The sequence below is a fragment of the Momordica charantia genome (genome assembly GCF_013281855.1).
Source record: "Momordica charantia cultivar OHB3-1 chromosome 11 unlocalized genomic scaffold, Mcharantia_2.0 BLBB01000011.1, whole genome shotgun sequence".
In the NCBI taxonomy this organism is placed as follows: Eukaryota; Viridiplantae; Streptophyta; class Magnoliopsida; order Cucurbitales; family Cucurbitaceae; genus Momordica; species Momordica charantia.
Genome location: NW_028275159.1, coordinates 22,439,184 through 22,499,596, shown reverse-complemented (window position 1 = coordinate 22,499,596; position 60,413 = coordinate 22,439,184). Strand labels below are relative to the sequence as shown.

At 35.8% G+C, this 60,413-nt stretch overlaps 4 protein-coding genes across 6 annotated transcripts; 3 read left to right on the top strand and 1 right to left on the bottom strand.

Annotated features, from left to right (window-relative positions):
* The first annotated feature begins 1,220 nt into the window (after positions 1-1,220).
* LOC111023673 (putative UPF0481 protein At3g02645) lies at positions 1,221-6,499 on the top strand. Of its 3 annotated transcripts, none has more exons than XM_022301147.2 (3): positions 1,221-2,374; positions 3,051-3,471; positions 6,039-6,499. In XM_022301147.2, the coding sequence occupies exons 1-3, from the start codon at positions 1,236-1,238 to the stop codon at positions 6,165-6,167; spliced, it is 1,689 nt and encodes a 562-aa protein (XP_022156839.2). In that variant the 5' UTR covers positions 1,221-1,235; the 3' UTR covers positions 6,168-6,499. The 3 variants fall into 3 exon arrangements, with proteins under 3 accessions (XP_022156839.2, XP_022156838.1, XP_022156840.1); XM_022301146.2 differs by lacking the exon at positions 6,039-6,499 and adding an exon at positions 4,678-5,085 and having other exon boundaries at positions 3,051-3,449; XM_022301148.2 differs by lacking the exon at positions 6,039-6,499 and adding an exon at positions 4,678-5,085.
* A 17,119-nt stretch (positions 6,500-23,618) lies between these two features.
* LOC111023679 (putative UPF0481 protein At3g02645) lies at positions 23,619-25,270 on the top strand. The gene has a single exon (XM_022301153.2). It carries the CDS (start codon positions 23,640-23,642, stop codon positions 25,212-25,214), a length of 1,575 nt encoding a protein of 524 aa, XP_022156845.2. The 5' UTR covers positions 23,619-23,639; the 3' UTR covers positions 25,215-25,270.
* Positions 25,271-37,934: 12,664 nt separating this feature from the next.
* Positions 37,935-38,837, bottom strand: LOC148208333 (protein FAR1-RELATED SEQUENCE 4-like). The gene has a single exon (XM_088120187.1). The coding sequence runs from the start codon at positions 38,835-38,837 to the stop codon at positions 37,935-37,937; it is 903 nt and encodes a 300-aa protein (XP_087976313.1).
* A 4,072-nt stretch (positions 38,838-42,909) lies between these two features.
* Positions 42,910-46,949, top strand: LOC111023685 (putative UPF0481 protein At3g02645). Its single transcript, XM_088119650.1, has 4 exons — positions 42,910-42,937; positions 43,525-43,560; positions 45,542-46,020; positions 46,305-46,949. The coding sequence occupies exons 1-4, from the start codon at positions 42,910-42,912 to the stop codon at positions 46,947-46,949; spliced, it is 1,188 nt and encodes a 395-aa protein (XP_087975776.1).
* Positions 46,950-60,413: the final 13,464 nt, after the last annotated feature.

Genomic DNA, 60,413 nt, shown 5'->3' with positions numbered 1-60,413 from the left:
CTTTCTAGATGCTAAAACAATAGCCGCCTAACTTTTAAGCACTATAATAATAGCTACTTAGGGATACAGAATGAAAAACGTCACAAGAATCGTGAGAACGGACTCTCGACGACGCTCCACAGTACACTCTCACTTTTTCTCTCTTTTCTCTGCTGGGAAGACCATAAACAAAAAAAACATATATAATGGTGGCAGATGCTTAATGAAGAAGAAAAATTGGTTTGGGCCAAATGGTTTCTTGGCCCAATAACCAACCTATTGATATTTTGTTTCCAGTTCCCCAACACAATTAACTCTAAAATGTACTCAAGAACAATTTCTCAAATGTGAGGTCTGAAGTATATCGCTTTTTTAAAAGGACTAAATTGACACCTAGTTTTAGCTCAAACTTCATGCACTAAAAATGTATTTTACCATTTATATATTATATTATAGTAAATTACATTTTTTTATCTCCAAGTTTGAAAATAAATTTTTTATTTGGCCTATAGATTTCAAAAACCGACGGTATAATCTCCTGCCCTTTAAAAATTGATTCTAAAATATCCCTAGATACAAATTCTTAGTAGTGTCACTCATGAAATTGACATTTGCTATTGCCCAACATCAGGTTGTACTAATTTTTTCCTAGTTTTGATGGTCATCGACGAGTCAACAACAATCTTCGTTTGGAGTTCTCAGCCTTTTAACTTTTTTTTTTTTTTTTTGGTTAAAACTCAAATGTCACACCATTCAAAAGTAACACACATCTATCCTACATGGTCCCTCGAATTCCCACCACGTCAACCTTCATATACCTTCATATATGAGTGACATTAATCACATCTTTGTTAATGATCCCACATTAAAAGAAAATGGACCTTACAATGGTTTATTATAGCTATGAGTTACTCATCTCATTGTCAATTGGTTTTGAGATGGAATCCCATATATATATTAATATGGTGCCAGAGCCCAAAATCCTTAGACGAAAGGGCTACTCCTTACATAATTAATAATCTTGAACTTCTTAGAACTATTTCTTAAAAGGTTGAAGCCCTAAATGTATAATACCTGACCAGCAGTAAGTTGCATAAAAGCAAGAAACAAAAATTAAGAACTCCAAAGTGGGCCTAATGCCATTGCTAAGTGGTTTCTTGTTCAACTGTGAAGTAATTAATGCATGAGTTATGGATGAAAGTGATGGTAGAAAGCTTCATGTCCTCTCTTATCTCTGCTACATTATCCCAATCTAAATGCATTTCTTCTCCAAAGCACAAACCATTCCCAAAAAGCATCTCCATTCACAATGGACTCCCCACTCCAAACCTACCAAAACCCTCCATGAAACCCTTTGGCTTGTTCAAATCAGCCAACTTCTCGAACCAAATAACCTTCAAACAGCCTTACAAACTCCCACTTCCATCTTTAAGATTGCTGATTCCATCACCAAAAACAACCCAGAAGCTTACTTCCCCCGCCGTGTAGCTCTTGGGCCGTACCACCACTTCAAAAATGACCTCCACAAGATGCAATTATTCAAGCTCCACAACACAATCAAGGCAAGAGAAACATTCCATCTCCAAGAACTCAGCCACATTATGGATGAACTCAAGCACTTGGAGATCAAAATCCGATCTTGTTTCGACCATTTTCTCGATATTGGGTCCGAGGCCTTGGCAAGAATCATGCTCATAGATGGGTTGTTCTTGATTCAGCTGCTGGTCATTTCCACCGATGAAAAAGATGAGCTTAGAAGTGCTAGGCCTGATCTTTGTCTCCCTTCTCCATTTCCTTTGTTTGTTGAACAACAGTTGTATAGTCATCTAATTGAGGGAAATTTGATGACCCAAGATGAGTTTGTGAAGGACATCCTTAAGCTCGAGAATCAGATTCCTCTTTTTGTTCTTAAAACAATTTTACCTGAAAATTTTGGCAACAATTTGCATCTGTTGTTCTTCAAATTTTGTAACTTTGTCTCCCCCAAGCAACTTCCTCCCCATGACATGCCTGATCTCATGAGTTTAAGTGGCTATACTAATTTATCCCAAATTATTGACCAATCCCACCATTTGCTTCACTTTTTGTATCTTTTGATCTTGGATAGAAGATTGAGTGTTGATCAAGCAGTTGCAATGGCACTGTTTCGTACTTCTTTCCTTGTGGAGTTGTTAAATGTTTTGAGCTCAGTTCTTCAAATTGGCTTCTTACAGCAGCTGAGTGAAGCTGCTGGGTTACTCCAAAGCTTGTTTGGTTTGCTTGGGAGAGTCGGGTCGTCGTCTTCTTCCTCGGGCGAGGACATGGACAGCCCGCCGTTGATCCCATCAGCTTCGGAACTTAAAAGGGTCAGAGTGAAGTTCGATGGTCGCTACAACGACTTTCATGAAAGCATGAGGTTTGTTAAATGGCTGCTGAATCCAAAAACTAAAACTGATATATAGGTAATTACCATATATTTAATAATCGCAAAATATACATGTTTTAGTCCACAATACTTAGGAGTTTTTTAAATTTTGATCTATTGTATTTTAACATTTTTTAATTATACTTTATCTTAAACTTTGTTAGTTGACCAAAATTTAGAGAATGACTTGGTCACACAAGATAGAAAAGTTTATAATCATCCAAATTTTGGTATAATCATCCAAACTTTTACCAAGTTGACAAAAATTTTGATTTATTTTCTTATAGTTTAATTTGTCATCTAAACTTCCTTTTTTTATTACTTTTTAAACGAAAAGGATAATTGGGACAAGTAAATTGAAGAAACACCCAAAACAATACATGTGTTTTTTTTTTTACAATATGGGGTGGAAATTCGAATTCACGATCTTTTGAAGATAAATATCTTAACTAGTTAAATTATATTCATGTTGGTCCAAAACAATACAAATTAAAATATATTGTTATTCCTATACTTGACATCACTTGTGTGACTTGAAAATTAACATAAAGTCCAACCAGTTACAATCAAATATGAATTAGAGATAAAATGACCCTACAAATATTTGAACACAAAACTCCATACTATAATAATGGTCTAAGCATAATTTATTCGTATTCTTAACAAGGTTCGAGCAGGAATCGAAAAAAGTGTGTCTCGAGATGCCGAGCATGGCCATTAATGTCTTCTCGGAAGTAGTTTTCAGAAATCTGGTGGCATTTGAAGCAGCAACCAAAAAAAACGCTACTTGGTTTGCCTTCTATGTGGCATTGATGAGTGGGTTGATAACCACAGCCAAAGATGTGAAAATATTGAAGCAAGCAGAGATCATTGAAAGCCATTGGGGAAGTGAAGAAGAGGTGGTGAAACTGTTTGATGGGCTGAGAAATCTCTTGGAACTTCACAACCAGCAGATGAGTTATAGCTCTGGTAGAATCATGGAGATGGCTGAGATTCAAATCGTTAAAGACATCAATTTCTATTACGAAAGCTGCTGGAAGGTGAAAGCCAAGAGATTCATTAAGAGGTTTGTGAATCCAATATTGAAGGTGATTTTTCTTATTCTTGTGATTTTGCTCATTGTTGTGGTTGTTCTACGTACATCTTGTGGTTGGTTTAGTTGCTCTAGAGTTTTGCATGTGCTTTCTGTATAGCGTCACAAACAACAATACTAATTAGGTGTTTGCGTTTAAGAATGGTAACAATTTAGTCTCGTGAAAATCTCATCAAAATTAAGTGTCGGTTAGTATTACGTAGTAACTTGATGCTTTGTTGATCTTTGACTTAATATCTTATACTCGAGCTAGAGAGGTGATTTAGAATCAGATTTGGGATGCATAATTGAGTAAGTTTTGAAATGGTGAGATTTAAAAATTCTTTACTGGTCTTTAAAAGACTTTTTTTTTTTATATACAAGGTCATTACATTAAAGTTTTTGTTTATTATTCAAACTAGAGTATGAATATTGGTTTCTTAATTAGCAAAGAGAATTAATTTGTGTTCGAAAGAGGTAGTTCAGAGTTGAAAGTTCTTGACCTATAGAATTAACAGTTAATTTATCTAGTAATTAATTAATTGGTTCATAAATTGAAATTCTCAAAGAATTTCTTCCTATGGGTTTTCTCTTTATCATTTATTTGCATTGATTTATTTATTTTTATTCTAATTCCATATTTTTCTAAATTCAATTGAGCGACTATATCTATGGTACTTAAGTGTGCTAGAACTTAATATAGAGGACAACGTTTGTATTCATCACTTACCACTATATTAAATCTTGACCTATACATTTCCAGTTAGCAATTTCTAATGTACACCGAAGCAAATCCTAATTTGTTATTCATATATTCCAAAGTAATGTATTTGTGATATATTGAGTTTAATTTCACTAATAACATTATTGGATATAACTAGCTAGAGTTCGAACAAGAATCAAAAAAATGTAATACGTCCTTGAGTAAGTCTACTCGTTGAAAAGATGGATACCCAAACGATTATGCCAAGTCTCAAGATAAAACATACATGATGTAGTGGTGTTACCAAAGGTAGTAGAAATGGAATTGTCTGTGGCAGGACCTCACAATTAGCCTTGCCCCACATTAGTATGAGAGCCAGATTTTTTCATAAAATTTGGACTTTTCTGTAACACATGCTTAGTTTCATATTGATCTTTGTCAAAACATGACTTGAATTAGTTTGAATCATGTGTTGGTGTTATTTTTAAAGACGATCGTGATGCATGTATTTTTCTACAGTTACGCGTTCGTATCAGCACCTAGGCGCTCTGCATGTGTGATTTTCAGTTGGTCCGGTTCGTCTGGGGCGGGTTTGGGTTGGTCAAACCCGATTGGTTCAGTCAATCCGGTTCACCATTTGGTCTGGTCTAACTTATCTGGTTCGCTGTAGTTCAATGGTCCGATCTGATTCAATTAGATATGTTCTGGTTTATGGTTGTCTTATGAATTTGTTCTAAATAGATAAAATTATAAAAGGATTTGCTTTATAGGGGAAGACACGTGTATATACTTAGAGTTTCAGTATTTTGTTATAACTACAGTTTGTTAGTTTGTTAATATTTTCAGTTTATGTCTTTATACTTCACAGGGAGTATTTTGTAGTGGGTGTGAGTGAAGTAATAAAGAAGTATTTCTCCTTCTCTCCCACCACGTGTTAAACATTAATCTCATAAATAAAAATATTAAATATTTAAATATTAGTTTTGAGAATAAAAAGGGATTTAAATATTGTTTGGATCTTAGGCATAAAATTATTAGCAGTTAACTGATCCACGTGGTCTTGTCTTCTAATGCTCTGCTGTAAAATTATTATTAAAAAAAGACCTCATCGTCTTTTTTCTTCCCTCCCAAAGAAAAACAATTAATAAATTAATAAATAGTTAAAATTTTAAAATTTAAATTTAGTTCTCCATTTAAAAAAAAACTTGATTATTAAAATTTTAAACGCTTTAATTATGTCACTTAATTTCAAACTATTATAAATCTATGTACGTTTTCACACCATCTTTTGTTGGAAAAAATATATGTCTAACTTGACACAATACAATATAACGTAGTATAGATGAACAAAATGAAATGACACGTCACCTCTGATAGAAGTATCATTCTAATTTATCAATCTAATTGTTTTTGTCATTTTTCTTTGCTATGCAGGGTGCCAAATAAAAGAAAAAAAATATAATTTATCTGATATGCGATTTTAAATTGTTTAAATATTTCAGACAACTAACATAGGTTAATTAAGAAGTTTCTTCCCAAAAAACATAGGTTAAGAAGTAAAATTTGTAATTTAATTACCTAATAAAAAAAGGTGCAACAATAAATAAAAGACTTCAATAAATAAATGCATTGGATTTAATAAATAAAGACTTTGATAAGTCAATGCATTGGATTTAATAAATAAAGACTTTGATAAAACTGAGGCATGCATATAATGGCTTAAACATCACCAATTGAAGATCAGGATAGCATTGGCAATGGCATCAGATTCAATTCTAAGCACAAATCTTGAAGAAACAGAGTGGGTTGTGCAAATCAAAGAGCTTCTACAACGAGATGACTTTCATACAACTTCTGAATGTCCAACCTCCATCTTTCAGGTGCCGGATTCTATCCGAAACGAAACTCCAGAAGCTTTCACTCCTCGTCGTATTACTTTGGGACCATATCACCATTTTCGTTCGGAGCTGCTCAAGTTGGAGCCCTACAAGCTCGATGCAGTAAAGTAGGTGAAAGATCAGATCCAACTTTCTGAATTCACCAACTTGTCAGTGATAAACTGAAGCCATTGGAGCTCAAAATCCGAGCATGTTTCGACAAATATTTGGAAGTGGAATGCGAGACGTTGAGCTGGATAATGCTCATCGATGGCTTGTTCTTGATTCGCTTGCTTCATATCTTTGCTGAAGTGGAAGTAAAGTTTTATCTTAAACGCCACGACCTTCCATTGCCTGAGCTTGATGCTGAGCACCAAAAGTTGTACCTCAATCACGAAGCAAGTCTAGTGGGTCCAGATGAGATTGTGTGCGACGCTTTGATGGTGGAGAATCGAATCCCATTGTGTTCTCAAAGAAATTTCCGCAGGAAACCAGATTACCAATGATTTGCCTATCCAACTTTACAAATTTTGCGTCTTGGTTTCGCCATTTGGCTTATTTTTCCATCCCGATCTCATCGCTAATAACACCGTTTTTCCTAAAATTCCTCAAACTTTCGAGCACTCTCACCATTTACTACATTTTTTATACATCTTAATTTTGAACCAGGAAAAAGTGATAAGGAAACGGTTATTACGTAAAGATGCAATGATGAATCTCCCATGGATTTGCTACAAGATATTGGGGTCACTTTTGCAGATAAGCCCAGAATAATTACTGAAAGATTCCAATGACTTGATCCAATCTTTATTAGAATTACTTAAAATATTGGTTCAACCATCGTCGCTCGAGGATGGCTTTCCTACGGTCCCTTCGGCCTCGAAATTGAAGAAATTTGGAGTGAATTTTAAGCCAACAAATTGTCTCCAAGGCATTACATTTAGCAAGAAAAAGGGTTCTATTAAGCTGCCTGCCATCACATTAGATTCCACCACCCAAGTAATATTAAGAAATCTAGTAGCATTTGAAGTCATTGCCAAGTTTAATCCACCATTTCTTTCCCAATATGCAGCCATGATGAATGGATTAATTTCAACTTCCAACGATGTCAAGATTCTCGAGAAAGCTAACATCATCATCAATAATTTAGAGAGTGATGAAGAAGTTATGGAGCTCTTTAATGGATTTACCAAATTAGCTCCAAAGAGTGAATCATCAAAGACGGGGTCTAGTTCTAAATCTTCCAGCATGGGTAGATATGGATGAAATTATTGAAGAACTAAACAAATATTACAACAGCAAATGGAGGATTAAGGTGGCAAAGTTTGTAAAGAAGTACAGATCTCCGATCGCTAAAAGCCTTTCTATTCTTGTTCTCATATTGCTTATAATTTTTGTGATTGTACACACGTTTTGTGGATTATTGTCTGGTCATTGGTCCTTGGATTTTGAAACCGTAAAAGATGTGTGTTTTCGATGAGAAGTGCTTTTGTTAAAATTATTTGTAATGGATATAGGGTGCTTTTCATAATAAAACAGTCAGTTATTTAGTTATACTCTTTCAAAAAGTATTTATCATCTAATTAAAAGTGGTTTTCTAGATTAGTGTAATATATTTAGTTAGACAAATATTTCTAAAATTTAATAATCAACCAAATAAAAATAATTATAATTATAAAATTACTAAAATAAAAATAATTATAATTACAAACACCCACTTCATCCTAGATTACCCTTTCAAACTGACATGATAATGGTGAAAAATTTACTCCATAGTTTAATGAGTTAAACTTAAGAATGGTGTACTCAAGTAAGTAAGTAAATAAATAAAAATATATATATATATAGATAGAGAATGTTCCAAAACAATACAACACACGACGGAAGAGTGCATATAGTACACAATTACAACAAAACAAAATAAATAGGTTACAATACTATTTTGGTCCCTGTATTTTAGGTATCAAACTATACGTGGTCATTATGGGGTTTGAATCTATTCCCTCTCAATTTATTTTTTTTTTGTTAAAAGATATCAGAACCATTCATTCAAGTATGTGAGAAACATACATACAGAAAGAGATGAGGGGCTAAATAAAAGTACTCCAGTTAAGTGAGATTGATGAGATATCATAGTTACAAAAGAAAGTAAACTTAGAAGACCAAGACGAAACTATTGCACCAAGGAATATTACAACTATTGCATAGAGGGGAAGATACCATTTCTGTGATGAACTCTTCGATGTGGCCTTGAATAGGAGAAGATAAGGCTGAAATTACAAAACAGCTGATGTCAAAGTGAACGTGTGTAAGGACAGTAAAGAAATATATGGTCGAGAGTTTCAAAGCTCCACAAGCTGCCGCGCGTTGGAGCACGTGTCAATTTCACAATCTCTAAAATTGTGGCTTCATTGAAATTTAATGAAATTTGGAATTTGGTGGAATTTCCTAAAATTCCTCATATCGATCAGCAAATTCTCACCCATAACGGTAGCAATTGCGCAGATTTGTTGGTCAGTGTCTTTCTGTTTTTAATTTAATTAGTATATATTTTGTAATTAATTTAATTAGTATATATTTTGTAATTAAAATCATTGACACATTCTTAATTTGTCCTCTTACCTTTTTTATTTTGGACAATTAAGGATTTTGTCTATTGTTTTATTATCTTTCCTTTTCTGGTTATCTTCATCCTTGTGGAGTTAAATAGAGGATGAATCCTCCTTGTATTCAATGAGAATAGTTATTCTTTTGTTAATAAATCAAGGATTCATCATTTTTTCTTATGGTATCAGAGCTTACACGAGGGTGAGGGCTCCTGGTTAGATATAATCCTTTCAATCCTAGCTTTAATCCTTTCAATAATCATAGCTTACAAAAGAATCAGTTTACAAAGAAATCATGGCCAACGAAACAACACTTACAATTCAAGCCTTGTTGGAAAATTTAAACAAATACTAATTCATGATTATTCTAAAATAACAGCCATAAAATTACAGAACAATCAAGACCAAGGATTTAAGCATGGAAGAAAACCAAAATCTATAAAGAGATTAAAATTACCTAAAACCATTAGATAGATTGACCATGATTTGCAAGAAGTTGTGGTTTGTGGTCTTCTTCAACTATGCAACCCAGACTAAATATGGGCAATACTCCCTATTTGATAGAGAACGGGAGGCTCAAGAAGCATAGTGTATTATGGACCATAACCATATATTTATAGGTTAATCCTAGGGTTTCCCATAATCCCTAGGATTAATGAACTGGTTTCTACCCAACAAGTCATACCACTAAATGGGAAGTCATGAGCCCCATAATCAAGATTACTCATAGGCCCATTAAATAGCCCAAATATAATTGTTGTTTAATTTGTTACCCACATATGAATTAATTATTAAATTAATTCCAACAATCTCCCACTTCGGTAACAATTTTCTTTACTAACAATTATATTAATTTATTATTTAGTTCACAACTCAATGCTATTAAAATAAACTTCCCTTTAATAACAATTTGATCCATCTCGCATATCGATGAGGAACCAAAGCGGCTTTTGTCACATGCATAGTCGCGACTCAACCTTCAATGATCACCACACCAAATATACTCAATGACATGGATCAAGCGTGGAAGAGCAGCATGAGAATTACATATAATGTGATCTAAACATGTCTATTCTCAACTGGTCCAACTTTATTCTTTAAAGAGATCCAAATTTATGCTTTCTAGCTTTATGTTAAACTACATTTAGAGAGAAAATCATTCAGAGTAACAAAATAAATCATCTTCTTTATTCTGCAGAAAATTCACATCTATATGGGCATTATGCTCGTAAAACTTTTGTGAAAGTCCTTAATGAGCGGATCCGCAATGATGGAGTTGCATTTCTTTAAACAAAAATACTCTGAATTTTCTTTATCAACTAAAGCTTAAATATTCATACAAAAGCTTTTGTTTGTTGCTGTAATATGGAAAAATACAAATCTTTGTCAAAATAACCTAATGACAAAATTTGATAACCATATTCTTAAGTTTGTTGACACATACAAAATGATATGAACACAAACTTTAGTGGTGAAAGGGACTAAATGACTCTTTACCACGAGATAGTAGTATCTTTTAACCTATTAGTGAATATAGCATCAAAGGTGGATCTAGATGACACCTCAACTTATCAAAATTATGAGCATGTAACCTTTTTGTTAAACACCTAATAACTCTTTAGATCCAATTAAAAGTTATCAAAAATTGCCTTTCATTCTTGATAGGAATACTGCAAGGGAAGCATATAGACTTTAAGCATGATTTTTTTTTAACTTTATTATTTAAAGGACCTCTATGGAAATTGAGCTTATCTCCCCGAGTGATGTCAATATTCCTTACTGCATAAATCTTTATGCTAGAGAACTTGCAATACATTTCAATATAACTCTTGTGAATTCTCAATATTACTTGAAATTGATCTTACAATATCATTTCACAATATCAAACAGATATGTTCATGCAAGTTTTCATCCTCTAATAAGACTTTTATTACGTCGCAGACATATTACACTAGGTAAATAAATTTACTCCCACTAAACCTGTAATTCATAATTATTAGTCATATTACCTTCCGATATTACATATGATAATATCAATATGTAATGAAAATTATGAAATTGCAGATAAAAAATCTTCATTGAGATCACAGATGAATATAAACCTTTTGAAACTTTGTGTTACTAGATCAAAAGTTTCTAAAATATACAAACTTATTGATTTCATAAATTATACAATTAAGAAACCAATCTTTATATTCATCTGACAAAACTCAAAAAAGTTATAATATTGTCATTTACTTGAAATAACTTTTCGAGAAGCCATAGAAAATATCTCTAAAAAATTAATGTCAGCCTTAAGATTTGAAACCATAACAACTAAATGAGCCTTATATTTGTTAACATTGCCTTTTAAAAATAATATAACAAAATGTAAAATATCTTCATTGTTTGTTGTTTCAACACATTCTTTATGACATTCATTTTTTCTTTTAAGAGATAAGACTTTGTTTGACTGTAGAGAATATACTCTTTTTATCAAACTTTAATCTTTATAATCATATTTCTCCTATCTCTTCTACTTACATTAATCACATTTTTAATGATGTTGAGCTTGTTTTACTAAAATGAGGAGAATCTTTATTCTTTACTAATATTGTTATAAAGAGAAAATAACTAAATTTATCTTAAATACAACATTCTTTACTTTATCTTCCCCCAAAACTCAACATCCTTAAGAAACTTTAAGATCTCATTCACATCAACTTTAAGTGGGAACTAATTTTAGAAATTATACATATTGAAAGACTAGTAAGTCTAGAGTGACAACTAAAAACCTTAAGTCCAAGTCTTGCAATAACTTGAATTGTAAGTGATTTTAGTTGTTTCTTTATTTGGTACACCACTTAAATTTTTTTATAACAATCTCGGATTAATGGGCTGGTTTCTACTCAACAAGCCACACCACTAAATGGGAAGTCATGGGCCCATAATCAAGATCACTCATATGCCCATTAAATAGCCCAAATATAATTGTTGTTTAATTTGTTACCCACATATGAATTAATTATTAAATTAATTCCAACAAGCCTTTCATCGGTGCTCAAGTTTAATGTCATTGAAGTTGAGTTCTACAAATTATCTGCTTTGGAAATCACAAGTGGTGTCACTAGTCAGAAGCCTTGGATTAGAACATCACTTGAAGAGTAGACAATCTCCTGAAGCAGAAATCACCAATAGTAATGGGAAAGCTGTCTCCAATCCGCTCTATGTCACTTGGCTCAACAATGATGTCCTTTTAACTTCATGATTATTAGGAATAATTTCAGAGGAAGTGCTTACTATGATTGAAGGAAAGGAGAATGCTCACCAAGTTTGGACTTCTTTAGAAGAAATCTTATTATCTATTACAAAGGAGAACAAGATTCATGTCAATGAATCTCTACACTGTTTGAAGAAGGGAAGTCTATCATTGGAAGAATACATAAAACGATTCAAGGCTTTAAGTGACAAGTTAGCAGCCATGAAAAGGCTCCTTGATAATATGATAAAAGTCTTCACTTCGGCTAGAGGATTGGGAAGTGACTACATGAATTTTAAAATAGCAATGTTGTCAAAGGCACGTTACCCTACATTCAATCAATTCATTCTTGCACTAAAAGCCCATGATCAAATGAACCAACTTAAAGTTGAAGGAGAAAGAGTTGGAATTCCTAATCACAATCAAGCTTTCTTCAGTCAAAGAAAAGGATATCGTGGTAGAGGAAGATAATTTACTTCACGAGGAAGGGGATTCCAACCTAGTCGAAGTCAAAATTCACAAGAAACTCATTTTGCAAATAATTTCAGCCATCGATCATCTCCTGGAAACTCCTCAGCCAAAAATCAAAGTAAGTCAAGTCCATGTCAAATTTGTGGTAGAACTAACCATACTGCGATGAAATGTTGGAACAGATTCGATCATACATATCAGCCTGATGATGTTCCCAAAGCCCTTGCTGTTGTTGCTCTACAGGAAGAAAATGATTTAAACTTATACGCTGACTCTGGAGCCACGACACATGTGATTAATGATCCAGGTGTGATTCATTCTACTAACAAATATATTGGAAATGAGAAAATGTATGTTGGAAATGGTGAAGTATTAAACCACTCACATAGGAACCGGTAAGATTTCAATAAATGGAAATCAACCTATAAAATTGGAAAAAGTACTTGTAGTTCCTAATATGAAGAAAATTTTGTTATCTATAAGCAAATTAACCTTTAACAATGATTGCTTGATAATTTTTTTGCTGATGGATTTATTATAAAGGACAAGCAGGGGAGAACCATGACCAAAGGAATTAATAGAGAGAGTCTATATGCTTTAGAAGATGCATCACAACATGTTGCTCCACATTCTGTTTTTTCTGCTATTTCTACTCAAAATAAGGTTGATTACACTGTATGGCATAGAAGAATTGGCCACATTAATGAAGCTGCTTTAAAAACTCTTTGCAATCAACACATGATCCATGTGTCAAATTGGGAAAATGAAAAGTTTATTTGCTCTAGTTGTCAAATGAGTAAAAGTTGCAAGTTACCTTTTAGCTCTAATGTTGAACTAAGTTTATGTTCTCTTAATAAAGTTCATTGTGATTTGTGAGGTCCTGCTCCTATTATTTCATGTCAAGGCTTTAAATATTATGTGAGTTTTGTGGATGACTACTCTAGGTTCACTTGGATATATCCCTTGAAGAAGAAATCTGATTTATATGCTTGCTTCTCTAAGTTTCAAAGGTTAGTTGAAAATCAATTTGAAATAAAGATAAAAGTGTTACAATCTGATGGAAGAGGTGAATTCATGTCCCTTAATCTCAAAACTCTCTTAGAACAAAGTGGAATTAGACACCAAATGTCATGTCCTCACACACCACAACAAAATGGTAGAAACTAGTTTGACCATACTTTTTCAATCTAATGTTCCCATGAAGTATTGGTAGATGCATTTCTTACTGTCACTTTCTTGATAAATAGAATGTCATCAAATGTTTTAGGAATGAGCACACCATTTGAAAAGTTATATAAAAAGAAACCTAGTTACAATAATCTAAAGATTTTTGGCTGTAGATGCTTTTCATACTTGAGAAATTACACCAAAGATAAATTTTCCAAAAGAACTTATCCTTGTGTGTTTATTGGATATAGTCCTGTACGTAAAGGATATAGATGTCTTGATCCTAGAACAAATAGAGTGTATATCTCAAGGCATGTTGTGTTTGATGAACAATTATTTCCATTTTGCCAAAGCTCTCTGTCAACTACTAACATCTCCCAAAGCCTAGATGTGACTGTGTTTGCAGATGAAGAAATGTGGAACATGCCTAGCTCCAGCACACTAAACCCGCATCATAGAGCAATGGTGGAACAATCCTCTAACACAAAATACACCTTTGAAAATCACATCAGAAATAGGTACGATGATCTGAGCAATCCAAGAACTAATATTGAAGAGCCTATTGACTACTCCTCCACTCAAACTCTCATAAATCAAGAGTCTATAAGGGTGTTGACAAGTGATAGTGAGGTATTAGTAGATAAGTCTCCAACAACTATCTTAGAAGCACAATCTAAACTGTCACTTGCTTAATAATAGTGATGACTTTCATATTGAGTTGCCACTTGCTCCCAATAATAGTGATGACTTTTATATTGAGTTGCCCATTGAATTAGGTGTCAATTCTCTAAATGAGTTATCAAGTGAAGTGCAGGGAAGTGGTGAATCTCAATGCTTAGGTGCAAACACACAAGGAGCCACAACCAACACACACTCAATGATTACTCGAAGCAAAGCAGTGAAGAATCAAGCAAGTGTCCTCTGTGATCAAAATCTAAGCGAGAGAATCGAAGGCAATGTCACTGTTAATTACATGATGGCTATAAAACAAACAATAGAGCCCAAAGGATACAAAAGTGCCCTTAAAATTCATCGTTGGAAGGAAGCTATGGATGACGAGATTAAAGCTCTTTATGAAAACCAAACATGGGAACTCACGCAAAGACCTCCAAACACAAACATTGTAAGGTGCAAATGGATTTTCAAAACCAAACTAAAGGAAGATGGATCGGTGGAACATTATAAGGCAAGATTAGTTGCTCAACCAGGTATAGACTATAATGAAACCTTCAACCCTGTCATTAAACACACTACAATCAGGTTAGTACTTGCACTTGCTGTATCTAAAAATTGGTCTTTTAGACAGCTAGATGTCAAAAATGTCTTTCTCCATGGCTGTCTAAAAGAAGAAGTTTACATGTCCCAACCTCCAGGTTATATACACCCTAAGCTTCCTAACCATGTTTGCAAATTAAAAAAGTTTTATACGGTTTGAAATAAGCTCCTCGAGCTTGGTTTGATTTCTTATCTCAATATCTCATCATTCATGGCTTTGTATGTAGTAGAAATGACCCATCTTTATTCATTTTTAAGATAGATGAGATCATTACCTTCATGCTTGTATATGTTGATGATATCATACTTACAGGAACTGATACTAATTTCTTGACTCATCTTATCAAGAGACTAAGTACAAAGTTTGCATTAAAGGATTTAAGGGATTTAAAGTTCTTTTTAGGTATTGAAGTTCAGCCAACAGCTCAAGGAATTAACGTCACTCAAACAAAATACATGAAAGAATTGTTGGAAAAGGCTGATATGCTCGAGTCCACTTCCATTGCAACACCTATGTCCACTTCAAACTTAAAAACTCCAAAAGATGATGAGTTAGTTGATCCAACCACATACAAAAATTTAGTTGGCTCTCGTCAATATCTCACCTTAACTAGACCTGACATTGTTCAAGTTGTTAATAAAGTTTTCCAACATCTTCAACAACCCCATCTTCAACACATGCGAGCAGTCAAGAGGATACTTTATTATCTCAAAGGAAAAATGACACATGGTATATCCTTCTCCAAACATAGTTCGAATAACTTATATGCATTTTGTGATGCAGATTGGGGGAGGGGGGGATGTCTAACAATAAGAAGGAGCACCACAGTCTGTGTGTTCCTTGGATCAAATTTAATATCCTGGTCATCAAAGAAACCTACAGTGTCATGATCTAGCTCTGAAGCAGAATATCGGGCAATGGCAAACACAACGGCTGAGTTAACATGGATATCCTTTTTTGCTAAGAGACATGCATATTCCTCATTTAAAACCTCCTCAACTCTTTTGTGATAACATGAGTGCATTGCATATGTCTATAAATCTAGTGTTTCATGCTAGAACTAAACATATTGAACTTGATTACCACTTTGTTCGAGAAAAAGTAGCCATGGCTCACTAATTACTAGATATGTTCCTTCTCATGATCAACTGGCTGGCATCCTCACAAAGCCACTAGCAACGGTCACCTTCAGAACACTAAGGAGCAAACTTGGCATTTGGTCCATCCTACCTCCAGTTTGAAGAAGAATGAAAAGCTCCACAAGTTGCCACATTGAAGCCACGTTGAAGCAGGTGTCAATTTCACAATCTCTAAAATTGTGGCTTCATTGAAATTTAATGAAATTTGGAATTTGGTGGAATTTCCTAAAATTCCTCATATCGATTAGCAAATTCTCACCCCATAACGGGCTAATTGCGCAGATTTGGCTCCCTTCGAATTGGTCAGTGTCTTTCTGTTTTTAATTTAATTAGTATATATTTTGTAATTAAAATCATGGACACACATTCTTAATTTGTCCTCCTACCTTTTGTATTTTGGACAATTAAGGATTTTGTCTATTGTTTTATTATCTTTCTTTTTCTGGTTACCTTCACCCTTGTGTAGTTAAATAGAGATGAATCTCACTGTATTCAATGAGAATAGTTATTCTGTTGTAAATCAATCAAGGATTCATCTTTTTTTCTTAATTTATATCTCGATGAATGGTGCACCAAAGAAAGAACTTGCACCATTTACGAAAAGGTAAAGCCCATAAATTTGCAGCTGTGGTGGAGACGTCGAATGGAATACCTATTTCTTCACTGTACTTTTACAGCTTATTTATGGGCTCGCCTCCTCTCCACTTTCCACTTGGATATTGCGCTTCTGAACCGAATAGATACTTTTATCCTCGAGAGTTTGTTCTTATCTACGAACAACCAGCATAACATCCTTTGGTGCAATGCAATCGGTAGTCTTTTATGGCACATTTGGTTGGAAAGAAACAAAATCAAACACTCATGGATTCTAACAAAAGCCTCACAAATATTTGGGAAGATATCATTGCCTCAACTTGGACATCCAAATCTTCCATCTTTTGTAATTACAATATTGTAATCATTTCTCTCCATTGGAGTGCTTTCATTGAAGCCTCTTTTTTTGTATGTATGTTCCTCACATACTACAATGAATGGTACTTCATTTTCCAAAAAAAAAAAAAAAGAAAGCTCTCGTCCAGGAGAATAAAAGAGGTTGGGAATAAGCTATTTTTAGAAAAAGTTTTCAAATCTGTCAAAGGTTTACTTGCCCATGCTCGATCTTGCCCATTCCCACCCAATAAACCCTCAACCAAAAGGTCCCTTAGATTGCAGGCAATTGTCGGGTTGATAACTAATTAATTATTTATTATTCTTAATTAATTAATTTACTATTTACCATTAATTTTTTATGACATGTTTTATAATTTTATAAATTAAAGAAACGTTATAATAGTCTAAAAATATTTTTTTCAAAATCTTACTTTTTTAATATAGATATAGATATAATTTTTTTTAAATAGACTAGAAAAATAATATTAAAAAAGACGAATTTTTCTTTGTTCTAATTATTCACACCAATTCTTTATTGATCTAAGTTGGAATTAGTAACGATTTGTTTGTTTCATTTATAGTAATTATTCACACCCTTCTAACTTTATTCCAAAACTACAACCACTAAATCTTCCCATTCTTCTCTTCTTTTTTATTAAAATTAAAAAAAAAAAGACCTAGTAGAAAAGCCAAAGTTATAAGTAAAAGCTTGAGGAAAGGGAGTATGAGCATGGAAGAATATTGGAAGAAATTCAAGGGGTTGTGCGATAAACTAGCAGCAATGAAGAAACCCCTTGATGACACAACCAAAGTCTTCTATCTTGCGAGGGGATTAGGAGGTAAGTATAAGGATTTTAGAATTGCAATGCTTTTCAAAGCCCCTTATCCCTCTTACAACCAATTTGTGTTGGCTTTTAAGAACCATGAAAAACAATTAATTGCTGAGTCAAGAGGAGGAAAAACATCATACCATTGACCATAACCAAGCCTTTCTCGGGCAAATGGCAAGGTCTAGAGGAAGAGAAACGCACTACGTAGCTAGAGAAGGAGGTGCCTACCGAAACCGAAATCACACTGCGCATCAAATGAGCCAACCTGTTACGACTCAACAAGACTATAGAAATTTTAGTCCAAGCAGTCACAAATCAAATCAAAAGGAGAAGGTTGAATGCTAGATATGCGGTAAGTTCAACCACACGGCTCTAAAATGCTGGAATAGGTTTGACCACAACTACCAAAATGAAGAGATTCCAAAAGCTCTAGTAGCCCTAGGCATGAATGAAATCATTGATCCAACACTGTTTGCAGATTCTGGAGCCACGACACACATAGTAAATGATCCTGGTACGATCTCCCTTTCAAAACCTTATAATGGAACTGAAAAATTATATGTAGGAGATGGAAATGGCTTAAACATAACTCACACTGGATCTTGTCATGTTCAAACTGATTTCTCTAAGCTAAAACTGAACGATGTCTTGGTGGTTCCTGAAATAAAGAAAAACTTGATGTCAATTAGTAAACTTACTTTAGATAATGACTGTCTAATTACATTTGATAAATTTGGTTTCGTTATTAAGAAAAAATAGGGACAAATCTTGGGCAAGGGTCATAAAAGGGAGGGCCTCTATGCATTGGTTGAGGAAAACAAGCAAGCTCTCCAAGCTTTTACTGCAACAACAAGCTCTAATAAAGCACATTTCTATATTTGGCACAAACGTATGGGTCATCTAAATGATGAGGCCCTGAAGCATTTGAATAATTCTCATCTCTTACCAGTTGTTAGTTGGAACAAAACTAGAAATTTGTGTGATTTCTGTCAAATGGGCAAGAGTTGTCAACTTCCTTTCAAGTTAAATAAACACATAAGTAGTTATCCTCTTTATAAAGTAGATTGTGATCTTTGGGGACCGTCTCCCATTAATTCTATTCTAAGGTTTTAGATACTATGTGAGCTTTGTAGATGATTTCTCAAGGTTTTGTTGGATTTACCGTTTTAAGGAAAAAATCTGATTTTCTTTGTTGTTTCATTAAATTTCAAAATCTTGTGGAAAACCAATTTGAAAGGAAGATAAAAAATTTTCAAAGTGATGGAGGGGTGAGTTTACATCTGGGTCTTAAAAGCTTATTTGAACAAAAAGGGATCATTCACCAATTCTCATGTCCTCACACCCCACAACAAAATGGACTTGTTAAGAGAAAACATAGGCACATAGTAGAGACCGGGCTAACACTTCTCTTTCAATCTAAAGTTCCCCCTATGCTTTTCTTACTGTTGTGTTCTTGATAAATAGAATGCCCTCTAAAAACCTTAATTTCTTGAAATTGTTTAATAGAGAACCTGACTATAGTGGCATCAAAGTCTTTGGATGCAAGTGTTTTCCTTACCTTAGAAACTACAACAAAAACAAACTCTCAAAGAGAACTTATCCTTGTGTGTTTCTAGGATATAGCCCCATTCTCAAAGGTTATAGGTGTTTGGACCTTTGACAAACAAAATTTATATTTCAAGGCATGCTGTTTTTTATGAAAATATTTTTCCTTTTGAACCTTAATAACAAAACTGACACACAATGCATGGATAACTCTCTTGTTACTTCTGAGTTTACAGATTTTGAAGAATGGCATGACCCATCTAGCATGGCAAATCAAACACCTCAAGATGACTATATAGATGTCAGACAACAGAAAATGGAGGAAACTACTTACACTAGAAAACATACTCATTTGGATGACAATGAAACTTCCTCAAACCTACTGATAGACAATAATATTGCAGATCAATCACAAAATCCTTTCCAAGGTAGAAATAATACTTCAAGTCTTGAGATGCAATCACCAGACAAGCAACAAATTGAGGAAAACAATGTATCTCAAATTAAAGTCTCTAATCCTCACCAAAACTCTACCCAAAGAGCTGAAATACAATGGCAATATTAAATTCAAATTGAGGACTCTATTGTCTCCAATTTCCAGCCTCTCTCAAATGGTCAACTCCCAAATAGCAGCTCAAGTCACAGTTTGCAAGGACTTCATAAACAGGAGGTAAGTACTTTACCCAATAAAAGTAATAATCTGTCAATTGACTTGAACATCTCTCCTGCAGGTACTTCCAACATTAACCAGCTCGCTGTTGTAACTATCAACAATCATCCAATGATCACAAGAAGAAAACTCACTTACAACCCGCATCTAAATCCAGTGCTGCATCAGGAAGTTCACAAAAATGGAAAAGACACGAGTCAACTTGCACTCTTTTACACCAAAAGTGAGGCTGAACCGAAACATTACAAAATAGCCTTAAAGATCCCTCATTGGAAGGCTGCAATGGAGGAAGAAATGCGAGCTCTCCAAGAAAATCATACTTGGACCTTAGTTACACCTCCACATAACACAAACATAGTAGGGTCCGAAGTGGATCTTCAAAACTAAACTGAAAGAGGATGGAACAATAGAACAGTTTAAGGCAAGACTTGTAACTCAGTGTTACTCTCAAGTAGAAGGGATAGACTACGAGGAAACATTTAGCCCCGTAGTGAAACCAACAACAATAAGACTTGTGCTTGCCTTGGCCATTACCTCAAATTGGTCCCCGAGACAATTGGATGTAAAGAATGCTTTTCTCCACGGTCTACTTAAAGAAGAAGTGTACATGTCTCAGCCATCGGGTTTCCAACATCCTGAAAAGCCACACCATGTCTGCAAACTCAATCAATCGCTCTATGGTTTGAAACAGGTACCTAGAGCTTGGTTTGAAAGATTATCTCAATTTATTCTTCATATTGGATTTAATAGCTCACACTCTGACCCATCTTTATTTATCTGTAAGGGAGAAAATGTAGTCACTCTAATGCTTGTTTATGTTGATAATATTATCTTGACAGGGTCTAGCTCACAACACATGGAAAAACTCATCACTCAACTAGGTGCAGAATTTGCACTAAAAGATCTTGGACCTCTACATTACTTGTTTGGAATAGAAGTTCATCACACCCCTACTAGAGCTATGCTCTCACAAGGAAGATATGCCAAGGACATCTTAAATAAAGCAAGAATGCTTGAAGCTTCCCAAATGAGCACACCAATGTCAACTTCCACCTCGTCCTCCACAACTGATAATGAACTGATTGATGCCACAAAATACAGAAGCATAGTAGGGTCACTTCAATATTTGACTTTCACTCGACCTAACATCACATTCGCCGTAAACAAAGCATGCCAACATTTACAAAAACCAAGACTCAAGCACTTGAAGATGGTCAAGCACATCCTGAGATACCTAAAGGGCACTCTAAGGTATAGAATATCTTTTTATAAGAATAGTTCACTAAATCTATACGCTTTTTGTGATGCAGATTGGGCCGGATGTCTAGAAACTAGAAGGAGCACTTTAGGCTGTTGTATATTCTTAGGATCTAACTGCATATATTGGAGCTCAAAAGAAACAACCCACAGTAGCTCACTCAAGCTCAGAAGCTGAGTATCGGGCAATGGTAACTTCAACTGCAGACCTAACATGGATTACATTCTTACTAAAGGATATTGGTGTTAAAACCCCTATGCCACCACAACTAATTTGTGACAACATGAGTGCCATACTCATGTCTAAAAATCCGGTGTTCCATGCACGGACAAAGCACATCGAACTTGACTACCACTTTGTTCGAGAGAAGGTTTGTCTTGGGCTACTAACCACCAAATATGTTCCTTCTAAACACAAATTAGCTGATATATTCACAAAGCCCCTTCAAAAGGTCGTATTCAAAGACTTGAGGAGCAAGCTGGGCATTCGTGAAACTACATTCAACTTGAGGAAGAATGAAAAGCAACCATTTGAATTATTAGCAGCAGACTAACAATGGATTCAATTGACAACAATAAGACTCCTACAAGAAACTTGGTACAAGCAACTATCATTTAAGGAAAATCTCTTTTGACTGTTGGCTAAAATAATGAGGATACAGCTGAAATCTTGCCAGCGGCTACAGTTTCCTTATCCTTGCAATCTCATTTGAACGGATTGATCTTTTCCATATCTTTTCCAAATCTTTTCCTTAATTTCTCTTTCTATCCTTTTTGTGCAAATGTACTATTTATTTCTTTCATATGAGTAAAACAGGGAGTGCATTCTGGCATTGGGAGAGTCCTATCACATATCATCCTGATCATAAATTCAAAATGTAACTTCATGCAAAGTCCAATTAGAAATGATGGAAACCAAATCACAATGAGTTCAAAGGTAAAATATAAACATGAGCAAAAGGGCTTGCAAATGGCCACACAGTTCTCACCAAAATTAGGTAAAGAAACTCACTGGAACAAATGAAGAATTAAGGGCTCGTTTGGTAACAATTTTCTCTTTTTTAATAAAATAATAATAGAATGGTAGGAACTTCAACACCCATAGTTACAAGAAGATTAAAACAAGATTTTTATTTATGTTGGAATAAATTGTGAACGACGACAAGAAACAAGAAAATTATTTTTGTTGTTTCTAAAATACAATTTTGAGAATATTTCTAAAAAATGAAACAAGGAAACATAATTATTTCTGAAATGTTCAGATTTCTTAATTAAAATTAGAAACAAGAAACGAGAACGTTAACCTAAAAAAAACGGTTGTTGTGCAAGCAATTGAAGAGAAAACATAAGTCACCTATGTTAATGATTTGGAAAAATCTAAATTCTAATTCAAAAAGAAATAAAAGAAAATAAAGGAATTTTATTTATTTATGAGCCTAAAATCCTAACGTAGGTTTGGAGACTAACATGGATTGATTGGAGATTGCAGAGCAATCAATTTCAGAAATGAAGTGTAGCGGCTGCCGGAAGTGTGCAAGGCCGTCGGTGAAGTGGGAAGTCTGCGGCGGCAGCATTTTTTGCAACTGAAATGAAGAAAGAAAATCACTGAAATGAAGAAGAAAAAGGATTAGGGTTGGGTATTAAAACTATTTTTCAACAGAAGAAAAACTTTAAAAGATGTCGAGAGAAGTTACTTCTCCCCACGAATGTTATTTCGTCGAGAAAAGTGTGGTATGCTGATGCAATAATTAAACGTTGAGAATTTTGTTAGTATTGGGATTACGTACCTTTCCCCACGAATTTTCTATGTTGAATTGCCTAAAATTTTGTGGTGTATAGTAGTAATAGTAAAGAAAGACTTGATTAGAAAGAATAAATATATAGTAGTAATCATAAAGGAAGATTTCAATAGAAATAACAAAGATATATAGTAGAAATAATAAAGAAATAATTGATTAGTCAATATTGGACCAATGGGAACACTAAGAGGCGCACCAAACAAAATCATCTTTCTATAAATAATAAGTTGGTGTGTTCATTCCACCATGCCTTAAATAATAAAGAAATATATAAAAGTAATAATAAAGAAAGACTTGATGAGAAATAATAAATATAAAGTAGTAATAATAATGAAAGACTTCAAAAGAAATAATAAATATCTGTAGTAGTAATAATGAAAGCAGTAAAAATGCTCATAATCTTGCTAAAGCAATGCAAGTAGCAGAAATTCTCCTGCCTTCTGCACTGTGGTTGTTGAGCTTTCAAACTTGGTTTGCGCAATTAGTGGAAGATGATCGAAAAGCAAAATCCGTAGCCTTCATGGCGTTTCAAAGTTCTTTCAATGAAGTATCTTCTCAAAAGATAAAAAAATAAAAAAAGACTTGATTTAGTCCATGCATTGGTTTTCCTTATATAAATATGTTGATTTTCATTCAACTATGGCATAAATAATAACTCATAGAGATATATATCGCAATGGAATCACCATCAGATTCAATTCTAAGCACAAATCTTGAAGAAATGCAGTGGGTTGTGCAAATCAATGAGCTTCTCCAACGAAATGATTTTCATACAGCTTTTGAAACTCCAACTTCAATCTTTCAGGTGCCAGATTGTATTCGAAACGACAGTCCAGAGGCTTTCACTCCTCGTCGCATTTCCTTGGGGCCTTATCACCATTTTCGCCCAGAGCTGCTCAAGTTGGAGCTCTACAAGCTCCTTGTAGCAAAGAAGGTGAAACACCAAATCCAACTTCCTGAGTTTCACCAACTTGTCAGTGACACACTCAAGCCATTGGAGCTCCAAATCCGAGCATGTTTCGACAAATATTTAGAAGTGGGATGCGAGAGTTTGAGTTGGATGATGCTCATCGATGCCTTGTTCTTGATTCGCTTGCTTCATATCTTTGCTGAAGTGGAAGTAAAGCGTGATTTAAACAGTAAACTCTCATGGCCTGAGCTTGATGTTGAACACCAACAATTGTACCTCAATCACGAAGCAAGTTCAATGGGTCGAGATGAGATTATCTGCGATGCTTTGATGGTGGAGAATCAAATTCCGTTTCGTGTCCTCAAAGGAATTTTAGTAGGAAACGAAATCATCAATGATTTGCCTGTCCAACTTTACAAATTTTGCGTTTTGGTTTCGCCATTTGGCTTACCGTCCCATCGTTCCTTGTTCTTTAATAGAGGCAGCCGTTTTCCTAACCTTCCTCAAACTTTCGAGCAGTCTCACCATTTGTTACAATTTTTATACCTCTTCATTTTGAATCAGAGAGAAATAGAAATGATCAGAGAGAACGCCGGTGATGCCTTTATAGGTTTCCTGTGTCTTTGCTGCGAGATATTGGGGTCACTCCTGCAGATGTGCATAGAAGGAGTATTTAAAGAATCCAATGACTTAATCCAATCCTTGTTTACAATACTTAAGACATTAGTTCAACCATCGTCACTCCAAGATGACCTTTCTATCATCCCTTCAGCCTCGAGATTGAAGAAACTTGGAGTGAAATTTGAGCCATCATATAGCCTTCGAGGGATTACATTTAGCAAGGAAAAAACTTCTCTTCGCTTGCCTACCATCACATTAGATTCCAACTCCCAAGTAATATTGAGAAATCTAGTAGCATTTGAAGTCATTGCCAAGCTGAGCCCACCATGTTTATCACAGTATGCAGCCATCATGAATGGATTAATAGAAACTACGAATGATGTCAAAATTCTCACGAAAGCTAACATTATCATTAATCATCTAGAGAGTGATGAAGAAGTTGTGAAGTTGTTTGATGGGTTTCCCAAGAGCGAATCATCACAGACCGAGTCTAGTTCTGAATCATCAAGCATGGTAGATATGGATGAAATTATTGAAAAACTAAACAAATATTACGAGAGCAAATGGAGGATTAAGGTGGCAAAGTTTGTAAAGAAATACGTATCTCCGACGGCCAAGATCCTTGCTATTCTTGTTGTCGTGTTGCTTATAATTTTTGTGATTGCACGCATATTTTGTGGATTATTGTTTAGTCATTGTCCTAGGGTTTTGAAATCGTAAAAGATGTGTGTTTTTGAGTGAGAAGTGATTTTTGTTTAAATTATTTGTATTAGATATACAGGTGCATTTCATAATAAAACTATTTGATGTGTGTTTTCGAGTTTGTTAAAATTATTTGTATTAGATATAGGGTGCTTCTCATAATAAAACAGCTTGTTATTTAGTTCTACTCTTTCAAAAGTATTTTTCATCCAATTAAAATTTGTTTTATAGATTAGTAATATATTATAAACAAATATTTATAAAATTTAATAATCAGCAAAATATATATATATATATATATATTATATAATTACAAATGACCAACCTCATCCTAGATTATCGTTTTCAAACTAACATGATAATGGTAAAAAAATTACTCCATAGCGTAAATAGTTAAACTTAAAAATGGTGCGTATGTCCACGTGTAATACTAAGAATGTTACGGTACTATTGATGACCTTCTTATATACACAAGGTTGATCAATACATTTTGGCCAAAATTATAAAATTTGACTGCGGTGTCAAATCTTGGAAGAAAAGATCTAGAAGCTTGCTTCAACCTATAAATCTTTTAAGCTTGCAAACTTTTTCTCTTGACCTTGTTTTTGTAGGAGCAAAGGGAGGAAGAATACGATATAGAAAAATATGTTGTTGTGTCGTGGAAACCACTGCCTTGAAAGCAAGTTCGGCACGACCGTGGTGCTAAATTGTTAGTTGCCGGTTGCTTCCCAAAGTTAACACAACACCCGAATTCAAGCGTGCACTCGTCGGAAAATGGGTTCGAATCAGCTGTGTTTTACAAATGAAACAAAGATGGGTATATATAGGTTGTAAACAAAAAAACGTTTTTCCTTATCATTAATGGAAAAAACAATTTTTTGTAATGAAATAAAAAACGTTTTAGCAATGAACCCATATTTATTTCAAAACAGCAAAAAACGTTCAAATAATAGTTATGGCCCTACGATATATTAATACACTTTCAAGTCAAATGTGAATGGAAAGCATTCAAATAATAGCTATGGGCCCCACAGTTTATTAACAGGTTTCAAATCAAATGTGAATGGCCCCACGGTTTCAAATGAAATGTGAATCAACCCATGACCCGAACACTAATAGCAATATTGGGCTGAACAATTTGGGTCCAAAACATAAAAATGATTTATAACAAAACTATTTATTTTTTCCATGTGAGACAACACCAAAGACTATTTTACATCAAAAGACTATTTTTATTTTGAAAAATGTTTTTCTCTTTTGACATTCATAACAGTTTTATGAACCCTTCTGGCTGCGTCGTATGGATGCTCCCATCAAGATAGTCATTCAAAAAATTTCATAATCATAAAATGTGACAATAGACAAAAGAATACTGATAGACTTCAGCATGGTAACGGGAGGAATTTTTTTTATAATCAACTCCCTCCAGTTAGGATAACCCTTTGTCACGAGTCTAACTTTAAAGATTTGTAACTTTCCATTTGCATCTCTCTTTCAGATCCATTTACAACCTACAGGTTTTACCCCATTAGGTTCATCTACAAGCCCCTAGACGAAATTGGAGTACATAGACTTCATTTCCTGATCCATAGCTTTGACCCATTCATCTTTGTCAACATCCTTCGTTGTCTGTTTATAAGAAAATGGATCCTTAATGCCATCATCGGGTATGACGACTTGGGATTCCGTTAATCCCACGTAACGGTCAGGTTAGCTCACAACCCTCCCACTACGTCGAGGCCCTCTCAAATCTTGAGAAGAATGATGTTGACCCGATATATTGGTTCCATCAACAACCCTTGTTGATGGGCCAACAGTGTCAACAACTTTTGTTGTTGTACTGATAGCTTTGTTCAATACCATTTTACTTCGTGGTTTATGATCCCTTATGTCGTATTCTTCTAAGAAAGTAGCATTTGTCGATTCAAATAACTTATTTTCTTTAGGGCGAAGAAGTAAACACCTCTTGTTTCAATGGGATAACCTACAAATAGGCATACATTTGAACGTGGTTCCAATTTCTTTGGGTTTGTCGTGAGCATAAATGCTAGACATCCCTAAACTCTAAAGTGCCTTAAACTAGGTTTACGACATCTTCAAAACTCAAAAGGTATTTCCGAAACACTATTTGACGGAATATTATTCAGGATATAGACTAGAGTCTCTACTATATAACCTCAAAATGAGTTATCTAACTGTTCATCATTGACCGAACCATGTCCCAAGATTCTATTTCTCCTTTTCGATACATCATTTTGTTGAGGTATACCAGGGGCTATGAGTTGGGAAATGGTTCTATGTTCTATCATATACTCCAGGAATCTCAAATCCATATAATCTAACCTCTATCTTGGGATTTCTCATCCAAAGTTTGGCACAGGTCAATCGGTGATGGAGGTAGTTGATTGGCTAAGGTATTTAATTAACCTATCCTGCAAGTTTACATTACGACGAGGAGTAGGCAAAGTTTCTATAATCGTTGGACACCCACTCATATTCAATCTTTCACGAGCCAATCCAATGTTTAATTTCTCACAAATCGATATAGACTTAACTCACTCGAGTGCTTGGTTATCGGCAACCAAGTTTTTACCTCATCTTGGATCTAGTACCAATGGTGGATCTTCTTACATGATTGGCAGGTCGCGTGTCACTAAAGGTCTGTCTTCCCTAACGAGCGGTAATAGTGGTATGGCAACTTGAAACTTGTGCATCATTACAGCCATTTCAGCCCACAGGTCTGCCACGACTGCCATGAATATCCTCAACTCGAAGATTTTTGTTCGAAGGCTTGCTATTTCTTTCTCCCTTTGGGTTGAACAGACAGTCTGGTCAACAAAACTTGCGTTTTTGCCTAGAATCAACCTTTAGTATTTGTAGGCATTCACGAATACAAACCATTCTTCTACCACTTTGCACATCCGGTGAATTTGACGTAAAGTCAATAGTAGCGATTAGTAGGGAGTTGATAGACAGCTACGGGGTGTTCTTCCACTTCGATTCATGAGTCCCACTTATGCCTAACTCTAAGAGCGAGTTATAGGTCAGACATCGTAGTACGAGGTATTACACCTCGGATCATATGCAATCCTTTCTTTTGACACTTGGTATGTTGTGCTATACCCCCAACAAAAATATTATTTTTCCCTCAAGCTCAAATCAATGTTAATAAAGTAATGGGTTAGGTGTGCGTGGTTAAATTTATTTTGAAAAAAAATAGCCATAAATTCAATACATAAAATAAAATATACTAGATAAATAATTAACTAGTCCCCATGTACAGTCCTATGGTTTTGGTGTAAAAATAGTATTAAAAAGAGACCTGGTTGTCTTTGTTTTTGTCTCCCAAAGAAAAGTAAATAACAAAATAATAAATACATAGTAGTGATGATAATAAAGAAAGATTTGACTAGCTAGTTGGTGCATTTGTGGTAATAGAGTTACTTTGAGAGCGAAAACGAATATAGTTCAACGGTAATTTGACATATATGTCTGATTAAGAGGTTGTGAGTTCGATCTCTCACCTCACATGATGTACTAAAAAAAATTACTTTGAGACACGCACTAAAGACAATATTATTTTTGGTGGCCATTCAACTAAACGGCTGAAACTATAGCAATTAGAGACACCCTCTATGTTGGAAAGGAGGAGGGTTTTGGCTCCATTGTTGTTGAATTCGACTCAGCTCAAATTATTCATATGATTCAGGGAAATGTAGAAGAAGATGCAGCTTTAGACCCGATCTTTGTTGAAATTCGATCCTTCAATCTTTCATTTTATGCTCTTTTGTTTGTTTGGTGTGAACGGGTAAGAAATCGAGTGGCACATGGCATGACTCTCATTGCTTTTAGAGAATAATAAGAGAGATCCTCATGGAAGAGTCCCGGCCAGATGCTCTTGAGTGAATTTACCACGAAGAGTTAGACTGGTTACAACCACTTTTGGTCATTTATTATAATTTAATTTCAAAAAGAAAAAATAAATAGCTGAAAACAACGAACTCTTTTTTTTTTTTTCATACAATAAAAAGCCAACTTGAATATAATTAAAGTATATATTTTCAACTAAAAATCGTGAGGTTAGTCTCCACATTCACATTTTTTAACTTTACAAAAAGAAAAAAAAATGAATTTCCAACCTCTTGGTTTGAAATATATGTCAATTACCGCTGAGCTCGTTTTAACCATCGCTGGTAATTTGTTAGATATTATTATTAACCTTTTCCACTATTCCTGCTCTTGTAAACCTAGAAAAACTCTTTCCCTCACCATTTCAGCCCCTTTTATTACTCCGATCTCCTCACAGTCAGACTCCCTCCACATGTTCCACTCCAACAACGATTAAAAAAATTAAACAACTAATGTACCATATTGTTATTTTATTAATCTTTCCAATTTCTAAAAGACAAAAATGGGTAGCAGAGGGAGAGATCATTTAATTTGTTGTTTGTAAAATTTCAATTTTAACATAATTAAAACGAGTTTATAACATGAAATGGTATATTTATCATAGTTTTTATATCTTTTAATGTAATTGTGCATTTTAAAGTTTCAAATTAAAAATTTGAAAACACTGTAAACATAAATACGTTTTTTTTCATAATTCCACTATTTGAATCACATAATCCATAAGGGAGTGTTTGATTCGCTGTCTAGGTTTGTCAAACCAGGTTTATTAAGTCTGCGTTTGGTTGGTGCACAAATATGTTTATTAATTCTGGGTTTGTTAAGTCTATGTTTGACTGATGTTTATGATTTTGTTAAGTGTTTTGTATTTTGTTAAACTAGCTTTATTAAACTTGTGTTTGGTTGGTTGAATTTTAATTTTCTTTAAAAAAATTATAAACTAATTATTAAATTAAAATAATTTAAATTATTTTATAAAAGTAAATTTTCTTAAAATTAGGAAATACTATTTTAAGGATATATGAAATATTTTTAATACATTTGTCCATCTAATTTTTTTTCCAATAATTAATTTTAAAATTAAATATTCAACTATCTATGAAAATACTTTTCAAATATTTATCAATGTCTAAACAAGAGATTATACAAATTTATTCGATATAAATTTTACGAATCTATTTAATTTTTCACTATATGATTTGATGTGGGACCCACTTGAATAAAGATAAATAGATAAAATAAAATAAAGTGAGGAGTTAGAATAGTAAATTGGAGGAGTTGAATAGTAAATTGGGAAAGTTGAATAGTAAATTTATTGTTAAAGTATGAAGTTTTTAAATCCTTCGCTTGAAGGAGAAATGAAATTTAAACTCAACTTCACTCCTTGCAACTCCTTTAGTTGAACGACCCTGAATGTTTTACGAGAAAAAAGAAATCAAAACGTTACCAAATGACACTAAAGTGATCGCAAGTAGTTTGATAAAAGTATTTTCCTGCTCAATTGTAGTACCTTCGAGCCTATATGTTAGCATATATATGTAGGTAATAAAACTTAATTTTCTTTAATACAACATGTGGAGATGGAGATTCTAGCTTGTTGAGCTATGATCTAATTGACAACGTGATATTTTTTTTTTTTGAAATGAGAGAAACTAGAAAATGACATTATAAAAGGAGTGATACCCACATTACCTTTATCCTAAAATAAAACATAAATAAAAACCAATAAGAAAACTTTCAAAAGCACCCTTATAACTTATAAAAAATAGAAAATGAGGAATTAATGAGCCCATTTCATAACCATTTTAGTTTTTGGTCTTTGGTTTTTCTTGTTTTTAGTTTTTGGGTTTTGGTTTTATGTTTTTAAACAAAAATCATATATGTTTGAGGCCATTTTTTGTTTTTTGTTTTTAAAAAACAAAAAATCAAAACATGTTTGGTAACCATTTTTTGTTTTTTGTTTTTCAAAAGTTAGAAAATTGAAAATAGATATTAGAGAGAGAAAATTTTATGTAGAGTAGAGATGACAATGGTGTGGGTGCGAGTGAGGATGCTCTCCCTGATTTTCGGGCTCGTGAAAATTTTTAGTCTTCCGTCTCCACCTCGTTCTTGGGTCCGAGAGATGTCCTCGAGAAAAATTATCAGTTTTATAATTGTTTTTAATTATTTTTAGAATTTAAGTATAAAAAAAGTGTAATAAATATATATTAATTATTTAAAAATGAAATCAGGGACGGGGACGGGGTCGGGACATCCATTTTCTATTTTTGGGACCCGACCCCGCGGAAATTTTTGTATTCCCCTAATGTAGACACATGAAAATAGATATGTAAATAAACTTTTGGAAGATAAATTTTAGAGAGATAAATAAAAATATTTAGAAAAAAAACAGTGAAAGAAAAGCTAAAGATAAAAAGAGAAAATTTTTGGAGAAAAAAATAAATTCGAGAGGAAATGATATGTTAAAGAAAAAAAAAAGAAATTATAAAGTAAGAGAAAAAATATAGTGAAAACAAATTTAGAGATAAAAACAAGATTTAAAATATTTTTTATAGAAAATAAATAAATATAATGATAAATAAAAGTTACAGTGAAAGAAAATTGAACGAAAAGATAACATATAATTTTTAAAGGAAAAAATAGATTACAAAGATAAGGAAAAGACAAAATATGAAATTTTAGAAAGAAAAAAGTTAGGAAAATATTAAATTTTGAGAGGGAGAAATGAAATGAAACTGGTTTGTTAGAAAAATAAAATAAAAATACAGGAAAATTTGGAGAGAGACAAATAACAATAAATATTCAAAATATAAAATTTTAGAGAAGGGAAAATAAAGTTTGTAGAGAGAAATTTAGAAATAAAAAAATTTTAGAATGAAAAATAAATTTTTAGAGATAAATATGAGAAAGAAAAAAAAAGTTGAGTATTAAAAGAAAAAAAAAAGAGATTTTGAAAAACAAAAAACAGAAAATTGAATTGGTTATCAAACAAGAGGGTTGTTTAAAAACTAAAATCCAAAAATCAAAAACAAAAAACGAAATGGTTATCACGGGTCCTAAGTAACTTAAATTATTTTTTAACAATTGCTGCAAAATAAGTTGTACAACGACATATTTTTTTAATACAATATATAGGGGTGGGGATCAAACTCACAACATCTTGATTTAATTGCCACGGAACTATGCTCGCTTTGGGTGTGTAAGAAAATGTTGATCTTTATGTAACAAACTTAATGAAATAGTTATTAAATAAGGATAATTTCGAACTTAGGTAACCTTGTGAAAAGTAATAATTAAAAATAATAATATATTTCTCCTGAATCTCATTAAAAAGAATAGCATTTTTCTCGAGATTCTCTTTTGCCACCTAATCCTCTTGATATTCTTTCTAGGTACCAATGCTCATGAATCATACTAAAACGCAATAAATTAAAGGAAACTTACGCAAAGAACTACAAAATGCTTGAAAAAATTAGCACAACAAAGATAGATTTGAAATGTATCAAACTACCGATAACTTACTTTTGGAACATTGTTATCAAATTGAAATAAAAGGAGAAGAAATTGATAGACACAAAACAAAAATTGAAAATCAACTGGTATTTTGATTGAATAATGATTTAAAATATATTTGTAGAAGATACCGAAGAAAGAAATTAATATGCTTGAACAACTATTTGTATAGGAAGCCATATTGAAGATTACCTGAGTGTAGCATAATTTTGGAATTAGGTACCTTTTTTAATTTAAAATTCTTACAAATCGAAACTATTTGGAATGAAAAATTTTTGGACTTAAAACTTGATTTCAAATCTGTTGTGATTTCAAATTATTATTATTATTTTTTTTGTTTCCAACTCAACACCGAATATAATTTCGAAATCATTTATGATTTACAAATCCTTGTTCCAAACAACGGTGAATTTTTATAGATATTTTCATATGTCTGAGTCTAATATAAAAATAATAAGTGAATCGACGTGTTTATAATATTAAAAAAATCAACAAAATTTAAAATAACATCACCGCAATATTATTAATATGATATAACATTAATATTAATAATGTTTAACTTATTTAAAAAAGTGAAATATTTATTTGTTAATTTAAATATTTATCATGATTTTTTACCTGATTTTTTAGAAATATTAATTCCATATTTCCATGAAATTAAATGAAATCCTAGTTTAATGTAGGTTTCAGTACATGTTTGTTGGATTGATATTTGTAATAATTTATGTGAACTTCTGATGCAAAGGGTTGAAAGATAAAATCAATCTCTCATTTATTAAGCTTTAAAAACAAGATATATATAAGGAGACAATAACAAACCGTAACAGACTAATAACAAATATAATAAATAAATATAACTGCTAACTAGTACAGATAACATCCGGTAAATTGAGATTTTTGACCCCACCAATAGTTCAAATTAGATAAATAAACCCCTTTTTAAAAAACCTTGTATCTAACCCCAACTTCACTTAATTTTAACCTCTCTCCAAGCGAATTTACCATAGTACCCTCATGTTTAAAAAATCAACTCCCTCCAAGTAAAAGGGGAGCGAAATTCATCTCTTTTAACCCTAATTTCCACCCTATCTCGGACCTTTCCTGGCTCCAACGAAATTTTCCACCCCATCTCGGACGTTTCCTGGGTCCTAAAACCCTAAACCCCATCCCGGATTGAACGCTATCTCGGAAGTTGGACGAGTCATCGACACCATCATACAATCGCTTCCAAGACTTTCTCTTCCATTGTTTCGCACTACGAAGTCGTCGATTGCAAGGTTAGTGGTCAGGTCAAGTATAACAAAATTTTTAATTATTTGTTGTTCTGATATCATTATCGGCGCTATCTAAAGCAGCCATGTAGATCTTGGGTCATTTTTGATGTTGTGCTTACAAGACTGAGAAATCTGGGGAAAAAATCAATCTCGAATTCAATCTCGGATTCAATCCCGGATGAATCTGGTTCGGGATAGAATCCGAGATTTAATTCGGGATCAAGATGACGTTCTTCCTTCTATCTCGGATGTTTGTTCCGGATCAATCAATCCCGGATGAGGCTGGAATGCCTTTCATCCTGTAACGACACGGACCGGGATACGGTCCGGGATGGAAGGCAGACCCTTCGAAATGAAAGGTAGAGAATAAGGCTTATAAGGCTTTATTTTCTTCCTTTCATCCCGGAGGCTATCTGGTCCGGGTTTGGTCTGGGATGAAAGGTAGAAAATAAAGCCTTATAAGCTCTTTTATTTTTTTTGTAATTTTTCTTCACTGAACGTTTTTTTTTAAGTTCCTTGCATTAGTCTTTATCTAATTTTTTTATTTTACCTTTGTATAGGACATATAATGGATTTGAGACTAATTCTAAACTGTGCTGACTGGTTTCCGACCACGTTGACCAACCTTGCCCATGTAGATAAAATCACTTCTAGGCTGAAGGCTAGGTTAACGCCAACCCAATTAGACATGTTTAGGCAAACGTGTTTCGATCCCATTTTGGACATGGAAGTAGCTTTTAACGGTCCATTAATACATCATTTATTGTTGAGAGAGGTTGAAGAGCCTAGGCAAGACATCATTAGTTTCAACCTGTTTGGGAAAAGGGGTCTCCTTTGGTAAGCGGGAGTTTGACCTAATCACCGACCTCAGTCATAGGATGATTAGGGTAGATAACGATATTCCTGGACAACGACTTAGAGCACGTTACTTCAAGGACAGTGTCAAGGTTAAGTGTAGGGAGTTAGAGAATAGTTTTATGGAGGCAGTTTTTTAGGACGACGAGGACGCTGTCAAGGTTGGCATAGTTTACTTCGTCGAGCTTGCCATGATGGGGAATGAGAGGAAGCAGTTCATAGATACGACCTTTTAGGTGTTGTGGATAGGTGGGAGTTGTTCTGCAATCACGATTGGAGTTCGCTGATTTTTGAAAGAACAATTTGGAGCCCGAAGAACACCCTGAAGGATAAACTGCTGGCGTACCAATAGAAGGCGAGAAATGACCCCACACACCAAGAGACTTATAGTCTCTACGGGTTTCCGTACGCGTTTCAGGTCATCGAGCTTTAAGTCAACTATACAATTTATATATTATTTAAATGCATTATTTATTTGACTTCACTGGATTCCAGGTATGGGCGTACGAGACGATCTCGACATTGAGTCTGCGCGTAGCCACGAGGCTGAGCGACGACGCCATTCCTCGACTTCTTAAGTGGTCGTGCACTTATTCTCACGGGTTTATTACTCTGGAGAGAGACGTGTTCAATAACACGATGGTAAGTAATTATCTTGTGGCCGTGCAATTCAAATTTATTTTTTCATTTAGGTCTAATCATAAGTTTTTTGCAGTCAAGGTTAAGGAATACTTGGTTTCGACCAATGCTAAGGCACAACACATGGTCTGTATCATGCGTCCACTGGAAGCCCGTGCTATACCTGATCCGCCTGCTGTACCTGCCCCGCCGGTTGTACCTGACCCGCCTGCAGATGTGGAAAGGTGTATTCAGGAAAGAAGGGTGAGGACAAAGGGAAGAATATCATAGAGGATCTGGTAGAAGAGGCCGAGGCATTGGACGATGATGCATTACACGATCCTGCATTAGACGATGTTGGATCCAGTGGACATGACAGTCAAGCGCTACAGAAGATGTTGAAACGGAAAAAATTCAAAAATAAGATCAATAGACGGTTGAAGAGGCTCGATGACTAAGTTGGTGCTATCGAGGCCACACTGACTAGCTTTAGGGTCGCCCTGAAAGGTATCTAGAGATACCTAAAGAAACTGTCGAAGGTACGCATTTTATATGTATATAACATTAATTATGCATAGTTATTAATTATGATTAGTTTGGTCCGAGATAACGCTTATTGGTCCGTACTTTTCGTGCAGGGTAAATTCCCTTCTCCGACCAAATATTTTGGACGTGGGGGTGGGCCCGATGATGATGATCCATTGGAACAAAGGCCTGATGAGGCCCCAAAGCCAGATGGAGGTTTGAAGAGTATGGACGAGGACTGGAGGCCTGAAGCAGCTTGACTCACGAGGATCGGACTATGGAGCATTGTCCAAAGAATATAGACGAGAATCCGAAGAGTATGGACGAGGATCCGATGATTATGGATGAAGACCAAGGTACGATAACGGAGGGGGACAATGCATCGGATGCTTACCCGAACTCACGTGTGTATTGTGTTTTAGGTTGAACCTTACTTTGACCAGGACGAATATGACCTTCAGTAGGCCCCAACTGGGCGTGGGCTACGTAAGAGACATTACTCGTGGAAGCTGAAGGATATATACACACCAACCGGTCAGTGTGGGATCATCGTGGATAGCTACGACCCAGTATGTCCCATTACGCCGCAGTTGGATGATAAGTTCCAGAGATGGATGGATGACCCGAAGACGGACAAGAGATTGTTGTCCACTGCAACTGGTTTCCAAAAGAAGGAATGGTATCGCGATCTATTGGACCCTCGTGTTGAATTGAAGGACGAAGTAAGTACATGTTACTATATTCGTAGTACTATATTCGTCAATAGTTTTATTACATCAATGTGGATTGGTTAAATGTAATAGGTACTTGATGGTCTCATCCTGTTTACGGCGAAAAAGTTGGAGAAGTGTCTCCATCTATGTCACAAGAAGTTTGCGATAGGCGACGTACTTCTTTCAGTAATTACTTTTTACTTCTTTTGGTTCGAACTAATAAATGTTGCTTTGATCAATTGTTTAACTAATGCAATACTTTTTCAACTACTATACAGACTCTGCTGAATCGAACAGACAATCCATATGCGGCCATGAAGCCGGGTGTATTGTCCACTAGGATCAACTACCCCTGGAGCGAGGAGAATACCATCTTTCGATATGTTCACGGTAGGCAGTCAGACCACAACGTGCCCTAGAGTGATGTAGACATCGTGTATACCCCCATGAACGTAGGCAGGAACCACTCGGTGATGCTCGGCATCGACCTTGTACAGGGCGACATAACCGTATGGGATTCACTCCAAACAGTCACTCCACTAGATGAACTTGAGAAGGAGTTGAAGCTCATGTGTACGATCCTACCTACGTTGCTGCATCATGGCGGGATATTTTCAGTTCGACCCGACTTGCCAGTGGTGCCGTGGAGGGTGCGTCGGGTTCGCGTACCACAGCAGAGTAGCGCGACTGATTGCGAGATTTTCTGTGTCCGATTTTTCAAATACGATGCCACTAAGTCAAATATGGATACTTTGACCTAAGACAATATTGTATATTTTAGGCGTTAGTACGCCGTACAGATGTGGGCACGTTGTCCCATTTTTTGAATAGTGTATGCCTTTTCAATACTGTTTCTATGTCATGATTCATTATTGTAGCTTAATACATGAAACACATTAAAATACAATCTCCGCATTAATAATAATAATGATAATAATAATAATATAACACATAGGGTTACCAATGCATGCATGCATGGTTGGTTGCTTGAGGTACAAGTTACCTTACAAATTTATGAAAAAACAACAAGTTACCAATACATCATACACTCACGTTGTGTTAAGGGGTTCATTACATGTTTTGCGATTGTGTCCCGACGTACCACACCGACCGCACTTACGTGTTTGGCGCACTTCGCCCGTGGAAGGAATCCTAACTGTCCGCCTCCTACCAACTCTAGGAACCATATCTAGTGCTTCCACCGGTGTGTCGACAAAATCTGGTGAACAGTTCCATGTTGAGACGTGACCGATTGGAAATATTGGTTATGCATAAGCTATTACCCAGGAGTTCGTCGTGTATGCCTCGTCACACAGAGTGTATGGATTTATGTTTCACATCATCGCCCTGGCAATAGCATGAGAGCATGAAATTTTAAAATAATCAAACTCCTGAGAACCGTAGAACCAAGTCTGTAACAGACCTTTGATATGGTCCAATAAAGCAGTTACTGGCAACCTACGCGCGTATCTAAAGAGGGTATTTACGGACTCCGCATTATTACTGGTCATCTGTGTGTACCTCAATTCTGTTTGGAAACAACGAGCCCAACGCTCCTTCCCAATGTCATCCAGATACTCCCTCACACCAGGGTACGCACCAAGTTGAGCCCAGATTGAGTTGAAATAAGACTCTCGATATGCTTTCGCAGCTTTTAGAAATAGTTTCTCGAGTGCCTTCGCATCAACTTTAAATTTTGCTAACAAGTTTGTCTTAATATGTTGTATACAAAAGCAATGAAATGCAGTGGGAAATACCTTGTCAATTGCCTTACAAATGGTTTGATGTCGATCGGAAACGAAAACCAAATTGTTCACCACGCCGAGCGCACCTTTTAATCGAGTCATAAACCATACCCATGACGCTACGGTCTCACCGTCGACAATAGCAAATGCAACCGGGTAAATCTGGTTATTTGCATCTGCACCAGAAGCTGTTAATAATACCCCTTTGAACTTCCGTTTTAGGTGGGCCCCGTCGACAACCAACACTGGTCGAATACAAGCCAGAAACCCTCTAATCGATTGACCCAAAGCCATAAAGACATATTTGAAATATTTTCCATCTTTGAGTTCCAATTCGAAAATAGTACCCGGGTTCCTGATTTTTAATGCTTCACCATAAGCTGGTAGTAGACCGTATGACGATGTTGGATCCCCTCTAATAAGTCGAAGTGCTTCTTCATTGGATCGCCAAGCTTTGTCATAACTTAAATTCACACCATCCTCCTTCCTCATGTCTTGTATTATGTCCTTTGGTCTATATATGCGGGAGACGTCTGTAAACTTTGCTTGGACAAGATGTCCTACCACCAAACTCTTGGCTTGCCTATGATCCTGTCTCAAAGCTCCACCATTGCATGTATGGATGGTATAGTATTTTTTTATCTTGAACAGATTTCAGTCCCTCAGTTTTGTAGCTCGAAGTCTCCAGGTGCAACTAGTATCAACGTAACGCAGTATATATAATTCCGGTGTCGACTTTTTTACTTTAAATTGAAAATTCAGCCGCATTGCAACTAAATGCATTCTTAAACTCAACTCCTTTTTCGTATCAAATACTTCGCCCTTCTTAACATCATTTGTTCCAGAAGACTATACTATGAGTTGCAACTTCTCATCATTAGGCTGTCCAGTGAGACCATCACACCCCATTTGTCGGACCGTTGCTTCATCCCTACGAATCTCAACTTGTACCTGTTCCACATTGGGCTCAGACTCTTCATCAAGTGCATCGTTATAGTCATCATTCACAAATTATGCTTCATAGTCTCCTTCTTCTAACTCTCCCAACGGGTCATATGATTCATCACTTTCATCTTCATTATCATTCCATAATCCTGACACATTCCAATCACATACCCTGTCATCTCTTAGGTTACATGGAACAACATCTGATTCCAATGTGTTAAACCCGCTATATCATGACCTAAATGCCCATAGTAGGGGTGTGGTTGTTGGGAAGAAGAGAGGTTCGATGATGAGAAAGGAAATGAAAGTATCAGATCTGTGGGTCTCTGGAATAGGGGAATACAAGCTGTGGGCATACAAATCGAGGACACGTTTTGGCCTACATGATATGGGAAAGAAGACATGTACGTTTCATTCCCATGTACCTGCTTTGGCGTAGTAGATATGTATATAGGCAATTCAGATACATCCTCACCAGTTAAAAAAAAAATCAGGTCATCGTCATCAGTTATCTCCATTACACAAACTTTAGTTTTAAAATGATATACGCGTCTAATTATAATATCGAACTGAAGGCGATTTATATTACTCAATCTATGCACGTGACCTAGAAATTCTCTATACGTGGTTGTACTATCCACTGTTAATCCTCTCGTGCGACCACCATTCACTATCGTTCCATTCTCCACCAAATGTTATGAAAACACGAGGCATCCTGCAAATAGATAAAATGAAGTGCAATAAGAATATCGTCCAAAACAAGTAATAAAAAAATAACAAAACACATGTCATCCCGGACCGTCTCAGACCAGTCTTGGTCCGAGACATATCCCGGATCAGTCTTGGTTCCAGACATATCCCGAATCAATCTTGGTCCGAGGCATATCCCGGACCATAGTGGTTCGGGATTGGTCCGGGATGTATCCCGGTTCATTCCCGAACCAAAATTAACCGGGATTAAACCTGGATTTGTTTGGGATTGAATGTTCAATCCCGGATCTTGAAGCTTCAATCCAGGATCAATACTTGGTCCGGGATACCGACTAAATTTTTTTTCTTTTTTCAAGAAGCCAAGTGAAAATGTATGAATGAAAAATATTTCAAATCATTTCAGAAGTTTTAATGTACAGTGTAACGTACCTCTAACTCTTCAAATGTGAAAATGTGGGACAACGATTTTGGATAGTGTTGGGACAATGATGAAACACGTGGTAATGTTTCTTTAGAGGATTTTAAAAAACGTGATCTGTGAGGAGTTTGGATGGTGTGAAGATTTTGGATTGTTTCAAATTCAAAACATAGGTAAAATATGAGTTTAAAAGTTTGGTGAAATGGTTGGGTGGAAGTTAATGGGGAAGTTAATGCATCATAAATGCTATTTATTAACTATAAGGGTAAATTCGTCTTTTCACTAAAGGTGGGTTCAAAATTAAATACAGGTGGAGTCAAAAATTAGGTTTTTTAAAAAGGGGTTCATTTATCAATTTGAACTATTGGTGGGGTGAAAAACCCCAATTTTCCATAACATCCCCCCTCAAACCAAGCCTAAGAAAGAGGCATGAGTTTGGACTTGAGAAAATTAAAACGATCACCACTGAGCAGCTTGGTGAGTAAATCAGCCAGCTGAGAAGAAGTAGGAACATATTGAAGAGAAATATCACGTTGAATAACCTTCTCCCGAACAAAATGAAAATCGATCTCCACATGTTTCGTACACCCATGGAAAACCAGATTTCGGGCCAACTGGATAGCTGACTGATTGTCGCAACAGATTAAAGGAGGCTGAGAAAGAACAAGGCAAAGATCCTTTAGAAGCTGTCGAAGCCAAAACAATTCAGCTGCTGTGGATGCAAGAGCACGATACTCGGCTTCCATTGAACTGCGGGAAATAATAGCTTACTTTTTAGCTACCCAAGAGATAGGATTAGGACCAAGAAAAACAACAAATCCTGTTGTACAACGCGGATTAGATGGATCCCCAACCTAGTCAGAATCAGAAAAGGCCATAAGATTCAAAGAAGTAGAACCATCCTTCCGAAAAGTAAACTAGAGGAGAGAGAACCAACAATATATCTCAATACACGCTTAGTTGCAGACAAATACGATAAGGAAGGAGTGTGGATAAACTAAGAGAGTCGACTAACAGAGAAAACAATATCAGGTCTTGAGAAGGCAAGATATTGAAGAGCCCCAATAATAGCTCTATAAGTATGAACATCAACAACTGAACACAGAGTAGCAGCATAAATAACAACCTTTATAGACAAAGGAGTACGACAAGGCTTTGCGGCAGCTATACCAAAACGAGAGAGAAGATCCCGAGCATACTTTGTTTGAGAGACATGAATACCATTGGTAGAGCGAGAGATTTCCAAACCAAGAAAATATGTAACACCACCAAGATCCGTCATATCAAAATGCATACGAAGTTGAGAAATAAGACCATCAATATAAGATGGATTATTCCCTGTTACAATAATATCATCAACATAGAGTAACAAGTATGTATATGAACCAGCCGATTGATGAACAAACAAGGATGAGTCTGCAGAGGAAGCCATAAAGCCCAATTTAAGGAGATATGAGGTAAAACAATCAAACCAGGCACGGGGAGCCTGTTTCAATCTATAAAGAGATTTAATCAATTTGCAGACATGATTAGGATACATGGAATTAACAAACCCTTGAGGCTACTGCGTATATACCTCTTCATTAAGTTCTCCATATAAAAATGCGTTCTTAACATCAAGTTGACGAAGACTCCAACCATATTGAGCAGCCAATGAAAGAATGATACAAACAGTAGGCTTTTTAATAACAGGACTAAAGGTTTCATCATAGTCAATACCCTCTTGTTCATGATACCCTTTTGCTACCAAACGGGCCTTATGTCTAGCCATAGAGTCATCGAGGTGTCGTTTAATGCGATACACCCATTTACAACCAATTGCAACCTTATCAATAGCTAAAGGAACAAGTTCCCAAGTTCGTTGCCTAACAAGAGCATCACATTCCTCCTTCATGGCCTGTTGCCAAATGAGAAGTTGAGAGGCCTTAGAGTAAGAGGAAGGTTCATCATTCACAGTAATGATAGATTAAGCAACAAAAACCTTCTTTTTAGATATCCCTGATTTGCCTCTAGTTTCCATTGGATGGATATTTGTGGATTGTGGAACACAACTAGGAATAGGTGTTGGTGTTGGTGTATTCATGTCAACAACAGAGGAAGAAATACCAGCAGAACCATGAGCAACAGATTGTACAGTATGTGATGCATCAACCAGAGAAACTGGTGCTGGTGGATGTGTACAAGACAACCCTAAATCAGTAGTTGGAGTATGAGTAGAGAAATCAGAATCAGAGGCAGTGGAAGAATCTAAGGGAGAGGTAGTAGAAGAAGATGATGAAACCGTGGAAGGGCTAGACAGAGATGATAAAGTAGACAAGAGAAGAGGTAAAATAGGAGAAGGAGAAGAACGGGAAAAAGAAGTAGCAGTAGAGAAAGGAAAATAAGATTCATCAAAAGGAACATGTCTAGAGGTATAGAACTTGTGAGAGCTCATGTTGTAGCACAAATAACCCTTATAATCTAAGGGATAACCGAGAAAGACACACTTCGATGTTTTGGGTAGAAGTTTATGTGAATTGTATGGCTTTAAAATAGGATAGCAGGCGCAACCGAATGTTTTAAGATGAGAATAATTAGGGAGTCGACGAAAGAGACACTCAAAAGGAGATTTATGAGCTAAGGAAGGAGATGGTAAACGATTTATAAGGAATACAGCAGCAGCGAAGGCAAATGACCAGAACTTAATAGGAATAGAAGCTTTAGTCATTAGGGAAATGGCCATTTCAACAATGTGACGGTGTTTGCATTCAGCCACACCATTTTGTTCGGGTGTGTAAGCACATTATTTTTTATGAAGAATGCCACGAGAATTGAGATAGGAACGAAAAGAGTCATTTATAAACTCACCCCCTCCATCACTACGAAAGAGTGATTTATAAAATTGACCACGGCCTTGATTTCCAATATTACGACCACGACCCTGATTTCCTTTATCGCGAGAGCTATTTGAGTTATAAACAGGAGCCGTGCGAGATGGATTCGGAACAGTAAATAGAGCAGTATTTTGAGAAAACAAATCATCTCGTTTCACCTGCTTGTCCAAAGCAACTTCCTCCGATTTCATAAGAACATGGAGTTCATCAAAAGTAACGGATTGAGACCGAGTACCCATAGATGTGCGAAAGACATTATACTCAGACGGTAAACCATTCAAAGTGTAAATCAACAGATCCTCATCATCAACAACTACAGAGACATTTGCTAATTTGTCCTTAACCTCCTTAATACGTTTTACATAATCATCAATAGACTCACCGACTTTCTTGGATATGGATTGAAGATCAGATTTGAGGTTAACAACATTGGTGCGTGAGCTTGATGAATAATGCTTCTCCAGAGTGTCCCAAATTTCCTTCGGAGAGGTACTACCGACAACGTATGCTAGGGCAGATGGAGATAAAGTAGCATTTATTAGCGTCATAAGAGCTTGATCGCGTGCAATCCAATCTTCATAGGCGGGATTAATAGATTGAGATGACGATTCAGATCCAGATTTTGTGGAAGGAAGAAATTTCTTTGGAGGTGGTTTCAATCCATCAATAAAACCAAAAAGCTTGTGAGCTTTTAGAATAGCCATGAGTTGAAATTTCCACAAAACAAAATTTGTTGAATCGAGCCCGATCGAAATCAAATTACAGATGTTTGACAGAAGAAAAATCGATGAATTCAAGTCTTTGTCAAGTTGAAGGGAAGCCATGATTTGATAATCGAGGACAAAGGAGATTGAAAACCGTTGCGTTGGTTGACAAAGGTCAATAATGGTGAATTTCAGGAAATGGTTATTGACACATGGAAAAGGAATTAGAAGACAGATGTCATATCTGCTCTGATACCATATGAACTTCTAATGCAAAGGGTTGAAAGATAAAATCAATCTCTCATTTATTAAGCTTTAAGAATAGGAAATATATACAGTGAGTGGAGACAATAACAAACTGTAACAGACTAATAACAAATATAACAAATATAACTGCTAACTAGTACAGATAACAATTTAGTCATTATTTTTAAATTTACAATTTAATCATCTATATTTTAACACTTTTCAATTTATTTTTGGTGTTTTAAAATTTATACACACATTACAATAAGTGGGAATTGGAATTTGAATTCACGACTTTTTTTAGTCGATGTTTAAATTAAATTTACATAACATGAAAAAAGTTTTGAGAAGTTGTTCTTTTTTTTTTTTTTTAAGAAAGAGGAACTACTTTCATTGAGATATGAGAAATTAGACCAATAAAAAAGAAAAAGTTGAAATTGGAAAATTAAATCTTCTCTTACTTTAGTGATCGGTCAGGCGTGGTTAGATTTCTTTCGAAAAAATAATAATAAACTCAATATGGGCTTTTGTATTGGAGGCATAAAACAAAATATACTACAAAAACAATTAACTACTCCCCACGTGCTGTCCTAGAGTTTGTTGTAAAGATATTATTAAAGAAAGACTTTTTGTATTTGTTTTTGCTTCCAAAAAAATAATAACAATAATAAATTATACTAATCGAGGATTCAAATGTGATAGTCTAAATTTTATTGAAAAAAAGTCGATAAATATTTTTAAACAGTTACAAAGACAAATATTTAAATGAGTAAATAAAAATTTTGAATAAGCAAACAAATATTAATATTAATATTATGTTAACATTTATATTTTCATATTTTATATCTGGTTAATTTTTGTTGTGATACTATTGAAATGGAGAAGGTTGAATTCGTCGTTGAGATACTTATAAATGAATTAAATTTATCCCATGAGTTTAAGCTTTTAGATTGAGTGGTGTTTATTTCACTTTATAATGGTATTAGAGCGGAATGTCTTATTTTCAAAGGCTTACGTTGTCGTTTCCTCCCTATTTATTATAATTTCCATTCGGTTGAGTGGTGATTTATTCATTGACATCAAAAACGGTTATCTTTGTATAAGAACGTTGGTGGGCATTCAACCATATGGCTGAAACAATCACTATGGCATTGCCATCAGATTCAATTCTAAGCACAAATCTTGAGTGGGTTGTGAAAATCAATGAGCTTCTCCAACGAAATGATTTTCATACAGCTTTTGAGACTCCAATTTCTATCTTTCAAGTGCCAGATTGTATCAGAAACGACAGTCCAGAAGCCTTCACTCCTCGTCGTATTTCCTTGGGGCCTTACCACCATTCTCAACCACAGCTGCTCAAGTTGGAGCTCTTAAAGCTCGACACAGCAAAGAAGGTGAAAGACCATATCAACCTTCCTGAGTTCCACCAACTTGTCAGTGACAAACTCAATCCATTGGAGCTCAAAATCCGAGCATGTTTCGGCAAATATTTTGAACTGGGATGCGAGAGTTTGAGTTGGATAATGCTCATCGATTCCTTGTTCTTGATTCGCTTGCTTCATATCTTTGCTGAAGTGGAAGTAAAGTGTTATGATAAACGCCATGAACTCCCATTGCCAGAGCTTGATGCTGAACACCAACAAATGTACCTCAATCCTAAAGCAAGTTTGGTGGCTCGAAATGAGATCGTGGGTGACACTCTAATGTTGGAGAATCAAGTCCCATTTTGTGTTCTCAAAGAAATTTTATCAGGAACTCAAATCATCAATGATTTGCCAGTCTTATTATAAAAATTCTGTGTCTTGGTTTCACCATTTGCCTTAAATTCATATTCTAGCTCCACCAGTTTTCTTGACCTGTCTCAAACTTTCCAACAATCTCATCATTTGCTGCATTTCCTATACCTCTTAATTTTGAACAAGAAGGAAATGGAAGCTAAGGACTATTTTGGTCCCGGCACGACAAGTCTTCTATGTGTTTGCTTCAATATATTAGCATCACTTCTCCATATGGACGTAGTTGAATTACTGAAGGGGAATTCATTGGGTCAGTCTAATCTTTGTTTGAAATATTTGAGGCATTGGTTCGGCCATCTTCATTTGAGGATAGCTTTCCTATGATCCCCTCAGCCTCAAAGTTGAAGAAAGTTGGAGTGGAATTTCGAGCAACGTATAACTTCCAATACATTACATTTGACAAGGAAGAGGCTTCTCTCTGGTTGCCCGCCATCACTTTGGATTCTACCTCCCATGTAATATTGAGAAATCTAGTAGCATTTGAAGTCGGTGCCAAGTTCAATCCACCAAGTTTTTCTAAATATGCAGCCATTATGAATGGACTCATAGCAACTACAAACGATGTCAACATTCTAAAAGAAGCTCGCATCATCATTAATAATCTTGAGAGTGATGAAGAAGCTGTGGAGCTCTTTAATGGGTTTATGAAGTTTGCTTCAAAGAGTGAATCATCAGATACTGAGTCTAGTTCTAAACCAGGTGACATGGTAAATATGGTTGAAATCATTGAAGAAGTAAACAAATATTACGAGAGCAAATGGAAGATTAGGGTGACAAAGTTTGTAAAGAAGTACGTGTCCCCAATGGTCAAGATCTTTTCTATTTTGGTCGTCGTGTCGCTTATAATTTTTGTGATTGTACGTACATTATGTGGATTATTATTTAGTTGTCCAAGAATTTTGAAACCGTAAAAGAGTGTGCTTTTTCTTTTGTGTTTAATGAGAAGTGTGTTGTTAACGTTGTTTATATTGGGTAAAAAGTGTTTGGCATAATAAAAACGCTAATATTTCAAACTTAATTTTTAAAAAATGAGTATAGTTACAAAAAAAATTACTATAATGGAAATAACTAAATTACAAAGGACTCAACGGCTATGGATGAGAAAATAAGGAATTCAGAAGGAAAGATATATCTTGATGACCTTATTGTTGGGTGATTCCAACTTACGCTAACAGCACAAACAATTTCAGAAAAGTATATAATAGCGACTAACTAAGTTCCAACAATAAATATAACAAATAAATGAGTAAGGGAGAAGAAATAACACACTGATTTATAGTGGTTCGATCAACGTGATCTACATCCACTATGACGATCCATCCATTCTATTCATATCGACCAAGCAACAGCAAAAATACAAGGTTGGGACAAAAATATAGAAAAATTACAACACCCAAAACAAGGCTTGAGACCCACTAAAAGGAACTCACCTTCAAGAAGAGTGATACAAAATAATGAATAAAATACCCAAGGAATTTTGCAACACCCATCACCCTCTTCCTCTCTCTCACTTTCGGCACTCACACATAAGAAAGAACCCACAAAGTTTTTCTCTCTCTCCACTGTGTTCTCTTTTGCCAGCAGCTTCACCAAGAAAAAAGAAGCCACTATTTTCCCTTTTTTTTTTCTTATATCATGATGGGTGCCCTAAAACAATGAACTATTTTTAACCTACTGTAAAAACAAATGAATTGGAGAGTTACTGCTAGTCCAAACAAACATTTTCAGCATAGAAACAAAACGGGCCCAAGGTTGACACACGGGCCAACAAATTTCCACCTTGCTGAAAAACTCCACCTTGCTAAGAACTCCACCTTGGTTCAAGAATGAATGAATGAAACGCCACTTATTTTCTGATCCCGAAGGTCACTATTTAACCTGCTTCTAATTGAAGCAGGTTCATGCATTTCTCAAATTTTTTGGATGGCAAAGTCTTCGTAAATGCATCAGCAATATTATCTTCAGTAGGAATCTTCTCAAGGACCATAGTTTTCTCAGCAAATACCTCCCTTACAAGGTGTAAATGAACATCTATATGCTTCGTTCTCTCATGATAAACATGATTCTTTGACGAATGAATAGCACTTTGGGAGTCACACCACAGGATAACAGGATCATCTACTTGAATCAATTCACCAACTAAGCCCCTAAGCCATAATGCTTCTTTAACACTATCAGTTAAAGCTACGTATTCAGACTCAGTAGATGATAATGCTACTACATGCTGTAAAGATGTTTTTCAACTAATTGTATTACCAAATAAAGTGAAAACATACCCCGACGTGCTTCGTCGTTTGTCTGGATCTGCATCAACATATCCCACCAAGGGATACACAACTCTGTAATCTCCAGTATATACTAAGCCATGACTGTGAGTTCCCTTTAGTTACCGAAGAAGCCATTTCACTACTGTCCAATGAACCTTCCCTTGATTTGACATAAATCTGCTCACAACACGCATAACATGAGCCAAATATGGTCTAGTGCAAACCATCGTGTACATCAAGCTCCCCACAGCACTATTGTATGGAATATCCTCTAATCTCTCTTTTCTTGCACAAAACTTGGACACTGTTTCATAGATAATTTGAAGTGTGGCCCCAAATGAGTTTTTACTACCTTTGAATCTGTCATATTAAACCTGCTCAATAACTTTGAAATGTATCCCCTCTGAGACAAAAACAAACGTTTGGAATTCCTATCTCTTGAAATTTCAACGCCCAATATCTTCTTTGTTGTCCCCAAGTCTTTCATTTCAAATTCTGAGCTCAACTCCACCTTCAACTTATCTATCTCTACTCTATCCTTGCAAGCTATAAGCATACTATCAACATAAAGTAGCAAATAAAGTTTGGTTGCACGTCGTACCTTTTTAAAATACACACAATGATCAAACATACTTCTTTTGAACCCCTTTGACAATACAAAACCATCAAATCTCTTGTACCATTGTCTAGGAGATTGTTTAAGTCCATGAAGGGACTTCTTCAACAAACATACTTTGTCTTCTTCACCTTTTATCTCAAAACCCTATGGTTGCTTCATATATATATTTCTTCCTCAAGTTCACCATGGAGAAACACAGTTTTGACATCCATTTGCTCAATGTAAAGATCAAAGTGGGTAGTCAAAGCTAATATCACCCTTATCGATGTATGCCTGACAACCGGTGATAATATTTCATTATAATCTTCTCCTTCTTTCTGTGTGTATCCCCTTGCAACCAGTCTGGCCTTAAACCTCATCTCATCGTCATCTACCAGTCTAGGTTTAAGTTTGTAGATCCATTTACAAGATACAAGTCTTTTACCTTTTGGCTTGCTAACAAGCTCCCAAGTCTTGTTTTTGTTCAATGAATCAATTTCTTCCTTCATAGCTTGCTCCCATTTCTCACTATCATTGCATTTTATAGCTTCAATGTAGGTGGATGGCTCAAGTTCTGCGAGTTCATCAGTAACTTCTAGTGCATAGGCAACAAGGTCTGCTTCACCATATTTTGCTGGAGGTTTGATGGTCCTTCTCACCCTATCTCTGGCGAGGTTATAATCACTCAAATCAGTCTACTCAATCCCCTGTGCTTCTGATTCTTGATCACTGCCATCATCCTCATCAATCTGCTCAGTACTAACTTCTGGTTCAGTACTTGTTGATGTGTTTGGTATGTTGTTAGAAGTGACTTGCCTTTGGATTGAAGTGGGCTCTACCTCAATCTCAAATGTATCTAAGCCTTGAGATGTTTCCTCTATTGATGTTTTCGATTTTGAGTATGACATACTCCATTCATCAAACTTAACATCTTTGTTTATTATACATTTGCTTCTATTCGGTTCCAAACACCACATTTTGTAGCCCTTTACTCCTTCTGGATAACCTATAAAGACACACTTTAAGGCTCTAGGTTCAAGCTTGGCTTGATTTATGTGAGTATATGCAGTACATCCAAAGGCTCTCAAGTGAGAAATGTCTGGTTTTACTCCACTCCACATCTCCTCAGGCATTTTGAATTCAACAGCTGATGAAGGTGTTCTATTTATCAAAGAACACGCTGTGGTTGTTGCTTCCCCCCAAAACGACTTGGGCAAGTTTGATTGAGATAATAAACACCTTACCCCTTCCAAAATGGTTCTATTGATGCGTTCAACAAGACCATTTTGTTGTGGAGTGTAACCAACTGTTAAGTGTCTTGCAATACCATGTGTCGAGCAAAGTTCATTAAACTCTCGATTCACAAACTCAAGTCCTCTATCAGTCCTGATTTTCTTCATTTTCTTCCCAGTCTGATTCTGAACCAAAGTAAGCCAATCCCTGAACTTTGACACTATCTCACCTTTATGCTTCAAGAAATAAAGCCACACTTTTCTGCTATAGTCATCCACAATGGATAGAAAGTACTTGACTCCTCCATGAGTACTCACATTTGCTGGCCCCCATAAGTCTGCATGAATATAATCAAGCTTTTCTTTTGTGCAATGTGTTCCCTTTGTGAATTTTACCCTTGTAGACTTGCCAAAAATGCAATGTTCACAAATAGGAAAATCACCCACTTACTTCAAGCTTAAAATCCCCTGATTACTCAACTCTTTCATGCCTTTCTCACTAACATACCCCAAACGTGTATGCCAGAGTTTTGTAGCTCTGACATTTCTATCCACATCATCAGAAACAAGTGAGAGATTTCCTGACACCGTCTGACTACTTAGCACATAAAGCCCATTTTTGAGCTTTCCCTTTAGCTTCAACAGTGAGCCTTTATATACTTTCATCTCACCATTCGCTATCTTGCTGGTATAACCAAGCTTATCTAAAGTTCCAAGAGAGATAAGGTTTCTTTTCAAGTTAGGGATATACCTCACATCAGTCAAAACTTTCACCAGATTATCATGAAGTCTCAGTCTCACCGTGCCAATCCCTTTGATCTCACAGATCTGATTGTTACCGAGATAAACTTTTCCAACTTGCAATGGTTTAAAGTCACTGAAGTATTCCCTTGAAGGTGTCATATGAAAAGTACAACCTGAGTCCAAAACCCAGTCGTCTGACCATTCATTCCCTGAAACCAACAAAACCTCAGCTGATTCATAACCATCCAATATATTTGCTGAACTCTCCCCCTCGGCCTTTTCTTGGTTAGACTGTTTGTTCTTTTCCAACAAAGGACAATTTCTTTTAAAATGCCCTTCCTTCTGACAATTGTAACACTTTTTACCTTTCGCTCTCGATTTTGACCGAGATTTCCCTTTCTGCTTGCTGTAATTTTTCTTCTTTGCTCTATCCCGAGTATACAGTGCTTCACTGTCCTTCTTCTCCAGCTTGATCTCAAGTTCTTTTAATTTCAAAACATTCAGAACTATCTCCATATCCAAGTTGTCTCTTCCGTACTTAATTGCTGTCTTGATTTCTCTATATGAATCGGGCAGTGAATTTAACAAAATTACCGCTTGATTTTCATCAGACATTTTCTCACCAATGTTGGCTAAATCAAGGAAAATTTTATTAAACTCATCTAAATTTGCATCTAATGGTTTTGAAGGATCCATCCTAAAACTAAAGAATTTCTCCTTGAGATATATCTCGTTCGACAAAGACTTGACAAGATATAACTTATCTAACTTTTGCCATATCTCTAAGGATGTGGTGGCATCATCAACCTGTCGTAAAACATTATCCGACAAATACAAAATCAGTGTACTAAAGGCTAAATCAAGCATTTCTTCCTTCTCTTCTTCCTTCATTTCAGTGGGGTAATTCTTCGGATCATCAAGAGCTTTAGCAACCTTTTGTTGCACTAAAAGCGCTCTCATCTTCTTTTTCCATAATCCAAATCACCCTTGCCATCAAATTTCTCTAGCTGAAACTTAGTAGCCATTTTCAAGATTCACCAATAAAAAATCTTTCCAAATTTTCTGATAAATGCTTTCTGTAAAAAAATGCTCAAACGAGGCTCTGATACCACTTGTTGGGTGATTCCAACTTACGCTAATAGCACCAACAATTTCAAAAAAATATATAATAGCCAATAAGTTCCAACAATAAATATAACAAATAATTGAGTAAGAGAGAATGAATAACACACTGATTTATAGTGGTTCGATCAACGTGATCTACATCCACTGTGACGATCCATTCATTCCATTCATATCGACCAAGCAACAGCAACAATACAAGGTTGGGACAAAAATATAGAAAAATTACAGCACCCAAAACAAGGCTTGAGACCCAGTAAAAGGAACTCACCTTCAAGAGGAGTGATACAAAATAATGAGGAAAATACCCAAGGAACTTTGCAACACTCATCACCCTCTTCCTCTCTCTCACTTTCGGTACTCACACATAAGAAAGAACCCACAAAGTTTTTCTTTCTCTCCACTGTGTTCTCTTTTGCCGGCAGCTTCACCCAGAAGAAGGAACAAAAAAAAGAAGCCACTGTTTTCCTTTTTTTTTTTCCTTATATCATGATGGGTGCCCTAAAACAATGAACCGTTCTTAACCTACTATAAAAACAAATGAATTGGAGAGTTACTGCTAGCCCAAACAAACATTTTCAGCATAGAAACAAAAGGGGCCAAAGGTTGACACACGGCCCAACACTTATGATAGGAGAAGATATCCTATATTCAAAAGAAAATATATCTTCATTGCCTCAAGATTCTCCGCAGATTCAGCTAACAAAATTTCCTAGATGTATTAGAATTCCAATTCCACCAAGGATCAGGATTCAACTCCTATATAAATAGGGAAGTAACTCAAACCCTGCTCACGAACTCTACACTTTATACTCAACTACTCCGATTCTGACTTAAGCATCAGAGCTTGTGTGGCAAGAGCCACACCGATCTTTAATGCTGTTCTATTTTGCAGGTCTCGTCAATCCTTTTTATTATAGAAGATTGGTGCGAATTTGTCGAAATTCCAGGAGGCCAAATTCCTACATCAACAGTAAAGAATCTTAGATTATCCGTATCAAACTTAAAATATGTCATGTAGACAATAGTTACCAATTAAGTTTCATGAATCTATTGTTAAATTGACATAATAATGGTTAAACAATTTACTCGATAGTTTAAATGGTTAGAATAGTACAAAACAACGTAAACGTGTTGAAAGAGTACTTGAGCACTTATTTCAACCAAATAAACAATATAAACAAGTAATAATCAAACCAACTTTCTCACTCGCTAAACAAGTAGAGAAAGCTAAAATGATCATGGCTCAGTGATAATTGACATATATCTCCAATCAAGAGGCTGCAAGTTCAATCCACCACTCTTGTTTATTATACTATAAAAGATTGTGAAAATAAAATAAAATAATTGGGTGCCTTGCGGTAAGAGAAGAAAAGTGAAAGAAAGTGTATGGAGATCAAAGAGCGAGAAAAATTATGTGTTGGATGAGACTAGTAAGAAAAGTTATGTTTGTTTAGGATAATAGATACATAATTTATATAAAATATTACAAAAATATAACAAACTCATAAAAATTAATTTTAAGGCAGACGTTATCATTATGGAGTTTCCTTCACTCTAAATCTTTTTGATCTAAATCGGACTATGAACCGATGATCGAACTCATGATAGTTATATTAGTTATTGTGATTGATCAATTGATTTCCATAATTTGGTTGTTTTTTTTAATCTAGGATGTTCTTTATCGGTCTTTTTATTATTTTTGTGCCGTTGTGAAATTCATATTTTTTCCATAAAATAAATATTAATAATAATAAAGAAAAGACTTGATTAGTCAATGCATTTCACTAATGGTCTCACTTTGAGACATACACCAAAGACAAAGACAATCATCTTTGTAAAATTGCGTTGGTAACTCGTAGTCAGTAAAATAATTAAATCATAACTCAATAATAAATTTTTACAATTGAATTCATCAATAATCAACTTTAGGATAAAATAATTTTGGGAACTCGTATATTTTGCTAAAATCATAGCTCAATAATATGTCACTTATAAAATTCACACACATGATGGAAAAATCATATAAAATACTTAAAATTCCCAAAGAAGCTAAACATATAGAATTTCAAGCAACAGTTCATAAAAATAAACTAATAACGGAATAAGTCATTGTAACAAAATTCATACATAAATATACCCTTTCAAATTTTTTTTATACTAAACCATAGAATTGAGTTAGAAATATGATACAGTTTTTAGTTATACTAGTTTAGAAAATTTTTCCTACTATTTCCACTAGGTTTTTTTTTTTGGCCATATCAGTTGTATTTAAGAATGATATAGTGTATAAAATAAAACCTGAATCCAATGCATTTTTTACGGTACCTTATTATGTTCAGAGTATGGAGACCATAGCCCTTTATCCTATTTATAGACTTTCCCTAAACCCCATTAAGCCCAATGTTAGGAAAATTACTTACCAATAACTTTTTTACTTCCACAGTTGGTGAAAAACACAATCAACCATGCACAATAATAAGAGATACAGGGAAAACGCACAATACGACACAAACAATTTATACTGGTTCACCCAACTATCGGCTACGTCGTCCAATCGTCCGCAACAACGGATTCTACTATGATTTTGGGATAAACAATGTGTAATACAATAATCTCTCAAATTTAGAGGTCTCAACAAAAGCCCCTAGCTTCTAGGAACTACAACAATAGAATCTTATAAATACAGGAATGAAAAACCTCACCAAATACCCACGAGAACTAGTTGCCGATGATGCACTACAACCCCTAGGGATCTCGATCTTTTTGCTCTGCCAAAGTTGTTGCTGCCACAATTTTGTGCAACTACACACCACGACCGGCCCTTCAAAATATGTGCAATGACACACGAATTTTGTTCCCACAGCTTATGTTTTCTTGTCAGCTCAAAACCAAAAAATTGAGTTTGTGACATACATATATAAATGGAGGCAAACCTAGAAGAAAAGAAGTTTGGGGCTTTTTAAGTTTCTTAGCCCAAATTTTAACACTCTTTATTTTAAGTGTTTTGATTTCAATTCTTAACAATCTCCCTCTAGGAGGCAAAACACCAATTTTACCGGCAGTGTCCCTCGTATTAGCAAACCACCACCACCAAGGCTCAGTTCTAATTGCACCAACAGTAATTTATCAACACATCTTCTTGGCACCAACCAATGCTCTACTTCCATTGCACCGACGACTTCTACTTTATTCTTGACACCAACCAATGCTCCATTTGTGATTACCTAACACTGAGCAATCCTATGTCGTATTGTCTATAAAAAACATAAGAGACAAAGTCACGTGCTCTCACTCGAACTAAGTGGTTCCTAATGTTTCATTCTTCACTCACACCCAACGACTCCGGAAGGAAAGCTTCTTCACTTGGCCAACCTAACCAAGCCCGTTCTCAAACTAGAGACCTCACCCTCAACCTCAGTGCCAACTGTAGTCTTTCTCCTAAATGCACTTATTCGCTTATACAACTTCATCAGCTCGCCAAACCGTCTGACAACTTGGCTATATCCTGACAGTCTACTGAACAAATTACTGAGCTATTTTCTGTTTATTTTTCATTTTTTACTTACCAGCTGTTTTACGTACTTGAACTGATAGTAGATTCAACTCATTTGTTCTGACTGTCAATACTACTAGTTCCTTAAAAGTCTCGCCCTCAAGGTCATAGATTTGTATTCGTCCAAGCTTTCTCCTCTGCTATCATTTGATTGGATTGACAATATTACTCATGGTGGCCTATCTCTTATTCTTTAATTGACGAAAAGAAAGCTTCACGACTACCGTTGTTCAGGAATGATGTAAACAAGTATATTATTATTAGGCTATCTGAATATAGAGATGTAACATGGGTTTTAACAGTTCTGTCGAATGAGTTGGGAAATGATTGTTGCATCATTGTCGATATTGCTTCTATAGATACCAACATTAACTGTAGGGATGAGAGTGCGACACCAGTGCAGACATTTGTAGATACTGATATTGACCCTAGAAATGGAAGTGCAACATAAGTGCAGTCCACTGTGGATACTTATATTTACTCAATAAATGGAAGTGCGACACCAAATCAGACGACGATACATACTCATATTGACCCCATAGATGGAAGTATGACATCAGTGCAGTTTACGAATATAGATACTCATATTGCCCCACATAGATGGAACGACATTAGTGCAGACCACGACTATAGTTACTCACATTACCCCAAATATGAAAGTACGACTCTAAATACTCACATTATTAACTACATTCGGAAGAATCGTGGGATTAATATTATTAATTACAAAGTATAGAGAGGAAGGGAGAAGGTCTTAGAATCAACTATGGGGTCACCCAAACAGTCGTATGCACTTAATCTGCAATTTGCAGCAAAGTTGATTGTGAAAAAATCCAGGTACCGTAAATACATTTATTGATACTGTATATGTGTATATTTACCAAACATTATCGTACCCATAAAGTTGAGCTACATACATGTTATAGGAAGCGAAACAGTCCAAGCAAGGATGGAAACCAGACCGAGAACCAAACTACTACCGACTGGGGCCGACCCAGAATATCCGGGGTCGGTCCACCCAAAGGCCGACCCGACCTCGATGCCGAGGCGGGGTCGGTTCCGAGGCGCAGAGGTGTTCTCGGGCATTGACTGGGCGTTTATGTTGAACGCACGCGCTAAGCGTGGTAACAATTATATAGATGCAAGCGCACACCTGTCAGAGTAATATAAAATGGACGGAGTATCCAAGTATCGATCCTCAAGGACTTCTAAACAATTTCCAAACTCTAAAGTTTTAAAGAATAGTGAATGTTGAAATGAGTGATTCTTGTAAAATGGGAAGTGGTCACAAATAATGGTTTTGGATTTGGGATTTGGACTTATAATAATAAAACCTAGCCCGAATTACTTCAAGTTAGCCATCAAAGAATCAAGGACATGCTAAGGACAATATGCATTTTACTTTAGAAACCAACGACTACGCTTCTCACTTGACTTATGTCTAAGCAAGTTCAACGTCCTAAGACATTCCCTAATATGTCTATTATGAGAGATATCTTAGTTTTAGGATGGAAATAGTCGCAACCTCGGGTTAAGGTCCTATGTCTAGGCTACTTAAGCGGAACCCTTATGTCTAAGGCGCTCCTCTCCTCGGTTTAACCACTCAACAATGCAAATAAGCAACCTTTTCAGTATTGACTTGTTAAGACTTACAGTGGCCTTCTCTAAATCCTAACTTTTTGGGAAAACATGTTGAGCAATGAATGGAAAGTAAAAACACTACTTCTTAGCAACCCTTTTTAGACATAAAAGGCTAACTATCCGTAACCGGGCCAGAGACGGGAATTTAGAAAGACATATTGAAGAAAATACAGCAAGTAAAACGGTTGAATGTGGAATGCATGTGTGAAAAACAAAAGTTAACTAACGGAGAGTTTTTATCGGGATTAAGAGCTTCGCCCTTCTCTTTCAAGCAAGGGGGAGTGTCACGTGCTCTTTCCTCCAAAAACACAACTCTCTTAACTAAAAATAAAGTAAAGGCAAAGAGAGAATAAGCAAAGTGCTAGATTTTTATATATTTGAATAAGTAGAAAATAACTAAGTACAAATGGAAACAAAACAAAGCTCAATAAAAGAATGTAAAGTACTCGGGATTTAAAAACCAAAAGCAACTAATGAAAGCAACTCAAAAGTACTTAGAAAGCAACAAAGAAACACTAAAAATGATCAAGAGAAGGAAGCAAGGCTTGATGAATTTGGTGGAGAAGTTGCTGGAATTTATAGCTGTGCAGAATTGGTTAGGTAGGTCCTAAAACGATGGTGAATCACCCATTTCCAACTCTTTTGACTGACCAAATCGTGCTCAAACTGATAGTGGAACACTTCTTCTACACGTATGCATCGGTTGGAACCACCAAAACGCATTGGAAGACGCGTTTCATTAAGGGCAAAGTTGGAAGAAAACCAGTTTTTCTGCAGGCTTCCCAGGCGCCTGGCGCCTCCCATGATACTTTTTCGTCTTTTTGCTTCTTTTGATTAATTTGCACTCCCAAATGGTCCTAAAATGTCATAAATACAATATAAGCCATCCACAAACCATAGTATATGAATTTTGCATGAATTGGAACTCAAACGATCGAGAAAAATCCGAAACAAAGCTGAAACATAGTAAAAACAGCATCTAAAACCTTCTTTTTACGCATGTAAACAAGCGTAATCAGGCATAGGTCGGGAACACCTCCCGATCTTTCTCTTGACCCCTTGCCCGACCGCCTGGTTTTGTAGAACCTCGACCCTAATGTTGGAGCCCCCAACGAAACACCTCACTACCTAAGAGGCCCGATGATGTGAAAGACCTAGGGTTCGAGTAAGGAAACCCTAGAAGGTGAAATCAACCATAAATAGGAGGGGGAGTCACTCATTGAAGGTAAGCAAGTAAACCCTAATTACCTCGTTCTATAATTATCTCATTGCTGACTTTAGCATCGGAGCCAGTGTGACCAAGGTCACATCGGTCTAAGGTTATTCGGTTTTGCAGGTATCTGGTCCCGTGTTCATCGAGTTGGGTGCGAATTTGGCAAGAACCGAGGAGGCCAAATTTCCAGCATCAACAATTGGCGCCATCTGTGGGAACGATACGAAATCCGAAGCAAGCTTAGCCGAAACAAGCCCAAATCCAAGGAGATTGGAATGGAGCAAGCTAATATGAACCCCGATGGGGGTTAATGGTGTTTTGGAGAAAAGAACCCGAGTAGGGCAATCGACTGCTCGGGAGAGATATGTATGAGCCCTACTCATCCACTAGATCGGTGTTTTGGAGAGGAGAGCCGAGCACCCAATCTACCGTCCGGGAGAGATATGCCCGAGTCCTGCTCATCCACTAGATCCGTCCGCCCTACGAATGGGAGAACTGGCCGAGGAGGTCGAGTCTATCCCTTTGATATCCGAGGATCGGCGGGTTAACAGTGGAACCAGGTTAGGAAATGAGGAAAAGACGAGCCTCATATATTTCCTCAGGAGCAACGCCGATGTATTTGCATGGTCGCATGATGACATGCCAGAAATTGATCGAGAAGTCATGGTACACCGACTCAACGTCGACAAAAGCTGTAGACCAGTTAAACAGAAGCGTCGTGCCTTTAACCAAGAAAGGAACGAGATTGTGGCTGGGCAGGTAAATGATCTACTAAAAGCAAGGTTTATTCAAGAGGTGCATTATCCTCAGTGGATATCCAACGTCATGCTAGTAAACAAGCCCAATGGCAAATGGAGAATGTGCATCGAATTTACGGACCTAAACAAGGTCTGCCTTAAGGACTATTTTCCTTTGCCTCTGATAGATCAACTGGTCGACGCTACCGCTGGACATAAAAGACTGAGTTTCATGGATGCATACTCTAGATACAATCAAATTAAGATGCACCTACCAGATCAAGAGAAGACCTCTTTCGTCACAAGCCGAGGCTATTTTGCTACACAGTAATGCCATTCGGGTTAAAGAACACTGGTGCAAACTATCAACGAATGGTAAATCGGATATTTGCAACACTGATCGGCAAAAATATGGAGGTCTACGTGGATGATATGCTAGTAAAAAGGCGAGAAGGCAATCAACACGAAGCAGACTTAGTAGAGGCATTCGAGATCTTGAGAAAGTACAAGATGAAGTTGAATCCCAGCAAATGCACGTTTGGAGTGACCTCAGGGAAATTTCTTCGGTTCCTAGTGCACCAACGAGGAATCGAAACCAACCCTGATAAAATCATAGCCGTGTTGGAAATGGACTAACCCAGAAATTTAAAGCAATTGTAGGGGTTAAACGGAAGAATAGCAGCACTCAACCGATTTGTGAGTCGTTTAACTGACAAGTGTCTACCATTCTTCAAAATCCTAATGAAAAGGGGACAGTTTAAATGGAAGAAAGAGTACGAGGTTGTCTTCAAGGAGCTAAAGCAATACCTATGGACGACCCCACTCCTCTCAAAACTGATCGCTGGTGATGAGCTCTACCTATACCTAACTGTATCAGACACTGCGGTGAGTTCAGCATTTGTGAAAGAAGAGGATGGACGACAGTCTCCAATTTACTACACATGTAAAGTGATGGTAGATGCAGAAGTCAGATACCCGCAAGTGGAAAAATTGGCGCTAACGTTAGTCACCTTGGCCCGGAGACTGTGCTTATATTTCCAAGCCCACAAGATAACCGTCCTCACCAACTTTCCTCTACGGCAAATTCTACAAACGCGAGAGACTTCGAGGCGATTGGTAAAGTGGGTCGTGGAGCTCAGTGAATATGAAATCCATTACAAACCGAGAACTGCAATGAAAGGGCAAGCTGTAGAGGACTTCATAGCGGAATTAACACCAAGAGAACATCAAGTCTGTAGCATCAATCCTCAGCTAGTCCTGCAAGG

Excerpts from the sequence above, each read along its gene's own strand:
- LOC111023685 (XM_088119650.1), top strand. The coding sequence starts at position 42,910 with ATGTTTTGGGTAGAAGTTTATGTGAATT. Across the intron at positions 42,938-43,524 it reads GGTAGAAGTTTATGTGAATT|TACCCATAGATGTGCGAAAG; the intron begins GTATGGCTTTAA and ends ATTGAGACCGAG. Across the intron at positions 46,021-46,304 it reads AAATCATCAATGATTTGCCA|TTTGAAATATTTGAGGCATT; the intron begins GTCTTATTATAA and ends GTCTAATCTTTG.
- LOC148208333 (XM_088120187.1), bottom strand. The coding sequence starts at position 38,837 with ATGAGGAAGGAGGATGGTGTGAATTTAAGTTATGACAAAGCTTGGCGA.
- LOC111023679 (XM_022301153.2), top strand. The coding sequence starts at position 23,640 with ATGGAATCACCATCAGATTCAATTCTAAGCACAAATCTTGAAGAAATG.
- LOC111023673 (XM_022301147.2), top strand. The coding sequence starts at position 1,236 with ATGCATTTCTTCTCCAAAGCACAAACCATTCCCAAAAAGCATCTCCAT. Across the intron at positions 2,375-3,050 it reads GACTTTCATGAAAGCATGAG|GTTCGAGCAGGAATCGAAAA; the intron begins GTTTGTTAAATG and ends ATTCTTAACAAG. Across the intron at positions 3,472-6,038 it reads TTGTGAATCCAATATTGAAG|GTGCCGGATTCTATCCGAAA; the intron begins GTGATTTTTCTT and ends TCCATCTTTCAG.